This window comes from Phyllostomus hastatus, unplaced genomic scaffold (genome assembly GCF_019186645.2).
Source record: "Phyllostomus hastatus isolate PE091 unplaced genomic scaffold, TTU_PhHast_1.1 phas_scaffold_60, whole genome shotgun sequence".
Classification (NCBI taxonomy): domain Eukaryota; kingdom Metazoa; phylum Chordata; class Mammalia; order Chiroptera; family Phyllostomidae; genus Phyllostomus; species Phyllostomus hastatus.
This window is the reverse complement of record NW_025334038.1, coordinates 5,964,908-6,036,996: the sequence shown is the minus strand read 5'-3', so window position 1 is coordinate 6,036,996 and position 72,089 is coordinate 5,964,908.

Here is a 72,089-nt window from a genome sequence, read left to right as displayed (position 1 = left end):
TGCCTTTACTAAAATATGCTCAATTACCAAATTTGAGTGTGTCACTTGTTTTCTCAGTCTTTGATTAACATACTTAAACTTTACTTATGCACTTATAATTGCTTCTAATGTTTAATATTTTATAAAAAGGTAAAATGAACATCCTTAAACATTCTTCTCTGTACATACTATGAATGTTTTTTATGACCAATACTAAGAAGTATAGTTTTTGGGTCAGTAGTTACAATTTAAATATTTATACATGTTATTGAAACTACTTCCAGACAGAAAGGGCCAATGTGTTCTTTCCATAAGAGTGAAGGACTGTCACCTAATTATATACATACTTCTTAAAATATTTTATAAAATTATTTTTATTGTTTTAATTTCTGTTTCACTGATTACTAATTAAACTTCTTGCAATATGTTTATTGGCTATTTATATGTATATCTAATTTATTCAAATTTTCTGTTGTTATCGTAATGACAGCTGAAGTACTATGAGAAACACTTGGAACAGAACTGAGACATTTAATCCAGGACCATCCTAGATCAGGAAAACCCAGGCATTTCACTAACTGACTGCAGGTATATGAGCAAGCCCATGTGTCAGCAATATTGACCCAGATCAACAAAACCTCCTAGGTGCTTTGTAGAATTGTGAGGGGTCCATAAAAATGGTTGTTACTCTCTACTATTCGGGTGGTTTATTATGCAGGGAAAAGTAATTGGTACAATCACCTGAACTACTTTGTAAAATATTACTTTCTTGTTATTAAAACCTAGTGCTTCCCATCACCAAAGAGAACACTGCTTCTTCCTTCTTATATCATTGGGTCTGGAGATGCAATGTGGCATCTTCCTTGTTACATTCAATCTATTGTCTTACCTTTTTCTTTCAAAACACTTAGCTTTTATAATGTTTCTTCCTCATATCTAGATACACTCCAATTTAAAGTTTATGTCATCCCTCCTTCTTATGAATATTAATAGACATTAGATTTCATCTCACATCCCATAAAATTTTATCACCCAGTGTATCATCACTGTGTCCAACATTACTACTTTTATAACTCTGATTATTTGAACATTAATACAGATTATTCACCCTGAAATCACAGTTACACTCTAAATCTTATCATTACAAATTAATGCAAATTTTCCATAATCTCAATTTCAAGTATGCTTCTCCCTAATTACCTTTTCTTTTTCCAGTTTACATGCTCTACAATCTCAACACCAATAACCAGAACCTGAAAAGCATTGATTATCTTATTTTTCATTGTTTCTCTTTTATTTTATGGCTCCTTTTCTATCTATAACCAGACTGTTTCACAGTAAACTGTTATAATTAATCTCTTGCTTATATTTTCAACTCCCTTAACCCCTCTACAGGATTATTATACTCAGATGGTAATACCACAACCCTGGTTCACTCTCTGCCTCCTTCACATCAGAATCTACCTACCTGAACACAGCAGTGAAAAGCATATCATCACCTTGACTTTTTACACTGAGGATTATTATTATAGTTTTTGGGTATCCCCTTCCCTTACTTATAATCATTATAGTTTCCCTTTCTCTCTTTACTCTGCCATTCTTCTAGATGATCATTCCATGTATTATACTGTCTTCTCAAACATCCAATATCTACACTTCTAACTGAAGATCTCACTTTCTGTTTTACTAAAGAAATTGCAGCAGTCAAAAGAGAATTTTTATAAGCTGCTACATCACGTCCACCTAATTGTGTTTGTGGTGATATATACTTCTTTTTCACTGCAAATAAACTGTCCACACTTATAGCCAAAGGTGATACCTTCAGCTGTGCAGTAAATTCTATTCTCACTAGTTTCTGAAGTATATCACTCCATCAATTTTTGCCACTCTTTTACTTGTTATCTTTAGGTATGTACACATCGTTTTATATTCTTTTTCAAACCTGTTGCTTTTTCTCCCATGTTAATACAAACCAAAACAAACAAATCTCCCTATACAGCTTCCTGTATTTATATACAAATCTTGTTTTATAGATTTTATTTATTTATTTTTAGAAAGAGGAGAGAAACACCAATATGTGGTTGCCTCTTGCACACCCCACACTGGGAATATGGCCTGCAACCCAGGCATGTGCCCTGGCTAGGAATCAAACCAGGAACCCTTTGGTTTGCAGGCCAGCACTCCAACCACTGACCCACACCAGCCAGGGCCAAATCTTTTTTTTTTAAACAATAAAACTCCTTAGAAGACTTAGAAGACACATTTATTCTAATTTTTCACTTCATATTATTCCCTGGACCCATTGCAGCCAGATTTATTGCTTCTATCATGCTACCAAAATTACTTGTTCGAGGTCAGGAATGAGCTCTTAATTACAAAATGCATAGTCAATTCTTAGTCTTTACTTTGCTCAATTTATCTGCAGTATTTGTCTCTCACATCCTTGGAACACATTAACTTGCATTCCAAACTATCAGCACTCTCCTGGGTCCCCTTGTATATTCTGAACTGTCATATTTATTTATTTCTTATTCACAATATTGGAATTACCAATGTTCAGCTTAGTCCTTGGATTTCTTGTTGTTTGTTTTTATTTACACATATATACTTACCAAATATCATTCATTCACATATTCTTAATTGAAGTTATTGGGGTGACAGTGGTTCATAAGATCATATAGGTTTCAGGTATACATTTCTATGATACATGATCTATATATTGCATTGCATTTCCACCATCTAAACTCAAATAATCTTCTGTTACCATATATTTGGTTCCCTGTCCCTTTTTCTAGTCCTCTATTCCCTTCCCTCTGGTGACCACCATGCTGTTGTCTGCAGCCACATAGTTTTAAATGCATTTTCTACACCAAAGACTAAATTTTACATCACCAAGTTGGATTTGAATACTGACCCAAAGATGTATATAATCAACTTTCTACCTGACATCTACACTTGGTTTTTGAACAAGCAACTCTAAACAAACATGTCTCAGACTGATTTCTCAAACTCTAACATGTCATCATTACCATATTTCTATGGTCTTTAAGATTTCAGCTTAAAGCAACTCCATTATTTATTTCATAACCCTATAAAATTGTGTCTGTTATGTGCTTTCTTTCTAGAGGCAAAAACATGCCGGATACAACATAGACTTTCAGTGCCATAGATTAAATGAATAAATGCAATTTTTGAAGGATTACAGATTTTACTAATTATAAAAACATCTATTTTCCTCTTAATGTGTTAACTAATAAATATTCCCTTTAACATTGATAACACATCTTGTTTTTTACATATTTCTAATATAAGCTTTTTTCTTTTATAACATTATTGATGAGTCATTTTTCTTTGAAGTGTAGTGCTTTTAAAAAGGAGACAATATCACATTTTTTAAAAAGATTTTATATATTTATTTAGAAGGAGGGGAAGGGAGACAGAAACATTGATGTGAGAGAAAAGCATCTATCAGTTGTCTCATGCACAGTCCCCACCAGGGACCAGGACTACAACCCAGACATTTGTCCTGACCAGATATCATAGAGATGATGACCTTTTGCTTTGCAGTACAATGCTGAACCAACTGAACCATGTCTGCCAGGTGGATGAGATCACATTTTAAAAAATTCATTTAAATTGTTTATGTTTAGATGTTCATTTTATTTGTGATGACTGAGATGTTTAGTTCCCTGACTACTTTATGTTCTTGTTTTCTCTGCTTTAAAAAAAAATTACAGGGCTCAGAAAAAGTAGGTTTTCAGTTGATTGCATGGAAAACAATACAATAATTAATAAATAATAAGACAAGAATAAACTGTTCCATACACTAAAAACTAAACCTACTTTTACCTACCCCTGTATTATCAAAATTATCTTTTGATGAATTCATATATTTCCTTAGTTCCATTTTTCCTTTAATGATTTCTAAATTTCACATCAAAATATTTTTAAATAGTTGCATTTGAAATTTTTAAATTTTTTTTAAATTTATTTATTTTTAGAGAGGGAAGGTAAGAAGATAGAGAGAGAGAAACATCAATGCATGGTTGCTGGGGGTCATGGCTTGCAACCCAGGCATTTATCCTGACTGGGAATCGACCCTGCGACACTTTGATTCATAGCCCTCACTCAATCCACTGAGCTATGCCAGCCAGGGCTTGCATTTGAAATTTTAACATGTGTATTTACATATATTTTATAAAATACATGTTAATCATTTCCTTTATATTTTTATCATATAAATCAAGAATCTTAGCAATTATCATTCTCCTTCTCCCACCTTGTGCCACTTTTTAATATCAATGAGCTGAAAAATTTATTGTATATTTAAATAATTAATAAATTAAATTTACTTTAAAATTAAAGTTGTCAGTTTTTTTCCTTTATAAACTACTCTTATTTAAGCCCAAGTATAAATTATACTGGTTTTATTGTGCTTCACCATTTCTTCTACAATTTTTCTCTTTCAGTCATTGTTCCTTGGTTGTTGGGTGAGAAATGTCTTTGGGCAGTCTCTAAATGATTTTTTTTCCATTTATTTGCCTTTTTAAAATTACTGTTCAAGTACAGTTGTCTCCATTTTCTCCCCACCACTCTCCACCAGCCCCACGGATTCCCATCTTCCACTCGCGATCCTACACCTTTTTGGCTTTGTCTATGTGTCCTTTGTACATGTTCCTTGACAACACTTCCCCTTTTATCACCCATAATCTCCCTCCCCTTCCCCCCTCCTCTGGTTGATGTCAGTTTGTTCTTTATTTCAATTTCTCTGATTATATTTTGCTTGTTTGTTTTGTTTATTAGGTTCCAGTTATAGATTAAGATCATATGGTATTTGTCTTTCATCACCAGACTTATTTCACTTAGCAAAATGCTCTCAAGTTCCATCCATGCTGTCATGAAGGGTAGGAGCTCCTTCTTTCTTTCTGCTGTGTAGTATTCCATTGTGTAAATGTACCCCTGTTTTGTGATCCACTCATTCACTAATGGGCACTTAGGTTGCTTCCAACACTTGGCTATTGTAAATTGTGCTGCTGTAAGCATTGGGGTGCAAAGGTTCTTTTCTTTAAATGTTTTAATTTAGCTTTAACAGTTGGATGTTAGTTTGGTGGAATATAGAGTTATCGTTAATTCTTTTTACTTCAGAAATGTAAAGACATTGCTTCAGAATCTTGTATCAAGAGTTGCTCATAAACATCCAGGTGTATCTCTGCTAGCTATTAATAATTTATTAATTTTTCTACTCCCATACCACCCTGTGGGACTTCCACTGACAGAATACATTTGAGTTATAAAATTTCCTCCTGATATGACAAGTTATGAGCCATTTAAAAATTTGTTTTTTGTATCTTGGATTGACAATAAAAATCTAAGGACTTGAATTTTCTGTTCATTTTCAGAGAATCTTTAAAAATTATTTCTTTGAATATCTTTCTACCTACTCTCTGTACTTGCTGTTGTCCCATTTGTACAGAACACATGTTGATGGAGCATGCTTTATACTCTGTGTGTGTTATTTTCTCTTTTTCCATGTCTTACACATACATGCACACATGTGATGTATTCTGAGAGATTCCTTGTCTAATCTCCCAGATTCCTAACTGACTGCATTTAGCAGAGTTCTTTTTAGGTCATCTACTGAAGTACTCTTCCTCCCTTTCCCAATTTTTATTTTATGATGTTCATATTTTCCACTCCATAAATGTCCACTGACACTTTTTCAAACCAATATCTACATAAGTATTTTATTTTTTTATTTTTTTTAATTCACTACCCCATGCCCCCACACCCTCCATCCTTGTCTCCCACCCTTGAATCTACCCCCTTTGGCTTTGTCCATGTGTCTGTTATACATATTCCTTGATGGCCCTTCCCCCATTATCCCCTATTATCCCTCTCCTCTCTGGTTACTGTCCATTTGTTCTTTATTTCAATGTTTCTGGTTGTATTTTGATGGCTTGTTTGTTTTGATACTTAGGTTCCATTTAAAGAATGAGAAAACTGTAATATTGTAACCAATAAAAAATACTTAAAACAGTAATAGTAATAAAAAATAATATTCAATTAAAAAACAAATTTTATACAATCATCTTTGTATTGGTCAGACCAAAATAAAAAGTCACACTAAAAGTACTATTAAAATAATGATGTAGATTTTAATTTTAATAGAACTTTAGTACTATTAAAATATTGATGTAGATTTTTATTTTAATAGTACTTTTAGTGTGACCTCATATTTTACCATTTACTATTATTACTATTTTAAGTATATTTTATTGATTACGGTATTAGAGTTGTGCCATTCTTTTTACTTCCTTTATCTTCCTCCACCCAATACCCCCATTCCATCTAGCTTTACCCCCTTTGTGTATGTCCATCTGTCATACATATGAAGTTCGTTGTCTTCTCCACTTCTTATAATATTCTTGAACTCTCCCTGTGTATTTTGTAACTACCAATTATGCTTCTTATTCCCTGTACCTTTCCCCAATTCCACCCATTCTTCTACCTCATTGATATCCTTCCATGTGATCTCCATTTCTGTGATTCTGTCCTCGTTATAGTTGTTTGCTTAGTTTGTTTTAGTTTTAGCTTTTTTTAAGGTTTAGTTGCTGATAGTTGTGTGGGGTGTTTGTTTTGTTTTGTTTTGTTTTGTTTTGTTTGTTATTTTACTGTTCATAGTTTTGATTTTCTATTTCTTAGATAAGTCCCTTTAACATTTCATATAATAAGGACTTGGTGATGATAAACTCCTTTAACTTTACCTTATTTGTACTTCAATTCTAAATGATAGCTTTGCTAGATAGAGTATTCTTGGATGTAGGTCCTTGCCTTTCATGACCTTGAATACTTCCTTCCAGCTCCTTTTTGCCTGCAAGATTTCTTTGAGAAATCTGCTGATAGTTTTATGGGAACTCCTTTGTAGGTAACTGTCTCCTTTTCTCTTGCTACTTTCAAGATTCTCTCCTTATCTTTCATCTTGAGCAATTTAATTATGATATGTCTTGGTGTGTTCCTCTTTGGGTTCAACTTCTTTAGGACTTTCTGAGCGTCCTGAACTTGTATGTCTATTTCCTTTGCCAGATTGAAGAAGTTCTCTTTCATTATTTTTCCAAATAAGTTTTCAATTTCTTGCTCTATTTCTTCTCCTTCTGGCACCCCTATGATTTGGATATTGGAATGTTTGCAGTTCTCTCATATGTTCCTATGCATCTCCTCATTTTTTTTTTTTAGCTCTTATTTCTTCATTCTGTTCTGGTTGAATGTTTATTTCCATGTTCCCTTCCAAATCATAGTTTTGATTCCTGGTTTCCTTCCCTTCACTGTTAGTTCCATGCATTTTTAAAATTCATTTCCCTTTGTGTAGCCTTCTCTTCTTTTATTTTGTGCACTCAACCATTTCTCTGAACATCCTGATTACCAGTGTTTTGAACTCGGCATCTAATATATTGGCTATCTCCTCATAATTTAGTATTTTTTTCTGGAGTTTTGATCTGTTCTTTCATTTGAGCCACATTTCTTTGTCTTAGTAAACCTGTTATGTTGTAAGAGGCAGAACCATAGGTATTTGCCTGGGCAGGGCAACCCATACCACTGCATTGTGATGCTGTATATGGGGGAGGGATCATAAGAGGAGCAATGACACTTGCTCAGCTCTAGCTCTACTCTCAGGAGGCTGGGAGTTTCTCCTGCCACCACAACTCCCCCCAGGTTTTTTTACAGCCAGAGTTTCTGAAGCTTTATTTTCCCCATTCTGGAACTTCGAGTTGCATAGTCTATCCCGCTTCCTAGGTGTTGCTCCCAGTTTATTCAAATGCAAATGTGGGAACACCAGGTTTGCCAACTGCCTCTTCACCTGTCCAGTCTGCCAGCCATCACCTTGCCTTGCATCCCCTCCATCCAGGCTGCCTATCTCTGTCCCTTTTACCAGTCTGGATAAATGTTTCTTCTTTAACTCCTTGTTTGTTGAACTTCCTTATAGTTCAATTATCTGGCAGTTCTTTTTTTTTGTTTTGTTTTGTTTTTAATTGGTTGTTTTCTTCTTTTGGTTGTGTGAGGAGGCAAAGTGTATCTAGCTATACCTCCGTCTTGGCTGAAACACTAAAAATACTGCTTTTATTCTCTATTATATTCATACATATCTCATTTGTCCAATGAGGTTATAGATCATTGAAAACACTTTCTGTGCTTTTCTTCTGTATTTTTTCACCCATCATTAGTTATTTTTTGCTCTGGTTGATACAAGATATATATATATATATATATAAATGGCAAGAGTCTACTCTATTTGCTTCTTTGAGTCCTTTATTTTAACCCCTATACATAAACCTTCTTCCCATTCCTAGAAATGTATGAATCTAATTTTCCCCTCTTTCTCTGAGATTCTGAAATTCTGGAGCTCTGTCTTGTCTCTTTTCATAACAGTTTTCCAGTATCATTCAAGTGACTTAAGTACCAAGAGAGTCAGAATAATTGATTACAAATATTACTACACTGTAAGAAATGGTGATAAACTCAAAATCTTACTTATTCCAAAAGGATTTAATTCACTCACAACCACACATTGGCAGCAACACTATTTTCCAAAAATAACTTAGGGTTACAAAAAAAGTCAGAAAGAATTATTATCTTGAGAGAAAACAAAGAACTTTTAGTCTCTAAGAAAACATATTTGTTATGCAAATATTGTACTTGCATTATAAAAACTTCCTTATCTAAGTAGTGTATAATAGTAATAGAAATTGCTATAAAAAATAATTAGTGTAACAATTTATAACAGTGAAACACTGTTTTGAACTAAACAGATAGGATCAGAGAATGAACAATGATTTCAAATGAAGGCAACCTAGAGTCAACTCCATTTTGTTAGTGATAGCTCCAGAATATCAAAGAGACTATCAAACCCACAAATGATAATTAGAGTACCTGCATTCAACCATTTATGTTGTGATTATGAAGCATTTACATGCAAGAAGAACTTGGAGCTCCCACAGTCAAAGATATTTGACTCTGCAGTAATTACTGTGTGACTATCAAATGACCAGACACAATCCCAGCAATTTAAATCTTAAATTGTTGAATTAAACAGTCCAAGTGAAGACAAAAAATAATGTGTGAGAATTTAAAAATAGATTACAACAGAAAAAGTTACCCAACCTATTTAAGAAAATCCATTTCCAATTATTTTTAAGTAATATCTTATCTTTACAGTCATAATCAACCAAAATATTATCAGGCATTAAAGTCACAATTATTTATAACATAAAACTTCAATTTTACTCTATTTAAAGTAACAATTTATTTGAGGAAAGATGTTTATGGATCTGGGAATACAGGACATGGTTATTAAATAGCATAAGATTTAGTCATTGTGCCAAAGGGACAAAAAAATGAAAATTCCTTTTCATTGACCCTAATTAAAGGTGAAGACACCTAACAATGCATAGCAAATACTGTAATATTATAAAGTAGCACAGATGGGAAATAGATTTCATTTGAACCTTTAAGCAGGTATTGTGAAGTAAAAGAAAGCTTGTAGAAATGAGTATATGGCCACATTTTCTTACCTGTAATTCTAAATTTCAATATCTGAGAAGTAAAGTGTTTTTTTCATAATCCCCTTGGTAAACCTAAGTTTAGTAAGGCAACCTACAATCCTCACATATTCTACTTAGTGTAGTTATTCACATGTTCTGCTTAAGAAATGTTAATGTGCTTCTGCTCATCTTAGGAACACACTTAAGAATTGTGTATCTTTCTAATTCTAAGAAGTTTTGAATCTAAACCATATGTTGTCTCAAGTATTTTTGGAAGGAGTGATAGATCTACATGTGAATAAGTAACAAGGAGGTAAATCATGTAAAGCAGATGTTCTATTACCTTAAATCAAAAGAATATTCTATTTTGAGACATTAAAACTACAACTAAACTTATTTATTCTGCATTTATATATTTAATTGAGTATGTCTTTTAAAGCAGCCAATTATTTCAACAGCATTGCCATTTGTGGCATTAGAACATTTTTTTGGGGGGGTAGTGGAGTTAGAGGGAACAATTATGAGAACCTGAGTAATATTGATTTAATTGTTTTTAGTGGTGACCAGTTTGGTCTTGAGAAAGTACACATAAATTGGGGAAACAGCTAAAAGATGACATTTCAATAAAAACTTAAAATTATCAATTTGAATGGATAATGTTTTTGGAGTTCAAAAAGTTATATAAATCACATAAGATTAATTTTATCATGATTTACTGTTTCAAACACTTTAATATAAGAGTTATAGCAAAGCAAAAGGGTTTCCAAAATATTTAATCACTGAGTATTGAACTTTTTCAATTAATCATGTCAAAGTCAGTCATTTTGTTGCAAACATTTATTTACATATATTTAAAACTCCAACTTGAGTTTTCTAACTTGAGAGTAACAAACTGCATTTGCTAATATTAAGAAAACACAATTAATTGTTTTTTATTAGTTTTTATTTTGAAAATGACTATTTGCTAACCATCCTTCTCCATGTCAATCCTCACACAAAAAATATGTAATTACAGTATTACTACTTCACCTTTTATACACATATTATATAATTTATGTTATATAATATATGCAAATATCTGTGTGTGAACTAACCTAAGTCAATTTGGTTTCAGCAATTATCAGGTTTATCTGCCGAAGATCTTCACTCCTAATGATTACATGCAAGGAGGACCTGTGCGATTCCTCACCCATAACCCTACTACCAATTATGTTAGAATAAAAGAAAGTTTTATCATAGGTTTTAAAAAACATAAATATTTATTGATGAAAAGGCACAAAATAACTATGAAATCTGTTCTTGAAAGCTCAAGGAAGCAAGGTTTACTTATACTGGATACAATATTTTAACAGCACAATGAGGCAATCTTCTAGGTGACTCGGGCAACAAAGTCCCATATAAAACTGGGAGACACAAGAGTAAAAAAAGCACTAGACTGACAGCACTGAACTGCATCTATAAGACTTTGGAAGTTGATGGAATTCATATCATGTCTCTGCATAAGTGGTGTACGTTAGTTCTAGAACTATAGCTCTTGAATATCACTACTTTCAAGATTTAAAATTAAATTTCACAAACCAAATCCTTAGTTTTCATATTTTTAAGTACCCATATAGTCACTTTTGAAATGAGAACTCTCATTTTTGATATGTCACAAGCTTCTGTCCTCATCTTAAACCTGTAAAAGTGATTTTTACTAATATATTTTTTATTTTTGTGTTTTACAGTTGTTCCAATTATTTCTCCAATTGCCTTCTCCAAACAGCCCACCTCCCAATTTCATAGTCAATCCCCACCCTGTTGTCCATATTCATGGTCCTTCATAGATGATCCTTGACTAATCCCTTCAGCTTCTTTCAAACAGACTCCCCTTCATCCTCCCAAGTGTTTTTTTTTTTTAATTTGGGTAAATATTCTTTATTTGGGTAAATAAAAGACATTAATAACACAACAATAGAATGCCCAAAACTTCTTGAACTCTGCTTCCTGGAAAGGCAGAAACCAGCTCTGAGAGGACTCGAACCACTAACGTTCTGCTCAGTGGTGAGCCAAGCAAACTGGCTGTGCCATGGAGACTCCCAATGTGTGGTTGCCTCTCATATGCCCTGGACCAGGGAACTTGGCCCATAACCCAGGCATATACCCTGACAAGGAATCGAACCAGTGACCCTTTGGTTCTCAGGCCGGGTCTCAATCCACTGAGCCATACCAGCCTTTCTCTTCATCATATAAATTTTTGCCTTTTACCAAGTGATTTTTAAGCAAAAGAAGCTTAGAAAGCATTTGGAAATGCATAACAGAGTTTTGGGATTATAAAATGATATAGAAGACATATTGTTTGTGGAGGGCCATGAATATTTCAGCATTAGACTTATAAAAAAGAAAGATAATGGAATATGTGAAATCATGCTTTTCTTTAGTCCTTTTTTTATATATTCAGTATACCACATTCTTTCTACTCACTCTTTTTGGCACTCTAGTGATGCATATTGAAGGCTCTCTACTTCCATTGGGGGGACTGCCTTCTGTTTTGCATCTCCTTGACTTTCTGTCTTCCAAGTAATTTATTTTAAGTTATGTTTCTGTACATTATTTTTTTCTTTAACTGTGTTTACTCTGCTGTTTAATTATTGGAATGTTAATTTAAACCTATAAGCTTTTTATTTTAATAGTTTCATTTATTTTTGTCTTTCTGATTGATTTATATCTAAAAGAATCTTTTAAAATTATCCATATTTGTGGTTTTATCCTTTATTTCTTAAACACTTAATAAACAACGGTTTTATTTTCTTACTCTGACAGTTATAATGCATTTAGTCTTTGGTGTATAAATGTGGTTTTTGTTTTGTTTTGTTTTTGTTTATTGCTCCCCCATGGCTTGTCATTTTGTATACTCATGATCTTTGCACTTTCATTTTTTTTTTATTTTTAGCAGTATTTGTTTTTAATTTTGTGACTCCAGTTTTAAATGGGAAATTCAGATAATATTCTTGCAGATAGTATTTGTTCTTAGTTTTTTAAAGGTACAGGTGAGGAAGTTAGGGGTGTCTATGGGGTGGCATTGGTCTAGGACTACATCAGCTCTCTTATACAATCTGAGTTCTGTTGTTAAGACCTTCCTTACCTCATTGTTGTCAAGATGCAGTACTGCCAATAACATCTCTTCTCAGGTTATTTTCTCCCTTACAGATTATCCAGTGTGTAAGTATTGCCTCATTATTTATATTGGAGGAGAGTCCTTACAATGTTTATTGACATTATTCAAAACAATCAGTTTTACAAAAGAACATCGTATTTGTGATTTAATTTTTCTACACTACCAGAAACTCCCAAAGGACACATCTAGCCATGATGCTAGTAGAAGTTAGATGTTTAAGATCCTCTTTTCTATAATACCTAATTCTCTAATTTCTCTTTTCTGAATACCCAAATGACTCAAATTATTTTTGCTAAAATCTTAAGAATTATTTTGTATTAACAAGCATTATCATCTACCTCATAAATTACGGTTTAAAGAAAGTATACTAGGTTATCTGAAATACATAAAAATAGTGAAGAAAGGAGATCTTTGAATATTTTAATGGATTTTTAAATGAAGAAAACATTACTCATAAAAGAAATGTTTAAAATATAAGCACAGACATTATAAATGCTATGCAAATTCCAACAGATCATCTTTCTCAGAACTCTCAGACTTTAAACTTTGTTTATATATTTAATCTTCAAGAAGATATTATATTCCTTACATGGATTTAGTTACTAATATGTTATATTTGCAGCATGCTTTACCCTTGAAAATATTTTGAGGGTAATAATTGTATACTACAATTTACTATTTCATGCTGAGCATGGACAATTTATTTTATTTTTCCCATCCCATACCCCACAACATATTATTATATATTCTCTATAACAATTATTTAATTAATATATACTGCATAAAGCATTTTTGTATTTATATTTCTCCTACCACACCAGCATGTGTTTCTTTTAATATTGTCTTCACAGAAATAAAGCTTCGACTAAAGTGAACAAAGGCAGCAATGTAATATAGATTGTCCTAAAATTCACTTTATCATCACCAGAAATGACAATGGGAAAGGTAAAGGAGAGCCTTGTCCAGGTTACTCAGTTGGATGGAGCATTGCCCTATACACTAATAGGTTGCTGGTTCAATCCCCCATCAGGGCTCATACCTAGGCTGCAAATTTGATAAAAGTTCAGGGCACGTATGGGAGGCAAATGATCAATGTTTCTCTCTCACATCAATGTCTCTCTTTCCCTTCCTTTCTTTCTAAAATCAATAAACATATCCTCAAATGAGGATTTAAAAGAAAAGGAAAGAAAATGAAGGAGGTAAAATGTTTGTTCCAAATTCTGATGGTAAATATAAATCAACTAAGTTGATCAAAATATTTGTATTTATATAATTAAAAGATTCTTTACTCACCTTTACTAGTGTGTAGCAGATACCGGCCAACAGTATCCATCTCTGCTGTGGATGCTCGTCAAAACACAAGAAAAACATACACAGAGACAACCAGGTCCTGTGGGGAAATAGGAACAGAATGGCCACTCTCTCTAGTGGAGAACACCTCGTCTCCATTCTGAAGCAGATTTTTATTGAGAATATAGGCTTGGGTTGTGGATTCACAATCTAGCAGAAAAGATCAAAAGAAGTAGGTGACTTACAAAGGTGCAGACAGAACCCCTGCTGTGATTCTGGGCAGAGATTGGAGTTTTATCTAACAGGGTTCAAAGGGCTAGTTTTGGTTTCCTGTCTGTGCCTTCAAATTCTAATCTAATAACATCCTCCAGAAAACAGATCTCACAGGATCTTGCATATTCTATGTCCCAGGCCTGATTACCCCAGGGGTCCACCATTTCTGGTCTGGGCTGCACTGCCCCTGCTATTCCCGCAGGCCTGAGTTAACAGAGGAGACAAAGGCAGCCAGGAGGCTTGGATTACTCACTTCTCAGAACAATGATTCAGGTTTTGACAAAGCCAAGGGGTCAGGGGTTGATGTCCATCACCCCTTCATATCCACAGCCCCTAGTCTCTTCCCTTAGGGCATTCCCACCTGATCACATCTGTCTTAGATTCTTTCTCTTTCCTAGAGAATTGTTACCCATCATTGACTGCCAATCATGCAAAGGGAGCCAGGCATTAGAACAGGCAGCATTCATGCCAGGGAAATAAGTTTTGTCTCCTTAGTGGCTCGTGGTCCGGAGGTCTTTCACTCAGCCTAAGTCACAGAGGATTACAGCTTCCTGAGACCAGGTAGGGCGGTCCCCAACACTAGTGAATAGAATATATTATGGTAGAGTAATAGTAACCAGTAATCATACTGTATTTTTAATTAAGGATATAACTGCATATTAAGACTAACCCATAATAAATTAGCATATCCAATATGTCCATTATAAATAGTATTTTTCACTTATACATCATAACCTGAAGTAAATGCAGAAAGTCTTTTCACTTAAAATGTTGTGAACTTATAGCAAAATAGCAGGAATTTTGAATTAGCTTGAAAAATGTTTTCATACTTTATCTCATATAATACATCTAGCAACCTATAATTAGTATTAAATTTATGTTACCATACTTATAATTTTATCACTAACATATTTTTCATAAAACTAGAAGTTCAAAAATATAGATATCTAAGAATGTCACTAAAATAAATGGATTATAACTTATTGAATGGTGCATAGTTCATCTAAAATTGTAATATTTCTCCTTCCCTTTTTTGTTTGCTAGTCACTTTATTGGGGAATAATAATATAATAAATGAATTATAACCGTAGTTCTTTCCTCACATTACTAGCCTCCCCACACCTTAACTAGTAATCATTTTGTCTTATGTTTCTTGTCTCAAGATATCACTCCCCTATATGAAAAGTAACATGCATTATCTTAATCTAACAATTATCCCCAAATTCTCTATCCTTTCCTTCTGGGAGAATATTTGTTGTTATGAATAAGATGGTATAAAGCCAAATGTTGGCTCTGGTTGGGTGGCTAAATTGGTTGGAGTATCATTCCACACAACAAAATATCGCTGGCTCAAATCCTGGTCAAAGCTCACACCAAGGTTACAGGTTTGATACCTTGGGCAGTGCTGTCAAGGAGGTAACATATTGATACCTCTCTCTCTCTCACTCTCTCCTTGCTCCCTTTCTCTCTCAAATCAATAAACATACCTCTTAGTGAGAATTAAAAAGAAAAGAAAAATATTGGGAAAATCTACCCACTCATCATTTAGAGATTGAAGAGTGAGAAAGAATATATGGCCTTTACTTTCAATGACCAATTCTTTAGATGATCAATCTGATAAAGCTTCTGAAATTCAAGTCTAAAGTACATGGGCTTTAAGTGCAGCAGCTAGAATTAGATTATATTTTTATCTACAAATTTCATGTAGTCCCAGTTGTTAACTGAACAGATATATATAATACATATTGATATATGCTGATGTATTATATATATATACACACATACATATAGTATCTGCCTTCATAATTAAGAAGGGGAGATTTCTCTGCCCTTTGATGTTTGACTTTTTTCTTTTAGTTTTGATAGTTTGTGTTTTTCAAGGAATGATTCTATCTTACCTCAGTTACCAATTCTCAAATTTGGGGGTCTAGAATTATCCATTATTCATTTATCACTTTAATATTCCTGATATTAATAGTGAATTTCCTTCTATCATTTATAAAATTATTAATTTTTATATTTTCTCTCTTTTCTTGGTTACACTAGCTAGAGGTTTATTAATTTTATTGATCTTTTCAGAGAATCCACTTTGAGTTTTGTTTGCTCTGTATTGTTTTTCAGTTTCATTGATTTCTGCTAAGATTTTGGTTATTTATTCTATTCTTCTAGCTCTAGGCTTAAATTGTTATTTTCTGTAGTTTTCTGAGGTTGAAGCTTAGATTGTTGATTTTAGATCTTCTCTGAATTTAATGCTAATATTAATTTAATGCTACAATGGAGAACAGACCCTTGTTAAGGAGAATTCTCCTCGCTGTGTCAGAGCCATGAGGAGATCTTTTTTCATTCTGTTGTGAGAAACTGATGGAATTCCTACTGGTAAATCCATGAAATTGTGGGAGGCCACCATGGCTGCAGCTCCCAGTTTCTCTACCTCATGCTTATTCACACAACTTCTGGCAATGCATCTAAATTACCAAGTAAGTGTTCATTCCACTTATGGCTTCAGGTAAGTAGATGTTTACTATGGCTCTGGATTAACCTGTCTCCAGACTTCCCGTGGCAATTTTCTGTGAGATCTCAGTTCTCTGACTAGTTGAAAAAATTTACTGATTTTAAAATTTTTCACCCTTCTCTTGTTGGTAGAATGAGGCTGACAACTTCAAAGCTCTTTACGTGGTAAAGTTCCTGCTACTCAATTTTAATGTTTTGGTTAATTATTTAATACCATGTTTGTAAGAATTCAACATGTGACCTTTCAATATAGAGATTGAAAAGGAATGCCTCCTCCTGTAGGTAGATTATGATATTTAATTATTATCAATTATAAGTGGCCTTAATAGATTAAAGGGATAATTACAATCAGATACAAGTAGCCATGTTTCACAGCTTATTTCTCAGACACTCATTTGTCTGCCCATCAGAGAAAATCTGAAATCATCTTCTAAAAATATATTTTGATAAATATTTTAATTTAAAAAAACATACATGCATTTAGTAATTAATCAAATAATGAAGGAAGGTTTTTCCCCCTGTTGTATTCCTACCTTCTATTTTTTAGTTTTCACATTAGTAAATTTTTACTTTTTTTTTATATTTTGATGGTTGACATGAGGATGATTCACTTGTCCAGGCATGATTTTTACATAGACTCTGACATATTTTGACTCTTTCATAGCACAAGAGAATGCAAACGTTTCCTCAGTTTGATCATCTGCTCTACATTTAGAGGCAAAGTTCACTTTATCTTGAAAATTCCAACTATTGATATTGTACAAAAACTCGGTTAAGAGAAACAAATGATAAAGTATTTCTCAAGATTATCAGTTTATTTTTTCTCAATTATCCAATAATGATATCTTGCTTAACCCAAATGATCATGAGGACAACATGTGAACAATGTTAAGTAGGTATCCATTAAAACTTTTTTACTGCATTGTTCTTTGGTGAGATGTCAACAACTGCATTGAGAGCTATTAGGATAAACAGTATTGTGTATTACATGGCTATGAGACCTAAAATGATGCTTTTAAGAATGATCATTCCATTATATAATATCTTCTCCTGAGAGACACTGAGAATTTATTTGCATCATAAAATTCTATGCTTCTCAGAAATTTGATTTGCTTTTATCTCATTCTTACAGACCCTATTGTCACTCATTGGCATTTTGTCTGGCTATGAATACTGAAGTCAAATTTGTACATTTAAAATCTAGCCAACAGGTGACTCATAGTTTACAATTATTACAAGGCTCAGTTATGCCTCCACCTATTGTCTATATATATTTTTTAAAGATTTTATTTATTTATTTTTAGAGAGGGAAGGGAGGGGGGGAGAGAGAGAGAGAGAGAGAGAGAGAAACATCAATGTGCAGTTGCTGTGGGTCAAGGCCTGCAACCCAGGCATGTACCCTGACTGGGAATTGAAACTGTGACACTTTGGTTCACAGCCCACACTCAGTCCACTGAGCTATGACCAGCCAGGGCTCTATTGTCTATATTTGCAGTTGTTTAATTTGTTACATAAAAGGATATATCATCTGGTATTATTTTAAATTAGATTCCAAAAAGCATATTTTTAAATATAATTGTAGTACTGTATGGAGTGTGGTAACTACTAAAACCTAAAATAGAGATATACAATCAATACATCAGTGGAAGCAATAAACCCACTTATTTTAAGGATAGTCTAAGGAGGATTTAAAGAAGAGAATGCTTTTCTTTATTGTAGTTCAGTTACAGTTGTCCTGCCTTCAGTCACCGAATCTTGGCTGTGGGGGAGCTGAGTCACCTGGATGATTTGATGTTTCACCAAAACTTTACACCAGATGTGATGCATGAGTGTGTGCATTGTTATGATGAAGCTGCTAATCACCAGTTACCCATAGCTGTAGCCATTTTTGTCATATTGAATCTCTCAAATGATGAAGAACATTGAGGTAGTACTCCTTATTAATTGTTCAATCTGTAGGGGGGTACTCATGATGGACAGCACTTTCCCAATTAAGAAAAAAACAGGGTTAATATGGTCTTGATCTTGGTTCAACCTTGCCATACCTTCTTGGGTCATGGAAAACTTTGTGACGTCCATTGGAATGACTGGGCCTTCATTTCTGGATCATACTCATAGCTGTAGACCTATGATTCATCTCCATTTATGATTTTCTTGAGGAAGTCTCATTCATTGGTAGCAAGATGAATCATCATCAGCAACTAAAGCACAATGTTTTTTCTTCTCTGGTAGCAGAAGCCAAGGAACAAATTTTGCCACAACACATTTCATGCCAAGATCCTGTGTCAAAATCTCAGACAGAGTAAGTTTTTAGAATCCCCAAATCAGCTTCTAGTTCTCGCAGTCATTTGCCAATCTTTGTTGATTGCAGCCTATACACGTTAAACATTCTCAAGTGTTCTGCTTGTTGCAGACCTTCAAGAACAAGAGTCACTTTCAAGAGATTCTTGACTATCTTTGAAGCATTTTCATTTCTGCTACACTCATTGCATCATCTCCCAAAAGCCTTCTGAATGATCTGAATAGTTTCCACAGAAGAATATTCAACCTTGGTCCTGGCTGGCATAGCTCAGTGGATTGAGCGCGGGCTGGCAACCAAAGTGTCCCAGGTTCGATTCCCAGCCAGGGTACATTCCTGGGTTGCAGGCCATAACCCCCAGCAACCGCACATTGAAGTTTCTCTGTCTCTCTCTCTCTATCTGTCTCTCCCTTCCCTCTCTAAAAAAATAAATAAATAAAATCTTAAAAAAAAAGAATATTCAAGCTTAATGCAAAATTTTATGCAGATTAGTTGATCTGCTCATTCAGTCATTTTGAATGTGACAGCCACACAGTACACATGCTCACTCAGTGGTGTCTACTGCTCCCACTGACTAGTACACGCAGTCATCATTGTTCACACATGCACATTCCAGTCCACACCCCTTGGCTGCCAGGTTACACTGATGTCATACAAACTATTCTTGGTAAATTGACAACACCTTGACTTTTTCTGGACAAATCTCATATATTAAGTACCAAAGGTATCATATTTTTCATATTTCTAGCTCTGTGTGCTGAAAATGAATAAAACAATGGCCCACCATTGCTACAACTAGCACCTTAAATGGTTAATTTTAAGGCTGAAGAAAGAAGCATGCAAAAATATCTATGAGATATCTCAGCATGCCATAAAGTTAAGAATTGTTCAGAGAATAAAGGTGACATTCCTGGCTGGTGTAGCTCAGTGGATTAAGTACACGCTGCAAACCAAAAGGTTGCTGGTTTGATTCCCAGTTAGGGCACATGTCTGGGTTGCAGGCCAGGTCTCCAGTGGGGGCCATGTGAAAGGCAACCACACATTGATATTTCTCTGTCTATTTCTGCTCCCTTCCCCTCTCCAAAAATAAATAAATAAAATCTTTAAAAAAGAGAGAATAAAGGTGACATATGTAAAGAATATAAGATTTAGAATGAATGAACCCTGCTAAGAAAATATGGAAAAATTTAAATGTTATCATAATTAATAGTGATGGCAGTCATGAGGGATTATCATCTATTCAATTTTGAAAAAATCCATGACTCTCTTCAGTAAAAATAAATAAATAAATAGGCAGAAAAGGAAAGTTCTTTATAGCAAAGTGTCATAAAATATGGAAATTATTATGTCATCAAAGTATGTTGGGAACCACCCTGCCTGTTTTCAGAAGCTATAACCCACATGGCTAAGGCTGAGTAAAAAGACCTTGGGACCACATACACAACTGATCCTCCACAGTGGTTGGAAGTCAGTGGTTATTGCCAGTCTGTGCATTGATTAACCTGGGGATAAATGGCTCCCATTGACATGTCAAGAACAATCAAGCTTCAACTGCAAGAGGAGAGTGCACAAAGCCCACATAGGGGTAGGGATACACCTTATATGTCCAACTTGAGTAATTGGGGAGGCTGTGTTACTGGACCCTTTAGGACATCTACTACATTAGGCCACTCTACCAAGCCTGGGAGAAGTAGCATCTCTGCCTAATACATAGAAACAAAAACAGAGAGGTTGCAAAAATGAGGAGGCAAAGAAGCATGTCCCAAATAAAAGAACAGAACAAAACTCCAGAAAAAGAACTAAACAAAATGGAGGCAAGTAATCTACTAGATTCAGAGTTCAATGAGAACCTCAACAGCATAAAAAAGGCTCAGTTGGAAATGAAGGACACACTAACTGAAATGAAGAATAATTTACAAGGAATACACAGTAGAGCAGGTGAAGCTGAGAATCAAATCAGAAATGTGGAAGATAAGAAAGCAAAAAACATCCACTCAGAAAAGCAAAATGGAAAATAAAATTAAAAAAAAATGGGGATAGTATAAGGAGTCTCTGGGACAGCTACAAGTATTTCAGCATTTGCATCATGGGGATGCTGGAAGAAGAGAAAGAGAGCAAGGAATTGAAAAATTGTTTCCAAAAGTAATGACAGAAAACTTTCCTAACTTGATAAAGGAAATAGATACACAAATCCAGAAAGTGCAGAGAGTCCCAAACAAGAAGACCCAAGCCCACTTCAAGTCACATAAAAGATCTTACCTGATCCTCCGTATTTATCAATGAAAATTTTAACCTAAAAGAAAATCAGGATATTCTGTCACATGACTGGCTAAGGGTATAAAAGTGAGTACAATCTTGTTATTCTAATTTTCTTTAAATACATGTTTTGAATTGTTTGAGGCACTGGTTTTGCAGTGGTCCTTAAAAATAAAAGAAAAGCAATATCTGGCATTTTTCCCCAGAGAATTGTCTTTGTTAAATAAGATAACACAGAGGTTAAAGAAAGCAAACTGTCAAGTCTTAATTAAAGAAACTAATAAAAAAGGCCATGGACATGATGGCAAGAAACTTGCAAAAATAGTTAATAAGTTAAAGAGTCAAGTAAAATATCTGTGTCTCCTTATCAGGAATTCAAAGTGAAAAAACACACAAAACAAGTATGATCTCCTAAATAGTACTGTGAAGTCAATTTAATTCAAGAAATAATAAATATTATTCATTAAAGTCTCCCAAGGGCATAAAAACAGGATAAATTGCAAGATAAAGAAAATAAAATGTTTTCATACAAGTTTAAATTCAACAGCTCTTATAAGAAACTGTAATTTATTATTATAATGTCTAAAGAATTGGGAAAAGAAGAAGAAAGGAAAAGCCTTTCAAAGAGTTAATGGGCATGTTTTGAACTTTTCCAATCTGGTATTAATCATAGTGGGAATGTGAGGAGCAAGGGAGAAAGGATACAGATCAGAGACAGGCATTTTACCAATTGTAAGATGTCATTAGGTTTAAATTTCCTCAGGAAGCTAATGAGTTTATTTTTAATAACCTGGGGGGTGACCCCTGCTTCTGTGTGTTTTGGAGCTAAGCAGTGTCAGCAGTCTGGGGCAGCTTCTACCTGCTTTGTGGCCAACTCCTTCCTTGCCTCAAATGAGTTCATTTAAAGGTGGTGAGAACATAAATGTCTCTTAGAGACACGGATACTGTATTGGATGACAATACTGTATGCATAAATATAATATGAATAAAAAAAATAAGTGCTTGAGAAGAGTCAGCATATTTGTGGTAATGTAACTCAATTTTGTTCGTCAGAACTATTGTATCTTCAACTTTAGCTTCATATAAGAATTTGGATAAAATCATGAATAATACTTGTATGAAGCTGTTAAAAGTTGAACCATTTTCTGTAAAACTCCCCAGATGTAAACTATATCGATAACAACAGAATCCACTTGCAATTTACCTATGTTTAACTGTCCATATTTCCCTTACTCCCCCAAATTTCATGTTTATATGAATAAATGTATTCATTTATATATGTAAAATTATATATAAATTAGATTTAACTTAATATATTATACATAATACATTTTTAGGTTTGAAAGTAATTTTCTTTGGAATTTTTTCTGAATTCAGTTTAAATTGATTTGCATATAAACATTACTTTGAAGGCAATTAGCTTATTGTGGTACATTCTTCTAAGGAGGGTAAAAATATGTTGGTCTAAGGTGACAATAAAGATTTATAAATAAATATGATGAGTTTTTATGGTGTTTGTTTTTGTTCCTGCTTGGAGGTAGAAAGGAGAATGATTAAGAGTTAAAGGAACAACTTTATTCTATAAACTCTATAATCATCCATCGAGTTGCTCAGAACAGGCAGTTGTAGCCTGGAAACTCTTGGTATAGAGGCTTAAACTATTTATTTTCTTAATCATGATGGAACTAATCTGATTTGGGAAAGTTCTGTCATGTCATTACTTTGACATATTCTGGTACAAATACACAAATATAAAGATTCAGCTCCTCACCTGAGTTTGTCTCTGTTTTGTCAAGTACCCAGATGTTTTAGGAACATGATAATTGAATGACATTTTCATTTTTAACTAAAATTTTGGTAGAATGTTGACCCAGCATTCATCTGAAAAAAAAATCCTCTTTTTTCTGAACTAGAATCTTATTTTAGAATGATGGGTATATATTGAAATCATACATTTTTAAATTTCCCTTTTACTGGACTATGAATTTGATACAAAAGAATAAAAGATACTGTAATAAATCTATACACAAACCATATTAAATGCTTAATATATAAACTCAATCTTAAGCTATTTCATAATTTCAAGTATCAATATAAATCATATTATTGTTATTCTACAGTATTTCCAAGGAAACTTATAGTTATAAAATTTATAGCACATGCCTTTATTTTCTGATTTTTTAAAAATTAGGCATTTATCATTAGATTTAGTTCTACTATGAACTAGGGAAAATAAAGTGAGTTTATGTAGAGGCATATTGTGCTAGAGTGTGACAACACAGTATAGGAATTTTGGTCATTTTATTTCCCATGAGAAATATAACTCAGTACTTAGGACTTTCATAAGAGGTGCTCAATAAGTATTGGTCAAATGAATGAATAAGTAAGAAGGGTTAAAGTATCATAACCAATAAATATAGTGATATCACCTTTTCAAACTATTCTAAGGAATAGAAAATGAGATATATGAATACGTTTAATTAAATTTATAAAATTCCTGAAACCAAATTACTTGGTTTTAATTTCTATTATTTATTTATGTATTATTTATGTGTTTAGGTATTATTTATTTATGTTTTTCACTCTGGTTTTGAAAGGACAAGTGAAAGATTTAAAGGTTAATTTTTGCATATCTCCCTTGGAGTACAATCACAGCAGGTTGTCAAAGCTGCAAAGCTCTTGCTACTACTGGAAAGATTTGAACATCCATGCTTTTCAAAAACCTACATGTTCTCCTGAGATCATATTAAAGACAGAGCACAAGTGACATAAATATGTTTTTTTACAACTGCAATAGAAAGCTCCTTGTTTTATTGCATGATCAAGCATTCTGATTCTTCGACCACGGACTTGTCACAAATCCTGGCAAACTTAGCTAAAAATTCTAAAATGTAGAAAAGATTGGACGAATTGGTTAGTCTGAGCACAAGCATTTAACTTTTCCTCTTTTATGAAGTCGCTTATGATGTGTGTGAGTATATACATACTTTATAAACACACATGTGTGCATTTATGCATGCATGCAAAGATATTAATTTGCAATTTCATTGAAAAAAAGAAAATTCCAAAACTTGAATGACTATCTAGAAGATATAAAGTTGTTAATATCAGAATAACAAGAATAGAAAAACCATAACCCAAAATATTCACATAAGAAAATCCCTGAAAGGATACAATTTTAAATATAATTAATTAAAAAAAAATTCTAACCATCTGATCAAGTGCATCCATCTTGTTTCTTTCCCAACCCCTAATTCCAAATGACAATCTGAACAATCAAAAGTTATACCCTAAATGAAGTCAACTGTTTGCTTGGGGTCAATTTCAGTTCACACTCAGAATAATAAAAAAGAAATACAGAGCTTAGGAAAATATGAGCTATTGAGTGGAATGAGGAAGTAAGAGTGAAATAGATTTATTAGTGAAAAAAATTTACTAAGTCTTAGTGCCAGCAAAAAGTACTTTTTACTGCAGCAGTTAGAAGTATCCTGGTTTTTGCTTCCAGCTTCAAACCAATGGAAACTGAAGAGTCTAACACGAATAACTGCTCCTGACTTTTTATGCAGAGCCTTTAATCAGTCCTTCCACTTAAACCCATTTCAGCAATTCAACCAATAACCAAGAGTTACAAACCACCTGACAAAAATAAAGAGCATAAAAGAAAATGAACAAAGTAAAAATGAAAAGCCAGACTTAAAGGAAAAGTTGAGAAAACTTTAGAGAATACAAGACATTCACAAATATATATTGAGACATTTAAGAGAGTATTGTATCCATAAAACAATAATGGGGATTATGACATCAAAGCAGTCAGAAAAAAAGAATTATAGATAAATGGAAATTTTACCAAAATTAACTATAATTGATATAAAAAAATGAGATGGAATAAGTAAAATTAAATTGAAAAATTAAAAAATTAGAAAAATTGAAAATTAATTTAATTAGTAAAATTAAATTGAAAAATTAGAACACCAAAAAAAAAGAAATTACAAAGAAAGGAAAAACCACTAATCCAGGAAGGCAATTTTTTTTTCCAATAAAAGTACTAGAGGAGAGAAAAAAAGACTCTGAAAGGAGAAGGGTCAAATAAATGATAGAAGAGAGTTTTTCAGAGCTGAGGAAGGCTCAACTTGAATCTTCAAACTATAGGAACCCACAAGACTGAAAGAGTAAATGAAAACATTTCCCAGTCAGTTGCAAGGAGGTGAAAGTCTCCAGAAATAGTAATTGGTAATACATGCTAATATTTTACTGAGTGCCAGGAACTCTTCTTGAATCTTGTTAGGAATTTAACTGTTTAAAGCTAACAAACCTGGTCAGAAAATGCTATTTTATTCCCACTCTTCTTTTTTCATTGTTGTTCAAGCATAGTTGTCCTCATTTTCACTCCACCTCGGCCCCCTGCTCCACCCATCCCCACTCTTTAACTTAAGAGAAAGCTGTTGCAAGACACATTTAATAGATTCTCCAAGGGCACCAGCTAGCAAGTTGTAAGGTGGGGTTTACAACTCAGATTTTCTAGTTCCTGAAATTGTTCTGAAATTGTTTGAAGAGCAGGGATATATCTGAAAACAAAGGAAGGGAAAGCATGTTAACATCTCATTAGAAAATTGAGTGGGGCCCTGGTTGGTGTGGCTCAGTGGATTGAGTGCTCACCTGCAAACCAAAGAGTTGCTGGTTCAATTCCCAGCCAGGGCACATTCCTGGGTTGCAAGCCAGGTCCCCGATAGTCAGTGCACAAGGAGCAGCCACACATTAATGTTTCTCTCCCTCTCCCTCTCCCTTCCTTCCCCTCTTTCTAAAAATTAATGAATAAAATCTTTAAAAAAAGAAAAGAAAATTTATCAGGAAAAGATAATGATACAGTATTTTCAGAGATTTGAAGAAAGAAAGTAATTTTAAGGTAGTGAATCCACTATTTCTAATGTGAATTAGACATATTTACTATTAACTTCAACATAGAATAATAACAGGTTAGAACTTATAAAAATCAAACTAAAAATAAAAAATTAAAACCTACAAACCTTATCTAAAAAAGTTACTACTTAAAGAATACTACAATAAAAATGTACATGCAAAAATACATTTATTTTATATATCTATAAATATATATGTAGACATATATATACATATATCTATATACAGAGTCTGACATAAATAATGACCCTTTTTCATTACATAAAAACCTTTCAAAAGTCATGAGCATGTAGTTCTGTAACATAGCAATATCACACTTAAGCAAACCATATGACATTTTAGGTGAAATGTTCAAATTAATGTCCATCTCCTATAAGACATTCATATACCCTACACTCAATAGCATAACTTCTGCTAGACCCTGTATATATGTAAAATTTAAAAAATAATGGTTTAAGAAATCAGGAAAATACACAGTTTATTCTGTATGAATAAAATAATGAATATGCAATGTATATTGTTTATGCTTATGTAATATATTTGCATGATATTGTATAAATTATGTATAAATAAGTATTTATACATAGGTAAGAAATACAAAATATTATTGCAACAAAATATTCTAGATATCTTCAACAAAGATGTGAGAGAAAGAAGTAAATGGTAGTGTGCTAAGTTTTCTATCTTCGAAAGGAAGAATAGGATTAGGAGTGAAAGGATGAAGAAATATATAACTTGGTCTTGAGGGTTTATAAGACAAAATGTGGATGTTTGAGAAATCAACCATTGAAAAAGAGTTATAGGAAGTAAAATAAATTTTCTAAATAAAATTTGTTAATTCTCAGACTATAAAAAACAACAACAGAAACAATGACCCAGACAAAGCAAAATGCACAGGAATAATAAAAGACAAAACAAGCAAGTATTAATGAAGAAAAGCTGCTATTACAATATTGATAAAACAGAAACCAGTATGCAAATTCAGAGTAAAATTCCACATTAATAAAAACTAAAGTTCATCAAAAAAATACAAATTATTAACATTTATATTTACATATTAGTAACATATTAGTAATATGTTATATTAAACATATAAAACAGAAGCAGCAAGTGAGAAACTGAGAAATCCAGAAACACATCTACAGGGTTCAACAGGTAATTTTCAGAAATAGGAGAGCAAAGGAACAAAATAATACATAAGGCAGTAGAGGGTTTAAATGACACAATTAGGATATTTTTAGTTACTTTTTAACAAAAGTTATTGAGCACTCACTATGTGACCGTTACTTTGCTGAGTGTTCATGATTTTAACAGTTAAAAATAGAATCCATCCTGAAAAACGTACATTCTTATGGGAAAAGACAGATAGTTAAAAATAAATTAAATATGTAATTTATTTCAAATTGGTATTGGTAAGTAATTACAAATTACAAATAGGTAAGTATTTGTACAAAAATAAAACAGGGAATGGAAAATGTAATATTGAAGGCCTTACTAAGAAGGAAACATATTAAGTAAATGCTCGAAAGAAGAGGAGTGAAAGCCAATGGGGGATTTTGAGTAGAACAACAACATGGTCTGACATACATCAAAGAGCATGACTGGGCAATTTGTTGGAAAATAAAAAAACTGAATGGAGAAATGGTATAGTAATAATTAGGGTGGAAGGAAGGAGACTTGTTGGGAGTCTATAGCAATAATTCAGGTGAGACATAGTGGTGTCCCGGACCAACTTGCATCCTTACAAGTTGTTAAAAATGCCAAAATCCTGGATCCTTTTGGTAAATAAAACAAAAGGGACAGGTAGATGGGATAGGCAGTATGTTTGACTTCCATATCTGTATGTTAGTTGATATCTTTACTTTGTATATCTGTATCTGAGTGTCAGTTTAAAATTTTGTGATTAAAAACATTCAAATTACCTTTAAATATGCATAAAATGCAGGTAAAGAAAAATAAATCAGGTATTATAAGAAACCAAAATACTTAATAAATTAAAATATATATACCTATAACAACCTACCTCTGCCCATAATAGTTAAAATTAAAAAGTAAGGGGACGGAAGATGGCGGCTTTACTCTAGGCAGCGTTTTTCTTGGCTTCTGTGAAGAGAGGGGAAACTCACGGATTGGTGGAGAAACAGAGCAAGTGGGCTAGGTTACTGAATCACTTTTGAAAGCAGGGCATCAAAAATTATTGCACTCACTGGAAAACCAGAAAGTTAGGAGTCTGATACAGGACAAAAGGGGCCCAGGGATCAGCGCGGGGTCTAGGGGTGTGCAGGCCCCAGAACCGCCCAGTGCTCCAGGGTCTGCCCCAGGGCTCCCAGGAGAGGGAAGTCACTGCTCCCTCCCCCGAATATGGGGGTTGAGCAACTCCAGGGGAGAACTTGTTGCTTGAAGGAACAGATTGGCCAGTTGGACTGGGAAAAAATCACCCACGACTATGAACACTCCCCCAGAGACGGGAAGGAGTGAGGGACTCTAGCCGACAGGACCAGGGGCAGCCTGGAAGAGCGCCCGCACCCCTTGCCTGGTGGAAGTGCAGATCGGTGGAGAATAGGAGCCAGGCAGAGCTGGGCTCGTGCCCCATAGGGAAGCCTGAATCACACGCTGCGATCCCGGGAGGGACTTGGCACTTGGTGCGTTCCTACAGTAGTGGCTCAGAAATTTCCAGCCAGCCCGACCAGGGGAGCAGGTAAAGGTGCCAACACCGGGTCGGAGTGCTGTTCGGCTGGGAACCATAGCTGGAAACAGCTGGGCTTGCACACCATCTGGAAGACCAACTCTCGCGCTCTTTTTGAACCTGACAGGGTCCTGGCGAGGTGCTTACGGTGATCCTAGACCCCAGTCTCGAAAGTTTGGGGGAGGGAGGCGCTCTTTTGCGATCCCCAGGGAGGGTGCAGTGAATCCCAGGGTATCACAGGTGCCTCCTGAGATCGTGGAGCTGGAACCCTGCAGGACACCGGAGTCCGGAGGAACGCGGAAATGAGGTCCAGAGAGCCAGTGTGTTCAGGAGCGCCCAGGGTGCCTGACAGGCTTGCTGGGATCTGGCTGGGAGAGAGAGAGGCATTTCAAAGGTCCCTCAGCCAGCTGAAGCCAGCAAGATCAGAAAAACTGGTCTGGCCAGTTAGAAACCAACAAGACTTTGGTTTTTTTTTGGGGGGTGGGGGGTTGGTTTGGTTTTGGTTTTGGTTTTGTTTGCTTTTGTTTGGTTTCTCTGGCTGTTGTTGGTTGATTGATTTTATCTTGTGTTTTATGTGACATTTTATTTTTCAATTCTTATTATTTTTATCTCTCAATCCCTTATGTTTCTCTTCCATTCATCCTAATATTATTCTTTCCACTCCAAATTTATCTCTCCTGCACTCCATCTGCTGCTTTTCTTTCCTCTTTTTTAATCTTGCAAGTTGCTGTAAATTTGTATTTTCTTTTTCTCACTTTTCTGACATTTTTTATTTTAATAATATCTTGGTATTCTTTTTCTTTCTGTATAATCTTCTTTGTTTGGCCGGTTATACTGTCATTTGATAGGTTCCCCCTGGTATCTCAGTCACAAGGTATTGATAAGTTACTATCCTTCATCTGTGTTCCATTAATACACCTCTCAAGGTTCTATACTCTTTATTCTTGTTATCTAGACCTCATCGATTCTGCCACAAGACTGTCACTTTACTATTACTGCTAGTAAGACCTAGTCTATACAATTGTAAATGCTTCTCGATACCCCTACCTGATCTCAGCCCACGTTGCAATTTTCTGAACTATATTATTGTGGGGGGTTGTCTCTATTCTTTTACTCACTACTCCTATATACTAATCTTTAGTCCAACCCTACCTTAGAATCTGACCTCCCACAGCCTCACAGCTTTCTAGATCCAACCAACAATCCTCTTGTCCCCAATAAGAGTCTTACTTTCTTTCCATCCTTTCTAAAACGTGGATAGTGGGGTGGAGGATCATGGTTAACACTATAAGGAGCCAAAGGATAACCCATCTCTTCCCTACTGGCTGCTAATGTAAATATCATAGTATACTGTCTTGCTGCCTTAAACCATTTTGCCTTATTCCTCCAACTGATCACAAAAAAGAGTAGGGGGAAGCTGTGAACACCAGGATACACGAAGGAGATTGCACCACTGAATCTCACAAATATTCTACCACAGAAGTTCACACCATAATTACAGGGAATCAGAACAGATCAAATTAACAAACAAGAAGAAAAAAGAAGAAACCCACGAACAATGAGAAAACAAAGAAACAACCCCCAATTGAAGGGAAACGAGCAAGCCTCAGAAAAAATGCTTAATGAAATAGAGGCAACTCAACTATCAGATAGTGAGTTCAAAACAATGATTAGCAGGAAGTTCAATGAACTCACAATGAGCTTTCGGAAATTAGAGGGAAACTACATCAATCTCACTGCAAACTATATAAACATGAAAAAGGAAATAGAAACTCTCAACAAAGGTCAAGAGGAAATGGAGAATAAAATTTCTGAACTGAAGAACACAGTAGAAGGAATGAAAAGCAGGATTGATGAAGCAGAAGATCAGATTAGCGAGTGGGAGGACAAAGTAGTAAACAGCATCCAGAAAGAGCAAGAAAAGGAAAAGAGGCTCAGAAAGAATGAAGAGGGATTAAGAGAAATGCAAGACAATATGAAACATAATAATATCCATATAATAGGGATACCAGAAGGAGAAGAAGAAGAGCAATGGATAGAAAACCTAGTTGAACAAGTAATAAAGGAGAACTTCCCTAACTTGATGAGAGAAAAAGTCACACAAATCCAGGAAACACAGAGAGTCCCAATCAAGAAGAACCCAAAGAGGCCCACCCCAAGGCACATCATAATTAAAATGACAAAATTTCAAGACAAAGAGAGAATCTTAAAGGCAGCAAAGGGAGAAAAAGGAAGTAACATACAAGGGAGCCCCAGTAAGGCTAACAGCTGACTTCTGAATGGAAGCACTTCAAGCCAGAAGAGAATGGCAAGAAATACTCCAGGTAATGAGAACCAGAGGTCTGCAACCAAGGCTACTATATCCAGCAAGACTCTCGATCAAGATAGAAGGCCAAATAAGAAGCTTCCCAGACAAAAGAAGTCTAAAAGAATACACCTCAACCAAACCAGCTCTGCAAGAGATTCTAAAAGGACTGCTTCAAGGAAGGGACGGAAAAGAGAGAGAGAGAGAGAGAAGAACGCACGTACATGAAAGACAATGAATAAGTACCTATCAATAATAACCTTAAATGTAAATGGATTAAATGCTCCAATCAAAAGACATAGAATAGCTGAATGGATAAGAAAAAATGACCCACATATCTGCTGTCTACAAGAGATCCCACCTCAGGATAAAAGACCTACACAGGCTAAAAGTGAAAGGCTGGAAACAAATCTTCCAAGCAAATGGACAGGAAAAAAAAGCCGGGGTAGCAATACTCATATCAGACAAAATAGACTTCCAAACAAGGTCCATAAAGGTCCATAAAGGTCACTACATAATACTCAAGGGAAGAATCCATCAAGAAGACATAAATATTGTAAATATATATGCACCCAACATAGAAGCACCGAAATACATAAAGAAAATCTTAGAGGACTTCAAGAAAGATATGGACAGCAACACAATTACAGTGGGAGATTTTAACACCCCACTATCAAAATGGACAGACCTTCTAAATAAAATTTCAACAAAGATATTGTGGCATTGAACAATACCCTTGATGAAATGGGCTTTACGGATATATACACAGCCCTCCATCCAAAAGAAGCTAAATATACATTCTTTTCAAATGTACAGGGAACATTTTCAAAGATAGACCACATGATAGGACACAAAACAAGCCTCAAGAATTTCAAGAAAATTGAAATCAGACCAAGCATTTTCTCAGACCACAAGGAACTGAAGCTAGAAACCAACATGAAGGAAAAAAAAAACAAAAACGCTCAAAATCATGGAGATTACATAGGATGCTATTAAACAATGAATGGGTCAAGAATGATATTAGGGAAGAAATCAAAAGGTTTCTGGAAGCAAATGAAAATGAACTCACAACAACCCAAAACTTATGGGACACAGCCAAGGCAGTCCTGAGAGGGAAGTTCATAGCAATACAGGCCCACCTAAAATGGTTAAAACATTCCAAACAAACAACCTAACCCTACGTCTACAAGAATTCGAGGAACAACAACAAAGGCAGCCCAGAGCAAGCAGAAGGAAGGAAATAACCAAGATCAGAGCAGAATTAAATGACATAGAGACTAAAAGCACAATTCTAAGGATCAATGAATCCAAGAGCTGGTTCTTTGAAAAGATAAACAAAATAGACAAGCCTTTAAGCAGACTCATCAAGAAAAAAAGAGAGAAGAACCAAATAAACACAATCAGAAATGAAAGAGGAGAGATTACAACAGATACCACAGAAATACAAAGGATTGTAAGAAGTTACTACGAAGAACTGTATGCCAAGAAATTTGAAAACCTAGGTGAAATGGACAACTTTCTAGAAAAATATAATCTTCCAAAACTCAATGAAAAAGAAGCAGAAAGCCTCAACAGACCAATAACAGCAAAAGAAATTGAAGCAGTAATCAAAAAACACCCAACACACAAAAGCCCTGGACCAGATGGTTTCACAGGAAAATTCTACAAAGCATTTAAGGAAGAGCTAACCCCTATCCTTCATAGACTATTCCAAAAAATCCAAAAAGATGGGAGTCTCCCAAGCTCTTTTTATGAAGCCAACATCATCCTAATTCCAAAAGCAAATAAAGACACAACAAAGAAAGAAAACTTCAGGCCAATATCACTGATGAACATTGACGCTAAAATCCTCAACAAAATACTGGCAAACCGCATCCAACAATACATTAAGAATATCATACACCATGACCAAGTGGGATTCATTCCAGGGATGCAAGGATGGTTCAATATTCGCAAGTCAGTAAATGTAATACATCACATAAACAAAAGCAAAGACAAAAACCACATGATCATCTCAATTGATGCAGAAAAGGCATTTGATAAGGTACAGCACCCATTCATGATAAAAACACTCGGCAAAGTGGGAATAGAGGGAGCATTCCTCAACATAATAAAGGCCATATATGAGAGACCTTCAGCCAACATCATACTCAATGGCCAAAAATTAAAATCTTTTCCACTAAGATCAGGAACAAGACAAGGCTGTCCACTTTCACCACTTCTATTCAATATAGTACTGGAAGTTTTAGCCACTGCAATCAGACAAGAAAAAGAAATAAAAGGCATTCAAATTGGAAAGGAGGAAACAAAGCTGTCACTGTTTGCAGATGACATGATAGTATACATAGAAAATCCTATAGACTCTACCAAAAAAACTGCTTGACCTAATAAATGAATTTGGCAAAACAGCGGGATACAAAGTCAATATCCAGAAATCAAAGGCATTTCTGTACACCAACAATGAAACAGCAGAAACAGAGATCAAGGAAAAAAATTCCACTTGAAATAGCAAAAAGAAAAATAAAATATGTAGGAATAAACCTAACCAAAGAGGTAAAAGACCTGTATTCAGAAAACTACACAACACTGAAGAAAGAAATCAAGGAAGACACAAACAAATGGAAACATATACCGTGTTCATGGATTGGAAGAATTAATATCATCAAAATTCCCATACTACCCAAAGCAATTTACACATTCAATGCAATTCCTATTAAAGTACCAATGGCATATTTCACAGACTTAGAACAAACACTTCAAAAATTTATATGGAATTATAAACGACCCTGAATAGCTGCTGCAATTTTGAGAAATAAGAGTAAATTAGGAGGGATCACAATACCCGACACTAAACTATACTACAAGGCCACTGTAATCAAAACAGCCTGGTACTAGCATAAAAACAGGCACATAGACCAATGGAACAGAACAGAGAGCCCAGAGATAAGCCCAAGTCTCTATGGTCAATTAATATTTGACAAAGGAGGCAGCAACATAAAATGGAATAAAAATAGCCTCTTCAACAAATGGTGTTGGGAGAACTGGACATCCATGTGCAAAAAAATGAAACATGAGCACCAACTTACACCATATACAAAAATAAATTCAAGGTGGATGAAAGACTTAAATATAAAACGTGACACCATTGGAGTCTTAGAGGAGAACGTAGGTAGGAAAATCTCAGATATTTCATGCAGAAACTTTTTTACTGACATGTCCCCTAGAGCAAGGGACATAAAAGAAAGAATAAACAAATGGGACCTCATCAAAATTAAAAGCTTCTGCACAGCTAAAGAAAACAGTATGAAAATTAAAAGAGAGCCAACTGTATGGGAAAACATATTTGCCAATGATACCTCAGACAAGGGGTTAATCTCCAAAATGTATAAAGAACTTACAAGACTGCACTCTAAGACAAGGAATCTAACTAAAAATGTGGGCAAAGGACTTGAACAGACACTTCTCCAAGAAGGACATACAGAAAATCCAAAGACACATGAAACGATGTTCAATTATCGCTAGCTATCAGAGAGATGCAAATTAAAACCACAATGAGACACCACTCCACACCAGACAGAATGGCCATCATAAACAAGGCAACAAACAAAAAGTGTTGGAGAGGTTGTGGAGAAAAGGGGTCCCTAGTGCACTGTTGGTGGGACTGCAGACTTGTACAACCACTATGGAAAGAAGTATGGAACTTCCTCAGAAAACTCAAAATGGATCTGCCTTTGGACCCTGCAATTCCACTGCTGGGACTCTATCCTAAGAATACTAAAGCACCAATTCAAAAGAAACTATGCATCCCAATGTTCATAGCAGCGCAATTTACAATAGCTAGATGCTGGAAGCAACCAAGATGCCCATCAGTAAATGAATGGATCCAAAAACTATGGTACAATTACACAATGGAATTCTATGCAGCAGAAAGAAAGAAGGAGCTCCTACCCTTTGCAACAGTGTGGATGGAGCTGGAAAACAGTATACTTAGCGAAACCAGCCAGGCAGTGAAAGACAAATACCATATGATCTCACCTTTAACAGGATCCTAAATAACAAAGCAAAGAAATAAGCAAAATATAACCAAAGACACTGAAATAGAGGACAGGCTGACGATGACCGGAGGGGAGAGAAGAGGGAATTTAAGGGGACAGTGGGAAGGGTTCACAGGAACAAACTTACAGGACACATGGTCATAAACTAAGGGGAGGGTGGTAATGGGAGGGAAATGGGGAGGGTGGGAGGGGGGACCGGATTGGGAGTAAAAAGGAGAAAACTGTATTTGAACAATGATTAAAATAAAAAAAAAGTAATAAGCCAATTGCTAAAAATCATTTACCTACTATAAATTTTTTTTTGAATAGCACTGGTCTCAATATTTTCAGGGTTAAAGATAAAATAAAAATAAATGAATTATTTAGAAATGAGTGCAATAAAACTACTACACAAAGAAGTACCCAGAATACAAGTTAGTGACAATTTAACTTATTTCGAAATAAGAAAGACTAAAACTAAATTTTCTCACAAGATTAAAAAAGAAGATCCAAATAAAAAAGGTGAAAGAAAAACATGATTAAATATTTAAACATAAAATAAATATTTTAGTAATTACCAGAAATAATTGTTGCTATAACTGAAAACTGATTATTTGTGAAGACCCATAAAATTGAAAAACAATAATAATTTGAATATGTTTTATTTCTGTTGATAAAAGCACAGATTTAAAAGGAGGAATCATAATCCTAGATCCATAACAAATCAAATAATTTAAGAAGAACACTATACAAATTATCACCTTGTATTTGAAAACCTAAACTAAATGGGTGTTCCTCAAAATAAGCCAATTAACATTATTGGCTCAAAATAAATAGCAAAAGAACATAATATAATTAAATATGGTCAAATATCTTTATGTTAGTAAGAATGATTGCCTCTCAAAAATATTCATCTAATCTCTGGAGCCTGTGAATGTTATAATACAAGGAAAAGGTGAATTAAAGCAGCAGATGGAAATAAGGGTTTGAATCAAATGACTTTTAAAACAGAAAGATGATTCTGGATTATACAGGTAGACTCTAAGTAATCACAAAAAATCTTTAGCCTTGATAGATGGAGGCAGAAAAATCCACATTAGAGTGATTTAAAAAATTATACCAGCTATTGTTGGCTTTGAAAATGGTTAGGGCAGGTGGGCATTTAGCCAGGCAGCCTTGAGAAGGTGGAAAGCACAAGGAATCAGATGCTCCCCTAAAGCCTCCAGAAGGGACACAAACCTTGATTTTAGCACTGTGTTGTTTTGAGCCATCAAGTTTATGGTAATTTGTTACAGCAGCAAAGAGATTAAGGCAACCCATAACAAAAACATCTGGTCCCTACAGTTAGGAAAAAATCTCATCATACACGTGGAATAGCTGAGTAACATGTTATGTAACTTGTTACAAAGCCCAGCCAAAGCTGGATAGCACCTTATATATTTTAAAAGGGTAGTTTATGGAAAACTGTGATGTTAAAACTTTCCAAATTGACAAAATGAGAAAAAAAAGAAAAAGGGAAGGGAAGGAGGAGCAGGAGAAGAAGAAAAGAGGACAAGACAAAAGGAGGAAGAAAAAAAATATTGGCCAAGGTCACTAATAAACATAGTTGAAACATTAACACAGCAGACACTCTTCATAACAAAAGTGAAAAGATGTTTTGACATTCAGAACTGTATTAACAAAACTCATGGCATAAAGACGTTAAAGTACAAAATATTTTCAAATTGACATAAACTACTAGTAACTTGTACACACATTGCTGAGATTGGACCAAAAAAGAGTTAGACCCACAAGAAATAATCACTATGTGTCAGTAATAAAGTCAAAAGTTCCCCTGAAATCTGGAACTAAAGAAAGATGACTGCTGTCATTGCAAGCAGAAAATATTTTGCCTAAGATACTGGTGAGTTAAATAGCAGAAGATAAATTATTAGAAATTATAAATTTGGAAGAAAGTGAGAAAATTGTTCTTATTTGAAAAGCATATGACCATTTACCTAGAATATACCATAGAAGAAAATTTCATCTTAAAGTTAATATGGAGTTTGGTTTTTGAAAAAACCTACTTGTAAGTAAATTATACATATATTATATATGTATATATTATATATATATATGCATACACACAAATACATTCCAAATATTATATTTGAAAAGCAAACCAAAGATATCAACTGAAAATAAATATAAGAAAAATAAATGATCAGTAATTATATAAAATACTTGATTTTTTGTTTTCTAATGTTTAGAGTATTTAATTAAAATGAGATACTTTCCACATCAAATTGGAAAACATTAAACATTTTAATAGGCTAAATATCTATTTATAAGGTAATGTGTAAATTTCAGTATACTGTGGGAGGCAATTAGACTGACAAGAGCGGAGCAAAGATGATGATGGATCAGGTATAAAGGTCACCTGGGTGAAAAGTCTGAGCAATAGGCAAAAAAAATAGACAAAAGGAAAAGCAATAGGCAAAATTGGGGAAACAAGGACCTTGACCCAGGGTAACCTTTTCTCCCCTAGTGTATTGTTGATCATGAAGTTCAGACCCCCTTCCCTTGACCTTTCTTCCCCTGGAAGGTTGCTGGTCGAGCAGGTAAGAGCCTCCTCCTGCCCCTGCACCTCCCAATTAAAGTAGGAATGAACAAAGGAGCTACAGAATAACCCTTAAGCATTAGGCTCCAGGACAAGGAGGTTCTGATCTGCATTAAATATACCTAGGACTCAGTTGCATTTCAGCTCCAGATCCAGAAAAGAAGCAAAATCAGATAAATGATTCCAATTGCTGACCAATCAGTGGAGACCATGACTCTAAAAGGACTCACATTTAAAGCTGATGAATATTCTATTGGGATCCTCCCCTGGGACCTCCCCTAAAATTCCCATCATTAAAAGCCCATAAGAAGAAGGACCCAGTGTTCTCTCCCTGGGAGGTGGGGGAAAGGGTTGCAACTTTTCCCTCCCCTTTTCCCTCCACTTCCTCTCTTATTCCCCCAGTTGCATTTTCCTTGTTTCACTCTTTCTCTTAAGCTCCAAGGGCCCTTCTTTTGCTTCTGCAACTTGTTTCCTAAACCCATTTCTCCCATGGTGCACTTCCATCTCTGTGACTTTCTGAACTTTTTCTTATAGTTTGGGTCTTGGTTCTGAATTCTTGCTTAGCCAGAACTCAAATGTTGCAGTTGCAGTTGCTGAACCAATGTCCATTTGGACCCTAGAGGTGTAACACTTGATCCTGTTCTTGCCACTGCCAAAATACCCACATTACAAGGATTGATTTAGGAATGTAATAAATGTAATCAGATTTATGAGTTAACATAGAGACATGTTTAAGTAAATAAGGACAAGTTTCAAAATACTGTGTGCATATATGTATTTTTTTTTAGAAATGGCTGAATATACATAAAATAGAAAACTATAATCAACTATAAATATATTTAAAACTGCTTTAAAGAATACACAAAAATGTAAATAGTACTCATCAGTGAAGAAGAGAATTGAAGGGAGAAAATAAGCGAAAGGGGTAGTGATTTTTTTTTACTTTAGATATTTTCCTACTATTTGCATATATTGCAAAGAGATAGAGTTCCTATATTTTGGTATAATAAAAATTAATTTTTAAATATAGTTATTATACTGGGGTTGATGGTCCAACTAACAAAAAAAACAGCATTATAACAAATATGTAACAGAAAGAATTTAATCACTGATGAAAAGGGTTGCATACTAAACCTGACAAGCTCAGTGGAGGTCTACACAATCACCTCACAAACTCAGAGACCACAAGTACTCAGGAAGGATGGTCTGAAATAAAAACTTCCTAAGTAAAATCAGGTAATGGCAGGTAGTCATGTCCTGGACATGTATCTTTCTTGGCAAAGGTCAAACTTTACCTTAATTGAGGCTGCCTATTGTCTTTCTGAATCTACAATAACTTATCTTTGGAAAGTCATGGTAATTTCCTTTTTCCAGGCCACTCAGGGCTGGACACAAGAGAACCCCTCATTATTATTGTTATCATCCTTATCGTTAACTGTTAACTATACCATACCAACTCAAGTAAAAGAAGTATGTGTCTGTCTTACTTTTTTTTCTAAATTCAGAGATTTCCCTGCTTCTCTTTCTCCTGTCTTTCCTAATCACCAATGATTTTCATGTAACCCCTTTCAGCTCCTCCTCTGATTGCAATGTATAAAATAAGTTGCAAAACTGCAATTCTCTGGAATATTTTCTCAATCCTTTGAGATTTTGCTTCCCATAAATTGCCTTTGGTTTTGCTCAAGTAAACTCATATAAGGTCTTACAGGCTTAGGCATTTCTTACATTGACATAATACTGATATTGGCTACAGAATTAATGGAGAACTGGGCAGTCCATTAAAGACTAGGACAACTCAGAGGTTTGTAACTAGAGAAGGCCACTGCATACTTCAGAAATGAGTGGTATCACTGAATGTCAAGGGATGGACTCACTTTAGGAAAGCTGAAATTACTGCAGGAGGTGTTGGTGTTGTAGAGAAGATACTACACTGCCTTACCTGTTGCCTATACTTTCTGAGGCATGGAGATTAGAGGGTAAATGTCCTGGGTTTGCTCTTCTCCTCATCTCCCTCTGGGTTTGCATGTCATTGACTGAAACAAAGGTGATAGCAGCTGAAGAAGTAACCTAAGAAAGAACTCACAGAAGTCATTCCACTGGAACATCTAGGAAATCATTAAAAGGACAAGGAACTTTGGGGTCTAAGGGTAGGTAAATAAGCTGTGGATCAACTTAAATACGATGCCTCTAAATATTTTTTTCATTTTTAATATATTTTATTGATTATGCTATTACAGTTGTTCCATTTTACCCCCTTCACTCCCCTCCACCCTGCACACACCCTCCCACCCATAATTCCCCCTTTTAGTTCATGTCCAAGGGTCACACATGTAAGGTCTTTGGCTTCTACATTTCCTAAAGTATTCTTATCCTTCCCCTGTCTATGTTGTACCTACCATCTGTGCTACTTATTCTCTGTACCTTTACCCCTTCTCTTCCCCTCACACTCCCCTGTTGATAACCCTCCATGTGATCTCTGTTTCTGTGGTTCAGTTCCTGTTCTAGTTGTTTGCTAAGCTTGCTTTTGTTTTTGTTTTAGGTGTGGTTGTTAATAACCGTGAATTTGCTGTCATTTTACTGTTCATATTTTTTATCTTCTTTTTCTTAGATAAATCCCTTTAACATTTCATATAATAAGGGCTTGGAGATGATGAACTCCTTTAACTTGACCTTATCTGAGAAGCACTTTATCTGCCTTTCCATTCTAAATGAAAGCTTTGCTGGATAGAGCAATCTTGGATGTAGGTCCTTGCCTTTCATGACTTGGAATACTTCTTTCCAGTCCCTTCTTTCCTGCAAAGTTTCTTTTGAGAAATCAGCTGACAGTCTCATGGGAACTCTTTTGTAGGTAACTGTCTCATTTTCTCTCACTGCTTCTAGGATTCTTTCTTTATTTTTGATCTTGAGTAATGTAGTTATAATGTTCCTTGGTGTGTTCTTTGACTCCAACTTCTTTGGGACTCTCTGAGCTTCCTGGACTTCCTGGAAGTCTACTTCATTTGCCAGATTGGGGAAGTTCTCCTTTATTATTTGTTCAAATATCTTTTCCACTTGTTGGTCTTCCTCTTCTCCTTCTGGTACCCCTATAATTCAGATGTTGGAATGTTTAAAGATGTCTTGGAGGTTCATAAGCCTCTCCTAATTTTTTTTGAATTCTTGCTTTTTCATTCTATTTTCGTTGGGTGTTTCTTTATTCCTTCTGGTCCACACCGTTGACTTGATTTGAGTCCTGGTTTCCTTCTCATCACTGTAGGTTCCCTGTACATTTTCCTTTATTTTACTTAGCATAGCCTTCATTTTTTCATCTAATTTGCAACCAAATTCCACCAATTCTTTGAGCATCCTGATCACCAGTGCTTTGAACTGTGCATCTGATAGGCTGGCTATTTCTTCTTCGCTTAGTTGTATATTTTCTGGAGCTTTGATTTGTTCTTTCATTTGAGCCACTTTTTTTGTCTTGATGCACGTGCATGTTATGTAGTGAGGGGCGGAGCCTTAGGTGTTTCACCAGCGTGGGGCAACCCACTTCGCTGGGGTGTGATGCTGCATGTGGGGGAGGGGTCTGAGAGTGAACAATTACACTTGCTCCACCTTCTGGTTTTCAGTCACTTCCCCTACTTCCCACAAGCAAATTGGGCCCTTCTGGTGCTGATTCTTGGTAGGTGGGCTTGTATAAGTTCTAGAACCCTGTGGGTCTCTCCAACAAACTCTCCTATGAGGCTGGGGTTTTCTCCCACTGCCACCTCACCCCCCACAGATGCTTTCAATCAGTGGTTTGAGGCTTTATTTCCCTGCACTGGAGCCCTAGGTTGCACAGTCTGTTTCGCTCTGCAATTGTTCCTCTGGGTTTATCTGCACACAAATGTGGGACCACTAGGCCTGCCAGCTGCCACCTCAGTGGCTCCACCCATCACCTCACTGGGTCCACAGGCTGCTGCGGCCTTGCCTCAAGTCCTCTCCCCTCAGCTACCCATCTTTGCCCCTCCTACTGGTCTGGATGAATGTGTCTTCTCTAACTCCTTGGTTGTTTGGACTTCCATACAGTTTGATTTTCTGTCAGTTCTGGTTGTTTTTTATTTTTAAATTATTGTTGTCCTTCTTTTGGTTGTGTGAGGAGGCACAGTGCATCTACCTACACCTCCATGTTGGCTGGAAGTCCTAAATATTTTTTATGAACAATATATTTTATAATCTTGCAAACCAGTATTTATATCCAATAGCTAGTAGCAGATATGCAGATCTTTCAATTGGAAAAATTTTGGTACTTAGGATGTCAGAGAATATAGTCTTCACTGAATGCTCTTATATGCAGTAAAAACAGACTGTGGATGTCATACATGTACCTATAAGTATAATTTTTGCTCCTTTGCTTTTTTGATTTGGAGTGAGAGTTGGAAATTTATACCATAAAGACAGATTTTAAATATTTAATGCCTACTCAGAAATTGAGAATTCTAACTGCTTAAGAGCTAGTGATGATTTCAGTTAAGTAGACATTTATGCATTTTCTTTTGATTCACACTACTGAAATTTCTGATTTTCCTCATTTTAGGGTTAAATTATTATCTAAATTATTCAGTGACAAAATTTAACAAAAAGGCCATCAAATACTTCAGGAGGAAACAACAGGCTTTTAAAAACCCATGGAAAGATTAATGGAATCTGGGGGATGCTCCCTTGACTAGGCTATTTTATTGGATTCTAAAGAAGTTGAGAACTATAGTTGAATTCTTTTGAAGTGAATATAGAGAAGAAAGAAAAAAGTCATTTTGAAGATAAAATTATAACAACTCACTCATTAATTCTCAAAAAGCTACAATCAAGGATATCTTTTTGAATACTGAACATATTATGCTAATAACTGACTGTTTATATCATAATTTATGCTGTGATGAGTAAAGGCTTTACACTAGATGGTGCAATCAAGTAATGCTATGGGTAACTTCTTAGGACTGTATGCAGGAGGTATTGTCAATGTCTGCACTAATCTCTGCTTCCACTGAAACATGCTAAATTCATCCTATAATGGGCTGTAGGAGTAATTTTTATAAATCATCATTTTTACATTAATGTTTCATTGTAAAAGGATCATCATGAAAATTCCCAGCCTTATTACTTTGAGATTCATTCTAGTTTTGAGAAAAGAGTGAATAAATAAAATGGAGTCAATACAGTCAAGCTAATTACTAAACTCAAGCAGGCTTAAGACATTAGGAAACAATTCTGTTCTTGCTTTAACTAGCCCAGAACTTAAACTTTTGAATTTTCCACTTAGACCAGGAGACAGATTTTATATATATATTCCTGTAGCTAACATCCCCGTAGCTCACATTTATAGACAATTTCTAAAGGATTTAAAAAAGAATGTTCGTGTGTCCAAACATCCTTTATCCAGACCACCTGACATATATTATCCAGAGCATTGGACGTTTGGAAAATAACCATTTTGAACCAATCAAAAGGTTAAAAATGTAAGTCTGATTCTTTTCAAGAATTTTCATTACCCCTCTAGATGGTAAAAATATGCTAGAATTATTTCTATTTATATACAAACATTGTCTTACTAACTCTGGAGATGGAATGAATTTTTGGTGCCATTTGTAATCTATCTCTTCATACAGTAAATCTTATATCTTGAATAAATTACTGGTAGTTTCTTCTAAATGTTTACAAGTTTTCACACTTTTTAATGTTTATGAGGAAGACTATTTTTTGCTCCATAAGGCTTTCAATAATACTCAGATAGTACAATCATGCATGGGAAATACCAATTGTTTAATTAAATAAATCTCTGTAGTGTGTGAAGTATTTTTACACACATGTTTTTATTTGTTTCTCCAAAGTTATTTGTAAGGTAGGTTGGGTAGGGCAGATATGAGGCTATTGGGAGCAGCTTTGATAGAATGTAGAATGTTAGAGAAATGTTGAGGAAAGATCTTGCAAATGAGTCTGTTGACAAAGCATACCATTCTTCTTCTCTTTCCCTCCCAACCAGAAAAAAATAAAAGTTAGTTAATAATTTCCAAACTTTCTTGTGCCCAGATGGGTTAAAATCCAGGAGAGAAAGTGTAATGAAAGCAGATTGAAAAGGCAAGAAATTATGTGAAATGGCCCTGACTGGTAGGGAGAAAATAACTACAAATCAACAATTTATAGAAAAGAGAAATTTATAGAGAAAAATTTATAGAGAAAAACTTATAGAAACACATTCTGTGTGTTTATTCAGAACACTAAAATAAATTTGGAAAGAGGAAGACATGGTAATCTCCTTAGGTATCACATTACTTGCTACAAAGGGGAAAAATGTGCATGTTCTATGTTACAAAAAGAGGTTAAGAATCTATTTCTATCGTCAGTACCAACCACCCGCTAAAACCTCTCACCTCTTCATAACCTTGGCTTTCACTCAAAAAATGATATACTGAGGCCTACATTTTACCTCATTTTGTATAAAAGCAAAGATAAAAAGACACCATTGCTCTTTGATGGCATCCTACATAACTCAGAAACACATTTTTAGGGGGGAGGCAAATGATTGATGCTTCTCTCTTACACTGATGTATCTCTTCCTGTCTCTAAAATCAATGGCCATGTCCTTGGGTGAGGGTTAATATAATAATAATAATAATAATAATAATAATAATAATAATAATAAATTTCCCTCAGAATTTGAGTATATTTACTCTTTCAATCTTTGATATTACCTTGGGGGAAGGAAGACCAATGCCATTCATTTTGAATTTGATATTTTTTTTTAATTATTTTCCCCTTCTTAAAAGGATTTTATGTATTCTTGTTCCTCTTTATCCCTGGTACTCTAAAATTTGACAAAAATGTAGGTCTGTTTCAAGGATTTATATATTTTATTTTGTATAGAAAACTAATTTTTTCAAATGTAGAATTTTTAACTTTATAATTTCTGTGAAAATATGTTCACTTCTGTTTGTTTATTCTTTGTTCATTCTGTCTAAGATGTTGGCATCTTCAATGGATTACTTAATTTTCTTATCTCTATCTCTTTATTTCACTCTGACTTTTATCCTCTTGTTTTTAATAAATATGCTCATTTCTAACTCTTCTGTCAATTTCTTTGCTAACATATTTTAACTTTCAAAAACTCTTCCTTCTTTTTATGAAGATTCTTTTATGACATTCTGTTTTTATTACATGGTTTCAATCAATATCTTTTATTTCTAGGAGAATATTAATTCAAGTTTTAAAATGATCTTTTGATGTTTGCATTTCTGTTTTTTCCACATTACATTGATTTTTGTATTTTAGTGATTTCTGTATAATGGCTAAAATACAAAACCAACTGACAATGCCAATGTCTGGTAAGGATAAAGAGCAACAGGAAGTCACTCTTTGCTGATAAAAATACAAAATGGTATGGTCAGTTTTAAAGATAGTTTAACAGTTTTTGTACACAACTAGAATAGTTTTATAATATAAGACAGCAATCTTGTTCCTATAGTTTTACCCAACTCATCTTAAGATTTATGTACATAATAGCCAATATATTAATGCTTATAAAGTTTTTCTTCATAATTACTAAAAATGGGAAGAAACCAAGATGTCTTGCAGTAGACGAATTAAACAAAATGTAGTACATTTATACAGTAGAATAGTATTTAGATGTAAAAAAGTAATGGGTGAATAATAAGTGAAAAAACATGGATAAATGTGATTGCTGAGTGAAAGAAGCCAGTCTCAAAAGACATGATACTATTAAATGACATTTTTGAAAAGGCCAATCTACTCAGATGATAAACAAATCAGTGAATCAGAGTAGGATTGCAGCAGAGTGGGAGGGCTTAAATAGACAAAGCACAAAAGGGTTCTGGGACAATGAAACTAATTTTATGTAATACTGTACATAGTGGGTAAATAACAGTGTATTTGTCAAAACTGGTGGATCTTTACACAAAAAGTGAACCTTAATGTCCTCGCATTTATAACAATTATTTAAACACTTGAGAGGTCTCAGGATAGAATGCAGAATGGGACAAAATAATGACATTGGATTATGCATATATGAAACAATTCACTGAAGACATTAAGAAGAATGGTAAAGTTTCAGTATTTTTGGAAATGAATAGAATATCTAAATATAGTAAGCTCTGTTTGCTGATATAGTTGTTTGTGCAAGAATATGGGTTAATAATTCTGAAACCTTTTATACATACAAAGAAATGTAACATTTAGTAAATTCATGGTAGATGGTAGGAACCAGGTTTCTCATTGCTGAGAAGGAGTTTGGGGATAAACAAGTGGTTCCATGTGGAAATGAATTAATCAGTAAGAACTCATATTTAGCTTAATATAAATACAGATAGTTACATATAGAAGTTTTTGTATTTATGTATACAAATTGGTTAATATATAGAAATACATTTTTCCTTGCTCTGTCAGCTGAGAGAGGGTCTAGAAATTATTCATTGAAAACACTCCCTTAAAAACCACTATACTGGGAGACCAGATTTTGTTTGCAAATACCGTTATCTAGAAAAAGGGAACACAATCCAAAGAGAAATGGCTGAGTCTACATCTAGGACAGGATATATACCAGATGAACCAGGAGTGTGTTGTAATGCTAGCAATTCAGAAAGTGTTTGCAACACACACACAATGATGGGGTTGTGTCAATGACACACAGAAGACTACTGAAGGAATTCCCAATGAGCTAAGTTGGAACAACTTGAGTAACAAATTAAATAAAGTGCTATATTGGATTATAAACCAAAGTACAAAATACATATTCATGAATTTATGGTGTTATAAATAAATGAGAAAGAATGGACAAATCTTTCATGAAGAACAAATCAAAATAATGTAGCTAGACTCCACATACAAGGAATCTTCCCTCCTTAAATATGGGGCTGCACATCATGATTTCCTTCTAAAGAGTATAGTATGGAAGGTGGAAAAAAAGTAACTTTATAATCAAGAAACCTGTTGGTTACTCAGGTGATGGAAGTTAATGTCAACACTTCAACAATATTAAGTCATTCTGAGACACCTAAGATGGCAGCAAGGCAGGTGGGAGCAGAGTCCTCTTCCCCCTGCGCACAGGTAGAACACCTAGCCGATCTTCTGAGGAACAGAGTAAAAAGCCAATGGAATCCCAGCATATGTGAAGTTTGGAGGCCAAAACTGTAGAGGACAATGAAAAATAGATGGTGAGGAGATTGTCCTTACTGTTGGGAAAGGAAGTTTGGGACAGATTGTCCTTACTGTTGGGAAAGTTCCCTGGGACCAGCATGGAGACCAGGGCTGCTGCAGCCCCAGGCCCAGCACCTGCTGGGCCTGCCTCAGGGTTCTTGAAAGAAAACCAGGTCAACAGCTCCCTCCCCTGCCAAATGTGGAGGATAGAGCAGCACCAGAATGGACCTGGATTCTTGAAGTCGCTGGGAGAAATAAAGACAAAGTGGCAGAGGCACAAATGTGGTGTTCACCCTCTAAGACATTGGAAGCCAACTGGGTGATTACCAAAGAAATTAGGGAGCCATGTGATGCCTGAAGAAGGGGGAAGAGTTGGGCTGTGATAGACTCTGACCCAGATAGTCTCCAGTCTGGTTGGAAACTTGGGTTGTGTGAGAAGCTGGGGATTTGTTAGGAGTGACAGGCTTGAATGGGAGGAACTTGTTTTAAAAAAAATGGCTCTTGGTGGCTGTTTAGGGAATTCCCCCATAGTGGCTTCCCCCACAGCTGCAACCTCCACTACACCCCCACCAACCCAGAGATGGAGGCTGTGCCTTCACCAACACTGCAGCCTTGGTCACCATCCAACCCCTGCCACTATGACTATGGCCACACCTCTGCTCACCCCCAGCACAGACCTCTGCCCACCCTACCACTGCCCTCAACTGTGACCCTGCCCCAACCTGCCACACCCACAGCAGTGTTCCCACCCCATGCAGCTATACTGTCTACTAAGAGGAAGGAGGAGGCACCCCCTGCAGAGAGCAGCAGGACTTAAGAGTTAGCAGTCTCCTGAAAGACTTAACTCAGTGGGGGAGCTGAGGTATCTTGAAGAGACTTTGAGAGTGCCTAGCACCTGGGACAGCAAAGAGTGAGAAAGTAATGTGAGAGTTACCCCTAACTGGTTCACCTCAAGGACAGAACAACTGGTGAATTGAAGACACCCACTGGGGCAGAAGGATACTGGGGGCCCAACAGTGAACTGAGGAACTGGGCTGGACACTAGAACACAGGGAAGAGTTTAGCCTGGACAGGAAGGGAGAAAAGTGAAACCCAACCCACCCCCATCTGCTGCAGCCAGGAAGACCAGCAGAGTTCCCTTGACCAGTTCAAAGCCAGCAGGAGGCTTTTCTTTCATTTTTTTTCTCCTTTTTCTTTCCCCCAAGACAATAAGACCTGGAGCTGTGAAAGGACCAGAGTCAGACTCAAAGAAGAATCACAAGGATAATCCCAACAACTGAAAAACTGAGACACATTTCACTTTGTGATTCCAGAGAACTTGCATGTTGTTGTTTACTTGTATTATTATTATTTTTTTCATTATTTTACTTCTTTTATTTTATTAGTATTTTTAAATTTCTCTTTTATCTGTTTCATTTTCTTCATTTTACATGTTTGTTTAAATGCGTTGTTTGACTGGTTTTCCTTGTTCTCTCTTTCACAGTGTATTTTTAATTTTTCTTTTTTCACTTCACTTGTGTTCCATTAGCACACTACTCTAGGTCTTATATTTCCTATTCTTGTCATTCAGATCATATAGATTTTGTCATATGATGGTTGTTCCAGTATTATTGTACAAAATTATTGTTCCATACAATTGTAAATACTACACAGTACCCCTCCTGGATCTTAGCCCATTTCACTGACTTCCAGAACTTTATTACTGTTGTGGTTAACTCTGTTCTTTCACATACTCTACAATTTTCTATCCTATACTCTACAATATCTCATACTATATCTCACTATAACTGATCTCCCACAAGCTCTCTCCTTTTAGGATTCAACTCACAATCCTTCCTCCCTCTAACAAGAGTCTTATCTTTTTTTCTACCCATTCTAAAAAGTGGATAGTTGAGTGAAATATCATGGTTAACACTATAGCTATCCAAAGGATCTCCTATCTCTTCTCTAATGGTTGGTACATTAAATCTCATAGAATACACTCCTACTATCATAATCCATTCTGCCTTCACCCTCAAAATGATCACATAGAACAGTAGATGGGAGCTATGAACACCAGTATACCTGCTGGAAGGTAGAACCCACCAAAAAACAAACCAGCAACAGATAATAATGGAAGAATGTGAAGGATTGAGTGGAAGCTACAGTAACCTCCAACCAGGACCAATCTGGAATTACAAATAACAGACCGAAGAACCAGCTTCAAAACATACAGACAGAAGAACCAGCTTCAAAACAACCTGTCCACACCTGCACAACAGCAGACAATACATGGAGGGAGGAGTGACCCTTAGTTAACCAGCTGCAGGGAAGGAAAGACCCACCAAAGAAAGACCCAACAACAATCAAAACCCAAAGACAAACACAGAGCCAACATAAATGACAGCCCAAGAGCTGCAAGTTCAGTAAATCAAAGAGACTGAACCACTGAATCTCATAGGTCTTCTACCATAGAAGTTCACCCCAGAAACCCAGGGAGTCAGAACAGATCAATTTAAGAAGCAGAGGCTACCAAGAAGAGTCTCAAAAACAATGCAAAGACAAAGAAACAAACCCCAAACAAAAGGAAAGGAGGAAGCCTCAGAAAGAATGCTAAATAAAATAGAGGCAAGCCAACTATAAGATATTGAGTTCAAAGCAATGGTTATCAGGAAGTTCAATGAGCTCATGGGGAATTACCAAAAACTACAGGGAAACTACAATGAAATTACTGCAAACTATATCAACATGAAAAAGGAAAAGAGACTGTCAAAAAGGACCAAGAAGAAATGAAGAATGCAATTTCTGAATTGAGGAACACTGTAGAAGGAATAAAAATAAGGCTAGATGAAGCAGAGGATCGAATCAACGAGCTGGAGGACAAAGTAGAAAAAAATACCCAGAGAGAGCAAGAAAAGGAAAAGAGACTCAGAAAGAAAAAGACGTGTTAAGGCAACTACAGGAAAACATGAAACATAATAATATCCATACAATAGGAATACCAGAAGGAGAAGAGGAGGAGAAAGGGGTAGAAAACCTGTTTGAAAAAATAATGATGGAAAACTTCCCTAATTTGAAGAGAGAAAAAGTCACACAAATCCAAGAAACAGAGAGTCCCAATCAAGAGGAACCCAAAAAGGCCTGCATCAAGACACATCATTATTAAAATGGTAAAATTCCAAGACAAAAAGAGAATCTTAAAGGCAGCAGGGGAGAAACAGGAAGTAAAACACAAGGGAGCCCCAATAAGACTAGCAGCTGACTTCTCAATGGAAACACTCCAAGCCAGAAGAGATTGGCAAGGAATATTCCAAGTAATGAAAACCAAAGGCCTACAACAAAGACTACTCTATCCAGTGAGGTTCTCAATTAACATGGAAGGTGAAATGAGGAGTTTCCCAGACAAAAGAAGGCTCAAATACACCTCCTTCAAACCAGCTCTGCAAGAGATGCTAAAAGGGTCTGCTGTAAGAAAAGAAAAAAAAAAGAGTAAGAGACAGAGGAACTCAGATACCAAAAAAATGGCAATGAATAAGAACCTACCAATAATAACCTTAAACATAAATGCATTAAATACTCCAATCAAAAGACATAGAATAGCTGAATGGGGGTTCTGGCCAACATGGAAGCATAGGTAGAAACCCTTCACTTCCTCGCACAACCAGAAAGACGATAGCATCCAATATAAAATCAATAAGCAACCAAAATTACCAAAAAATCAGACTGCATGGAACTATGACAACCAAGGAATTAGTGAAAAAAATCAACCAGAACAACCAGACCAGTAAGGCAGACTGCATGAGCTGACTCAGAAAAAACATGGTGAAGTGGCTGAGGAGTGAGGCTGACTGCTGAGCTTGGCAGAGCTGCTAGGGAGGGACTGACTTAAAGGGAAAACTGAGACTCAAAGCTGACTGTGGGCTACAGCTGAGGTTGCCATAGTGGGAGATACTTCCAGTCTGACACGGGAGTCTGCTGCAAAGTGCACTAGAGATGAGCAGGAGAGCTGCACGGTTCCCTTTCTGGTCCCTCACAGACAGGCAGCACAGCAAAGAAGGGTACCCTGCCCAGGTGAATCCCTAAAGCCCTGCCCCCTTACAATATATCAGCTGTGTCAAGACAAATAAATATGGCCCAAATGAAACAACACAGCAAAACCTCAGAGAGCTAAGTGAGGAGGAGATTGCCAACCTATCTGATGGAGCATTTAAAGCCCTGGTAATCAAAGTGCTCACAAATCTGATTGAGCTTGGTCGAAAAATGAAAGAACAAATGAAAGATATCCAAAATGAAATAAAGCAAAATATTCAGGGAGCCAACAGTGACAAGAAGGAAACCAGTGTTCAAAGCAATGATTTGGAACAAAAGGAAGGAATAAACATCCAACTGGATCAGAAAGAAATAAGAATTCAAAAAAAATGAAAGAGGCTGAGGATTCTCTGGGACAACCTGAAACGTTACAATATCTGAATTATAGAGGTGACAGAAGGAGAAGTGGAAGAGAAAGAAATTGAAAACTTATTTGAACAAATTATGAAGGGAAACTTCCTTAAGCTGTCAAAGGAAATAGACTTCCAGGAAGTCCAAGAAGCTCAGAGAGTTCCAAATAAGTTGAACCCAAAGAGGAGCTCACCAAGTTACATCATCATTAAGTTACCCAAGACTAAAGACAAAGAGAAAATCCTAAAAGCAGCAAGAGATAAGGAGACAGTTACCTACAAAGCAGTTCCTATAAGGCTGTCAGCTTATTTTTCAAAAGAAACCTTACAAGCAAGAAGACGCTGGAAAGAAACATTTGAAGAAATGAAAGGCAAGGAACTACATCCAAGATTACTCTATCCAGCAAAGCTTTCATTTAGAATGGAAGGACAGATAAAGTGCTTCCCAGATAAGGTCAAGTTAAAGGAGTTCATCATCACCAAGCCATTATTATATGAAACATTAAAGGGAATTATCTTTAAAAAAATAAAAATATAAACAATAAAATCATTTTAAAAACCTCACAACTATCAACAAATAAATCTAAAAGAAAAGAAAAACAATGGAAGCAAAAACAATGGAAGCAAAAAACTATGGAAGCAAAAACAATGGAAGCAGAGCAGGAACAGAATCAGAGAAATGGACATAGCACAGAGGGATTTCAATGGGGAGGGGGAAGGGGGGAATAAGGGGGAAAGGTACAGGGAAAAAGAAGCATAATTAGTAGGCACAAAATAGATGGGGAGAGATAAAAATGGTATAGGAGGCAGAGGACTCAAATAATTTATATCTACAACCCATGAACATGAACTAAGTGAGGGAAATGCTAGAGGGTTGGGATGGCAGGGTGGAGAGGGGATAAATGGTGAAAAATTGGAAAAATTGTAATAACATAATCAATAAAAATACTTAAAAAGAATAAAAGTGAAGAAATTTGGGGAAAAAGGAACAGCTGAATGGATAAGAAATCATGACCCACACATATGCTGTCTACAAGAGATCCACCTCAGAACAAAGACTTACACAGACTGAAAGTGAAGAGCTGGAAACAAATATTCGAAGCAAATGGACAGGAAAAAAAAAGCCAGAGTAGCAATACTCATATCACACAAAATAGACTTCAGAAAAAGGGACCCAGAAGGTCACCTCATAATACTTAAGGGAAGAATCCACTAAGAAGACATAAACATTGTAAATATATATGCACCCAAAATTGGAGAACCCAAATACATAAAGAAAATCATAGAGGACTTCAAGGAAGATATGGACAGCAACACAATTTTGGTGGGAGATTTTAAAACCCCACTGTAAAAACAGATAGAGCTTCCAAACAAAATATCAACAAAGATATTGCAGCATTGAACAATGTCCAGGATCAAATAGACCTAATTGATATTTACAGAGCCTTTCATTCCAAACATGCAAAATACACATTCTTTTCAAAGGCATATGGAACATTTTCAAAGAGAGACCACATGATAGGACACAAAACAAGCCTCATCAAATTCAATAAAATTGAAATCATATCAAGCATTTCCTTTGACTGCCAGGGACTGAAACTAGGAACCAAACCAACTTCAAGGAAAAAGCTAAAAAAACACTCAAATTCATGGAGATTGAATAGCGTGCTATTAAACAATGAATGGGTCAAGAATGGGATCAAGGAAGAGATTAAAAACTTTCTGGAAACAAATAAAAATGAACTCATAACAATCAAAAACTTATGGAACACAGTAAAGACAGTCCTGACAGGGAAGTTCATAGCAATACAGGCCTACCTAAAAAAGATAGAAACATTTCAAATAAACAACCTAATGGTACATCTACAAGAACTGGAGGAACAACAGCAAAGATAGCCCAAAGCAAGTAGAAGGAAGGAAATAACTAAGATCAGAGAAGAATAAAATAACATAGAGACTAAAAGCACAATTCTAAGGATCAATAAATCCAGGAACTGGTTCTTTGAAAAGATAAACAAAATCAATAATCCTTTGACCAGACTAATCAAGAAAAAAAAGAGGACCCAAATAGACACAATCAAAAATGAAAGAGGAGTGATTACAACTGACGCCACAGAAATACAAAGGACTGTAAGAAATTACTATGAAGAACTGTATGCCAAGAAATTTGAAAGCCTAGGTGAAATGGACAAATTTCTAGAAAAATACATAATATTCCAAAACTGAATGAAGAAGAAGCAGAAAGCCTGAACAGACCAATAATAGCAGCTGAATTGAAACAATAATCAAAAAACTCCTGACACACAAAAGCCCTGGACCAGATGGTTTCACAGGAAAATTCTATAAAGCATTTAAGGAAGACCTAACCCCTATCCTTCACAGACTATTCCAAAAAATCCAAGAAGGAAGACTCCCAACCTTTTTTTAGGAAGTCAGCATTATCCTAGTCCCAAAATTAGATAAAGACACAACAAAGAAAGAAAACTTCAGGCCAATATCACTGATGAATGTAGAAACTAAAATCCTCAACAAAATATTGGCAAACTACATCCAGCAATACATTAAAAATATCATGCACCATGACCAAGTGAGATTCATCCCAGGAATGCAAGGATGGTACAATATTCAGAAATCAATAAATGTAGCATCAAATAAACAAAAGCAAAGACACAACTCACATGATCATATCAATAGAGGCAGAAAAAACATTTTATAAGGTACAGCACCCATTTATGATAAAAATTCTCAGCAAAGTGGGGATAGAGGGAGCATTCTTCAATCTAATAAAGGCCATATATGAGAGACCTACAGCCAACATCATGCTCAATGGACAAAAACTAAAAGCTTTCCCACTAAGATCAGGAACAAGACAAGGTTGTCCACTTTCACCACTCCTATTCAACATAGTATTGGAAGTTTTAGCCACAACAATCAGACAAGAAGAAGAAATAAAAGGCATCCAAATTAGAAAGAAGGAAGCAAAACTCTCATAGTTTACAGATGACATGATAGTGTACATAAGAAATTCTATAGAATCCAGAAAAAAACTACTTGACCGAATACATGAATTTGGCCAAACAGCAAGATACAAAGTCAATATTCAGAAATCAAAGGCATTTTTGTACACCAACAATGAAATATCAGAAACAGAAATGAGGAAAAAAATCTCATTTGATATAGTAACAAGAAATATAAAGTACCTAGGAATAAACCTAACCAAGTAGGTAAAAGACCTGTACTCAGAAAACTACACAACACTGAAGAAAGAAATCAAGGAAGATACAAACAAATGGAAACATGTCCCATATTCATAGGTTGGAAGAATTAACATTATCAAAATGTTCATACTACCCAAAGCAATTTATAGATTCAATGCAATCCCTATTAAAGTACCAATGATGTATTTCACATACAGAACAAACATTTCAAAAATTTATATGGAACCATAAGCAAACTGGAAGAGCTTCAACAATTTTGAGAAAGAAGAGCAAAGCAGAAGGGATCCCAATACCTGATATGAAGTGGTATTACAAGGCCACTGTAATCAAAACAGCCTTGTAGTGGCAGAGGAATAGACACATAGACCATTGGAACAGAATAGACAGCCAAGAAATAAACCCAAGTCTCTACAGTCAATTAATATTTGACAAAAGTGGCAGCAGCATAAAATGGAGTAAAAAATAGCCTCTTCAATAAATGGTGTTGGGAGACCTGGCAGCTACATGCAAAAAAATGAAACTGGATCACCAGCTTACACCATACACAAAAATAAATTCAAAGTGGGTAAAAGATTTAAATATAAGTTGTGAGACCATGAACGTTCTAGAAGATAATATAGGCAGGCAAATCTCAGATAACTCACGAAGCAATATTTTCCCTGATATGTCCCCTAGAGCAAGGGACAGAAAGGAAAGAATAAACAAATAGGATTTCATCAAAATAAAAAGCTTATGCATGGCTAAAGAAAACAACATTAAAATGAAAAGAAAACCAAATGTATGGAAAAACATAATTGTCAATGATACCTCAGACAAGCATTTGGTACCCAAAATACATAAAGAACTCACACTACTCCACTCGAGAAGGACAAAAATATCAAATAAAATAGGGAGAAAGACCTGGACACTTCTCAAAGGAGGACATACAGAAGGCCCAGAGACGTATGAAAAGATCTTCAGCATCACTAGCCATCAGAGGGATGAAAATTAAAACCGCAATGAAATACCACTTCATATTGGTCAAAATGGCCATAATAAACAAATCAACAAGTAAGTTTTGGAAAGGATGTGGAGAAAAGTGAAACCTGGTACACTGTGGGTGGGAATGCAGACTGGTGCAGCCACTATGGAAAACAGTATGGAATTTCCTCAGAAAAATAGAACTGCTTTTTGAGCTGGCAATTCCACTGCTGGGATTTTATCCTAGGAACCCTGAGACACCAATTCACATGAACCTATGCACCCCAATGTTCATAGCAGCACAATTTACAATAGCCAAGTGCTGGAAGCAACCTAAGTGACTATCAGTAAATGAGTGGATCAAAAAACTCTGGTACATTTATACAATGGAATATTATGCAGCAGAAAGAAAGAAGGAGCTCCTACCCTTTCAGACAGCATGGATGGAACTGGAGAGCAATATGCTAAGTGAAACAAGCCATGCAGTGAGGGACAAATACCATATGATCTCACCTTTAACAGGAACCTAATCAGCAAAAGCAAAAAGTAAGAAAAATATAACCAGAGACATTAAAATTAAGAACAATCTGAGGGGATAAAAGGGGAAAGAGAGGAAGTGTTTTTAGGTCAATTATAAAGGACACATGGGCAAAACCAAGGGGGCTGAAAGCAAGGGATGGAGTTGGGGGTGGCTGAGGTGGTGGGGAGTGGAGGAGGGTAAATGCCCACAATTATATTTGAACAACAATAAAAAATTTAAAAAATATTATGTCGTTTTAATACTATGTACCCCTGGGGTGTTGTGATGAAAATAGTGCTTCTATTTTGTAGTCTTTCTCCTCAAAACACATACCTCATTTTCCTAATGAGAAACACATCACACCAGGCCCAGCTTAGTACAAAACTATTGATAAGTACTCCACAAAACCATCAAGGTAGTCAAAAACAGTCTGAGTAGCACTCATGGTCAAGAGGGGCCTAAAGAGATATGATGACTAAATATAACATGGTGTACTAGACAGCACCTTTGAATAAAAAATAATTATCTAAAAACTAGTAAGCCTGAATAATGTATAAATGTTAGTTAATAATAAAATATCAATATCGGTTTATTCACTGTGGGAAAAATGCTTATATCTCTTCTCAGGGAAATGACAAGTTGGTAACTACTTTTATTAATCTGCTTTTTCAAAATATATTAAATATGTTGGTGTGACATTGGTTAATAAGATCAAGTGTTTATTGCATTGTATGTTTATCACCCAAAATGAAATCATCTTCTGGCACCATATGCATGGCCCCCTTCACCCTTAACTGCCTTCCCACCCTCCTTCCTGTGGTAACCACCTCACTGTTGTCTGTGTCTATGAGTTTCAGTTTCATACACCACAGATGGTGAAATCTTTTAGTTTCCAAATTGTTATTGTTATAACCTTTCCTTGTCATTTTTTACACCTGTTACTTTTCCTTACCTGATTATACTTTTTTCTATCAATTTACTGCCATTTAAGGAAGAAAACATGTAAATACATATACTCCAAATGATTTAACCAGAAGTCCTTAGGTTTGTTTTTAAATTTGCAATGTGCATTGGGTTTAAGTTAACACTAAACTTTGCTTTACTTGGCATAGATTTAGTTTCCTTTGACAAATAATTTAACTTTTTCTTTCATAATTTTATTCAACAAAATAATTTCATTCATTGAAAAAATATTTATTTGAAAAATTTTTGTAGGTCAAGCATCATAATATAAATGCCTCCCAAGCTACATTAAGACATTTACCTTTTAAACAAAGAAGGTATTAAAGGGTTTCAAAAATATGTAATACTCTCTATTGAAAAGTGTGTTATTTCAGCTGCTGTATGTAAAATGTACTAGAAGAACATAATATTCACAACTGAGAAAGACCAGATGAGGAGGTAATTTTGTAGTGGGAATATGTGAAGATAGTAGCTTGGACAAAGTGTTGGTAAAAAGTATGATAGAGGTGATGGACGTATTTGAAAAAGAGTTTGAAGATAAAATTATTGGACTTACTGATTGGATCTAGGGAATAATATACATGGAGGAAAGACATAGGATTCTGTTTTTCGGGCTTACATAACTATAAAGGTGGCTTTACTGAGAAGAAAACTGGTAAATTAATATATATGTGAATGAGAATGAGAGAGAGGTACATGGCAAGGGCCACATTTTATGTTTGTTTCATCAAAGTCCTATTTGTGGAATTATTGCAGTATTACTATAGCAAAACATCAGAGCCAATGGGATTCAGTTGATTTATGCTCTGTTTTCTTGGTCTCTATTTTAAAAATAATATATGCAATCTTGTCATATTGCTTAGACATAAAGAGATCCTTTGGTCAAATAGAAGGTTAATGAATCCTAAAAGAAAACTTGAATCCTAATTTTTAGGGACATCACCAAAACAATTGAAGTACCATTAATTAAAATAAGCTTAACCAATTTATCTGAGCTATTGAAATATAGAATTATATAGCATACCATATTGTCATAGAATTTAGAAAGCTGGAAATTAGAAAAAAGTTTGAAGGCAAAATTTATGGGTATATACTTCTGCTCATTGCCTAAAGTATTAATGAAAAAAATAACACTTTATGAGGTGACTGATATACAAAAAAATTAGTTTTCTTTGAAATATTGCTAAGCTTATCAATTGGTTAAAAGTACAAATAATTTTCTTAACAGATTTTTTAAGTATGAAAATCTAAAATGTTCATAATTATTCATACTGACATGATGGTTAATATACTGCATTATGTGGAAATATGACCATTGAAAAATCACCCATGCTGAATGGCAGCTAGTGGAAGGGGGAGGGGTTTGAATTACTATACAGTTTTTAAAAATAATTACATCCAGGCTTCTGAGAATTAATAAATGTGTATATGAGTATTAGTCTTAAACATACTTTTTAAAAAGCAATATTTTCCTTTCCATCAGTGCTTGGTTGGTTGAGTTAAAACAAGTCAAATATTCCACAGTTCAAAAGAATTAATGCTATTTCTAGGCCACACTCATATCTTTATAATAAAATAATCCTATAGGTTTAGTTTAATCAAATAAATAGATTTATTGATTTTCACTAAGCTAGATGTGTCTGAAAGATGAATAAGACACAGGGTCTACCTTCACAGGGATACAAACATCACCAAATTGTACTGCAATTACTTACACAGGCTTTGAAATCTAGTGTGATAGAATTTATATGGAGAAAGTAGGAAGGCAGATAAAAGCCTTTTGTACCAGAAGCTAACAGTTATTTAACTCCCACTGCTTTTACCAGTTAATTCTATATAATTTTTCCTAGTAGGGGAGATCCTAGGTTGTTAAAGTGCATCAAACTCTCCAAAATAATCTGCCAACACAAATGTGTGCACACATATGCCGTAACACACACATAGAATAATTTGATCCCTAAGTTTCCTTGGTGACACAGTGTGAAACAATTGGTGCTTCATGTAAAGCTATGAATGCTCTTTCAAGAGAGTCACCAGGAGTATTTATTGCACGGAATGGATTGCTAGTAGAAATTCTGATTTTGATTGCAGCAATAAACAGATATTGAGCACAGCCATTTTTCATGAAAGTATTGGCCAATCTTGACATGCTGTTTTCAAAAAAGGGTATATCACTTTTGTTTTTAGTTGCACTTGATCATTCTCAGAATGACACCCAAAACTGAGCTGCAATTCTTCATTAAGTAGTTAATGATTCTTCGGGTGGCACTTAGCATAGGAAACTGTCACTTGTGGCTTACAAGGTTAGTATAAGAGATAATAAGCAAAAATATTTGGAAACAAAAAAAAAATAAAAAGAAGGGAAAATCCAAAAGAGCAAACTAAGAAGTGCTTTCCTAATTGGAAATATTTGTTCAAATATCTATTTTCCATGGAATGCCTCAACTATAAGAATACACCAGATAAAAAGGCCTACTTTAAAGAATATGAAAAATAAGATTAGTCTCTGAGTTTTTATCCCTGATTTCATGTTAGTATTTTATTTCTTTTTGCCAAAAATAGCAAAGTTTAAAAAAAAGTGTGCTGTGTGTCTTTAGTGATAAAACATTAAAAGCAAAAGTGTATTACCAACCATCAATTCCAGTATTACAAGGCAGAGGCAGATCTGTTTCACTGAGTGAAATGTTTTTTTATCTTTTTTTTTCAAGTGCTGAAATCAATTTCAATCACTGTTATCTGGACCAAACAATCTCCTATTACTGAAGGCAATATTTGAAAGGAGGTTATGACACTGTAAAGAGGTGATTAGATATGATAGTATCTATTAACATACTCAACACTCTTAAAGAGATAGGTCTCCTCTCTTATTTGTTTATACTATTAGAATGCCGTTAGTGGAATTTCAGGAAGGATCTAGAGATAGAGGTGCTCTGGATTTAATGCCCTAGTCTTGCCAGCCTACGTTTCCTCATCTATTAAATAAAAGCTTTCTTGATGCTCATCTCATCCCCAATTAATGTATGAAATCTATGTATTCTTGAATATTTATCTGTTAACATATTGAGGCTAGAAAATGAGAACACTCTAATTGCCAAGATACCTCAATAAACATCATTTCTTTGAGGTTTATGGGCATATTGAATCACATAAAGTGGCAAGAAACACAAAAAGGTGGTTAATGAACCACCGAAGACAGAGGTAATTTTTGTAACATACAACTCATAAAAGCTCTTAAGATTTTGCATAAAAAATGATAATTTATTTAATTCCCCCCTCTGAATAGTTCAGAATTGCTGCATAAGTGGGTAGAATTTATCCTATGAGAAATACAAAGAAAGTTCATCTGTTTTCTTCACCTGATTGGTACATTGAATTATAAAACTTCAATCCTGGAAGGGACATAAACACCCAGTTCTCCATACAGAAATGAGGAAACTGGGTTTCCAGATCTATGTAGGGAAAGAAATGAGTCTAGAAGTTAAGTAACTAAAGAGGATGCTACTGCCACCTGCACATTACACCATTGCCAACTCCTAGTACACCATATAAGCTGAAATATCATTTGCAAAATGTGTTTTTGTGCCTCATTCTTTTGAGGCCCATTCATTAAAGACCAACTCACTTGTCTTTAAAAAACAATTAAGTTTATTTAGTTGGCTGAATACAAAAAAAGAATATAAAAGCTAAGGCAAGAGCAAGGACATCTCAGTAAAAAAGATTTAAAAGAGAAACCTTATAATTTGAACATTGTTGGATGATTTTGAGAAGAAATTAAGGAAGTGACAACTTATTCTAGATTTGATGTCTTCAAGAACTGGGGCAATCTGGTAATTAGATGTGATAATATTTTAAACTAGTAGGTGGGAATTTTAAGCTATTTATATTTGTCATTGGAAAGTAAGGACAAATCTCTTTAAAAGATGTTACTGAGAAGAAAGGGGATATAGTCATTTTATTAGTATTAGAGTTCATTGCCTTGTCTTACCTGCAGGGAGTACTGTAGATGGTTTTTAGCCTTGTAATTTTTTATTTTTTTCAGTTTAACATAGAAATCATAAAAGATTTATTATACTTCAATTTTTAAATAAGGAAGGTAAAATGATCTTTATCATTGGAACATTAATTTCCATATAAGTTGAAAAGCACATTTGTAGAAATAATCACCATGAATCTTTAAAAATAATTATTTTATTGTAAATAAAATATTTTGCAGTGGCCTTTGACTATCTTAATTATATAATGATTGTTGATACAGTAAAAATTCCTCTGAACTAGATATACTAAATAAAAATGTGAACATTATTTCCACATTCCCAGGAAAAAAATATTGATCAAAATTTCTCATGTTTTTTGGCCATATGAGCCATAGAGACTTTCAGGCATAAAGTAACATGGTGTCAAGCATTCTATTAAAATATTTTCTCTATCTATTACCCTTCAGACTCTTGATTATGTATAAACACCTTCCAATTAATTCAGAGGAAAATGCAATTTACCAACTATCCTTCTTTATCAGATCCCTTTCAATTTAGCTCCCAGTCTTGTGGAGGAAAAGCCACAAATTAGTATCATAACCAGCCAAACTTGGGCTCAGCCATGTGACACCTTGACACATGATGAAACAATTACTATTGAAGGAAACAGATTTTTATTAACAGGGTCCCAACCTAGGGGGAGGCTGTGAGCAATCCTGCTCACAGCCCTACTCTCCCACAAGAACCATACCTTCCTTGCTCCCCAAAAGGCTACAAGCCAGAACCATACCCAAAAGTTCCCCATATATTTATCTGTTCATAAGCTGGCCACACAAAGAGATTTCCATCCTCTCTAGAATGTGTACTTTTAGGTTTCATAGTCACTGTCCTCTCATAGCAGCTCTCTCCTTCAGGATCTGGGTGCACTGTTCCCAGCCTCCATGCAGTGGTTCAGGAGAACATATGCCACATTACATTGGATCATAGTGGGGTCCAGGGAAGCATAGTCTCAAGAGAGTGACTTTTCTGTATATACTTGTGGTGCAATCCATGTCTCCCTCACTCATGCTGGATCTCTTCTCTTCATGGTGACTCTCCCAATTTTACTCTACATCACTTGGCTTCCCTCTTACACACCACACCACCTGACAGACCCCCTTCTCTTTCAGCCCAACCTCAGTTTGAAGCCTCACCACAGATATTCTTACATGACCTCATATCCTGCCCCTCCTATGATGTGTGAGCATTGCCATTTTTGCCAGTTCCCACCTATCTTTTACCTTATTTTAGTTGCCATCTTTAGGCAGGGCAAAAGTTCCCAGGAACACAAGGGCATCTGGGGTGGGCATCTGCTTCCCCTGACTATGTCACAAGTCACTATGTGCTCTTAAAGTTACATGTACCTTTTCATCTGAGCAACAGGCCCCTTCAGGAAAGACATGGCTATTAACTTGCTATTGTTATGCAAAGTATCTTAAACACTGTATCATCCACTTGCTCCTTCCCCCAATCAAGGGAGGATATACTCTGCTATTTTCAAGGGACCCGTGCTCTGCACCACATTAAAGTCTGGCAAATATCCATAGGATGGATAGAGGGGAGGTAAAAAGAGAAAACATATAATTCAGACCAACAGATCAGAAAGGCTCTAGTGATAAGGGGACTCTTGATGTGAGTGTTGAGTGTAAAATATAAGGACACCTTGGAAAAGAGTAAGTGGGGGGAGTATATTTCTAACAGAAAGAATACCATTCAAGAGACAAAAATAATTTTATGATCAGATGTTCCATGAAAAAGCTTTCATCCATGTACTTGGCACATAACCTGGTATAAAGTGAGCATTTATTTTTAAATTCATTAATTAATCACCTACATGTATCAATTGGTTAAATCAACCCTGGAAATCAATGTGTTGAGAAATATTTTGCATCCAGATCACTGCTCAGGTCAGTGAGATGACTTACAGTTTAGGAAGCTAGCAACTATGCTGAGTACAATGAGGCACTGGAGTTATTAACATGCAGTTGGCACAGCACTAAATCTTCTCCAGTCACAAAATGTAAATATAATATGCTTCATAAATATAATATGAAAGTATGTGACACACACATTCAGTGGAGATTATCAAACCTGCACTGAAGCTTCAGGGAGTAACCAAATGTGCATTATAATCTAGTCTATGAACTTCCTGCCAAGACTGAGGGGTAGGCAGATATACTTTGCTTCCTCACACAACCAAAAGAAGGACAACAATAAATTGAAAAACAAAACAACAACCAGAACTGCCAGAAAATAGAACTGAATGGAAGTCCAACAACCAAGGAGTTGTAAAAGAAACATTCATCAAGACTGGTAGGAGGGGTGGAGAGGACACTCAGCAAGGTGGCTGCTGAAAGACCCAGTAGGTGAGGTGGCTGGTGGACCAGGCAGGCCCACATTTATGTGCAGATAGACTGGGAGGAACAATTGGGGAGCAAGACAGACTTCACAACCCAGGGTTCCACCATGGGGAAATAAAGCCTCAAAACCTCTGGCTATAAAAATCTGTGGGGGTTGTGACAGCAGCAAAAACTCCCAGTCTCATAGGAGGGTCTGTTGGAGGGATCCATGGGGTACTACAACATACGCAAATGCACCCATCCAGGAATCAGCAGCAGAAGGGACCAAGTAGCTTGTGGGAAGTGGGGGAAATGACTGAAAGTGGAGAAAAAGCCAAGCAAGCAGCATTGTTCTCTTTCTGACCCCTCCCCCACACACAGCACCACAATGCAGGGAAGTGGGTTGCCCCACCCTGGTGAATACATAGGCTCCACTTAAAGGCTGGTTAAAATGTATCAGGTGTGCTGAGACAAAGAAATATGACCCAAATGAAAAAACATATCAAAATTCCAGAAAAGGAACAAAATGAAGAGGAGATAGCCAACGTATCAGATGCAGAGTTCAAATCACTGGTAATCAAGATATTCACAGAAATTATTGAATATGGACAAAAAGTAAAGGAAGAAGTGAAGGCTATACAAAGTGAAATAAAACAAAATATACAGGGAACCAATGAAAGGAAGGAGACCAGGACTGAAATCAATGATTTGGAACAGAAGGAAGAAAGAAACATTCAACTGGAACAGAATGAAGAAACAAGAATTCAAAAAAAAAATGAGGGGAGTCTGAGGAACCTCTGGGACAACTTTAAACATTCCAACATCTGAATCACAGGGGTGCCACAAGAAGAAGAGGAAGAACAAGAAATTGAAAACTTACTTGAACAAATAATGGAAAACTTCCCCAGTCTGATGAAAGAAATTGACATGTGAGTCCAGGAAGCTCAGAGAGTCCCAAAGAATTTGGACCCAAGGAGGAACACTCCAAGGCATATCATAATTAAGTTACATAATATTAAAGTTAAGGAGAGAATCTCAAAAGCAGCAAAAGAGAAGGAGAGAGTTATATAGAAAAGAGTTCACTTAAGACTATCAACAAAAAAAAAGTTGTGTGACAGGAATTTTTGGATTTTACAGTGAAAATTGTCATTAGGTTTGTGTTTTTGGTGCATTTGATACCACATATGTATTTTATTTACATCTTGAAGCTGGAGATTTGGACATCTTGAAGCTGGAGATTTGGTAAACAGATATATAAATAGTAGTATGGTTCAAGAATTTGACCTGTTTAGAACCATGCATATATTCTTCCACCTATAAATTTGATTGTGGTGATTTGAATGCTAAGGCAGGGTCTAATAAATATTTTACTAGAATATCTTACTGAAAGAAAAAAAGACTATTAACTGATTTCTCAAAAAAAAGCCTTACAGGCAAGAAGGGGCTAGAGAGAAGTATTCAGAGTTATGAAAGGCAAGGACCTCCATCCAAGATTACTCTACCCAGCAAAGCTATCATTGAGAATGGAAGAGCAAATAAAGTGCCTCCCAGATAAGACCAAGTTAAAGGAATTCATCATCACAAAGCTCTTATTATATAAAATGTTAAAGATACTTATCTAAACCCTATCTGATATAGCTCAGGTGATTGAGCATGGGCCTGTGAAGCAAAGGGTCACCAGTTCTATTCCCAGTCAGGGTGCATGCATGGTTTGCTGGTCAGGTCCCCAATGGAGGACACATGAGAGGCAACCACATATTGATGTTTCTCTCCCTGTTTCTCCTTCCCTTCATCTTTCTCTAAAAATAAAAAAAAATGAAATCTTAAAAAGATACTTATCTAAGAAAAAGAAGATCATAACTATGAACAGTAAAATGAGTAGAAACTCACAACTTCAACAATCTAACTTAAAAAAAAAAACAAACTAAGCAAACAAGTAGACCAGGAACCAAACTACAGAAATGCAGATCACATGGAGGGTTATCAGTGGGGATGGGGCAGAGGAGAATGGGGGAAAAGTTACAAGGAATAAGAAGCATAATGAATGGGTACAAAATAGACAGGAAGTGGTCAAGAATAGTATGGGAAATGGAGAAGCCAAAGAACTTATATGTACAACCCATGGACATGTACTAAAGGGGGAAGAAGTGCTGGAGGGAGGGGATGTGCAGTGCAGAGGGGAATGAAGTGGAGAAAAAAGAATGGGACAACTTTAATGGCATAATCAATACAATTTGCATTTGAAAAACTATGTTTCCAGCTCAAACTTTTTAAAAACTTCTCCATCACAAAGACAGACAGAAAGTTATGTTCCTCATAATAAATCAATCAAAAAGATGCATCCAGGACTGTGCTAACTGCTACTAAGGATTCAAGAAAGAAAATGCATCCTCTCTAACTTTTATTTTGGAATTTATGGAGATAAATGTTACAGACCAACATAAGACAGAATAAAATCAAACATGGAAGTGTATAATACAAAGCTAGATCTCTCAAACTAAACAAGATTAGGTCATTGTAATAAAGAATGTTTATAGTAAAAACAGTGTCTCAGTCCATCCTGGTTGCGATAACAGAAATATCACACATTGCTGTTTCTTACTCACAGTTCTGGAGAAGGCAAAGTCCACGATTAAGGTGCTGGCAGATTCAGTTTCTGGTGAGGACCTATTTCTTAGATTGAGGTTCTTTGCTGTAACTTTACATGGTGTGTTGGGCAATGTTAACTTTCTCTGACCTCTTTTACAAAGCCCTCCATTCCATTCCTTAGCACTCCATCCACATAACCTAATCACCCCCCAAAGGGTACACTTCAAACTACCAACACATTGGGGATTCCAGTTTTCAAAATATGAATTTTTAGGGGAGACACAAACATTCAGATCCTAGTTGCTGGGATTTCTTATAAGACCTATGTTTTATGTGTTTGTGTGTGTGTGTGTGTGCATGCGTGTGTGTTGTTGGGGAGAGTGCTGTGACCTGTTGAGATCAGAGAGAAAAATTCTGATTTAAAGAAACATTTCTGATATGCAGGAAAATCACATTATGTTGATGGCACATCACCAGCATCAAGTAAATTCATTTTGTGTGAAATGCTAAATGGAAACATTGGAACAATTATTGGGGAAGTGAGCTGTTTCTTATTTTTCTTGGGAATACTTATTTTGCCTTCAGTAATTACATTAGCTTCCCTCAAGAATCTTATACTACAAAAGGAAAATAAACAACAAAAATATTAGGTGTTAAACACAGCTCACTTGCTTCCAACAATTTACAAATATTATACTCATGCAATGAAGGTAGAGACTCCATGGAGAAAGATTCAATAACATGTGTCATTGATTCCTTAAGTGGTGCTGATCCCAGCTGCATTTCATCACTCTGTGGAATGGCAGACATCTAGCTCTCTTTCAAGTTTATGAAGGAAAATATACATAAAATTAAGAGACATATAAGGGGAAATTACTCCTTCTACCAACCTGAGCTGATTTCTGACTCCAAAATGATTGTGGGTTGGAAGGATGACCCAGTAAAACAATTCAACTGGAGATCATTGTCAGTCTTTTGTTAGTCCATTAAGTATTTATTAAACATCTGCATTAAGTCATATACTATTCTTGGTATTGGGAAACAGCTGTGAATAAATAGGAAGTCCTGCCCTCAAAGAACATATATTTTAGTAGGGGAAACAACCTATAAACTGAGATATGAACATTAAAATTAAGATTAAAATTTTATTAGCATTAAGAAGAGAGAATGGAGTAGTGCTGTAAAGAGTAACTGGAGTTCTGTTTTAGGAATAGTGAGAAAAGTCTCTGGTGAAATCACATCTGTGTTCAAGATCTGAATGATGAGAAGCAGCCAGCCGTGGTAGGATTTGGGAGAAGCACATTTCAAGCAGATGAGCAAATGTGCTCTTTAGCTGTTCATTCAAAATTATTTCAAATAAGCATGCAAGAAAAACAACCACAATTTGCTAAGCCCTTCCCATGCCCAGGCATTATTCTTCCCATGCCCAGGCATTAGAGTATTAAAAGTCAACTGTGAAATAAATCATCAAAGAAACCATTTTTGAATAGAGAGAGAACCTGAAGAGATAATAAATCATTTTTTTTGTTTCCAAGTGTCAGATAATAAGTGTTACAAATTAAAATAAATAAGGTAGCAGAATCTTTATGTAAATGAATGGTAGCAAAGTTCAACCACTTCTTTCCTCTTTTCTTTTTGTATGGCCCTTATTTGCTTGTTTATGGAACTTGGGAGAAACTTTTTTGTGTGTTTGTTTTATTTCTTTTTTCAGTTTGCCTTCTATTAAGTTTATTGAGCCACAGTCTAATGCATTAAAATGCACACATTTTATTTATACATTTTGATAAGTTTAGACAAACATTTACATCCATGTAAACTCCACCATCAAGGTAATCAACAATCTATCACTCTGTGAAAGCTTCCTTTTCACAGTTTGCATCAATTCATTCCCACCCCCAGCACACTCTCACCACTGCCAGCACCCAGGTAGCAAGCTTTTCTTTAAATATTTTGGTTTAAAATGATACTTTGTGGATCATAAATAATACATTATACTTATTCTGGATTTGTGTCCTTCTGGTGATTTTCTTCTAGCAGTTATTTAAATTTAGCAGTAATTTAACTTGCCTACATTCAAATAACAATCTTTCCTGCAGTGTTCAGTAGCTGATAACCCTGCTCAGTTCTTTAGTTCTTTCAGCTTCCAGCTACTGCTGCTATGTGTGTATGTGTGTATGTATGTATGCATGTATGTATGTATGTATTTTTGTTTGCTTGTCCTTTTTTGGATCTCTCTTGAATCTGTGTAGTTAGTCAAGTATTTTCCCTTTTGACCTTCCCCCTTGGAAACTCATCTTTTTTTGTGGCTCCTTGTTTCTAAGTACTTACCCCCAGCACCTCCAATGGCCAGCTGTTTTGGCAGCTTCAAGCTTATCCTCTAATACCTCAAGCCAATAACATTTGACTTTCCTATTGCCTGACTTGTTCATGGGTTAAGGAATCACATGGTGAAAAGTAAGCAAACACAAATCTTAACCAGATGTTGTACTTTCTTTTAAGGGTAATTTCCTTGTTGGTTTCTGCCCTCTTTCTGCTAGGTTCCCAAGAGTGCCCCATAAAGGTATAGTTTAGGGATCATCTGGAGACTGAGGCAGAGATGGTATCCAGATTTTGGATCTAGCATCGTCTGTCATGCTCTTACTTCCAGAATGGAGCCAGTGATTTCCATCTTCTCTGAAGTCCCGATCCCACTTCTCTCCCACTGTAGCCAGGAGACTATAGTTATTTTCTGTTGAGCTGGAAGGATTGGGCCATGCCCTAAAAAAATCAGCAACAAACTCTTAATTATTATCTGTTAAAATTGCAATATTCCAAAGGTATTTTTTCCTCTGATTTCTATGTGTTTTGTGTCTCTATCCAAAACTGTTGTTGTTGCTTTTAATACTTTTTTACAATTTTGTAACTATAATCTGTAGGAAGTTTTAACCAAGAAGTTTATTGTGTCGTTGCCAAAATCTGGAATAGGACTGACTCTTAATAAAACACTAATTTAAAAATCAAAAGGTAAAAAATTAGACTATAAGTTTTTTCAGGTGAGAGTTTCTGACTAATTTATGTCTATACCTAAAAAACATTTTATAATACCTGGAGAATAGACATGATCTAAACACTATGAAATGTTTTGATAGTATTAGAAATGTTTTATCTCAAGGTTCTTTTAAGTATTAGTCCAAGGAGAGAGAATGGGTATCAATACTAACTCTCCAAACTATCTGATATGCAGGGGAAAAAAGAAAGAATTTGCCAGAAAGTTGACTGAGTTCATGTGAGTCAATGATAAAATTAATGCAGTCTTAAAATACTTCCAAGTCATTTTATTAAGATCAGAACTTCCAATATTTATTTGGTGTTTACAGTGTACCAACTACCAAATATAACATTTTATATATGACCTTATTTATATTCCAAAACTACTGTGAATTAGGATTTTTTCCCTTTATACAAATCAGCAAAGAGAAATAGGGTGAAGAGAGATTAAGCAACCTCCAAGGAGCCACACCATTAATAAATAATAGAGCCAATATTTGAACACCAGAATAGCAGATTTCAAAGATTCTATTGTTGGCTGCAGTGGTAATTATTTAAACAGATATTTTCTAAATATACTATAGGGAGAGCCTTTAATACAATGCATAAAAATGCTTGAATGACAGAGGGTTAAATCTGTACTATTGGAATAACTCTTACAAATAAGAAAAACAAGATTATGATGGTAATTTAAGGAAAAACAATTTAAAAAGAACAATATAGATTGCTAATTGGTGTGTAGAATAATTACTCAATTATTATCCATTTAAATATACACTATTTATTTGAATACATAACTGTCAAACACATAAAAAAAGGAAAAAAAATATCACTTTTGTAGTATCAAGTTGGCAAAGATTATATAAATACCCAGTATTGTAAAAAGTGAAATGACATTCTCTGCTATTGGTATTTATTAGTAATTTTTCATAAAACATATGTTAGTAATATATGTCTTAAAATATACACTTATTCTCAGAAATTCACTCTAAAATTGCTTCAACCATTGACAGTAGATACAAAAAGACTGTAAAATCAAGATTCTATTCCAGACAAAAGAACTTGTTCTAGCAGAAAACAAAACAAAACATTTGTTTCACAGAGTGTTAGATCTAAGAAGTGAAGAGTGTGTAAAGCAGCCCCCACTATAAAGTACTGAAATACTGAAATCATTATTTCAGTAACTTGTATAAAAACTGATATTGACACATTAAAAATTACAGCTAATGTCCAACTACATAAGCATATAATGTCAAGGTGGAATTGGAGTTGAGATATGATTTTCAATTCTTTACTTTCTAGACTGATTGATACATGTCAATTTGAAGTACCAGAAGTAGTAAATTGGTAAATAGCAACATGGAGCAAAGTATTTTTAAGCTCCTCTGGATTTATCAGGAAAGCTCTACAATCAGTTAGTGATGTCTGCCATGAGTATTTGTGAAGAAAGTGAAGTAGAGGCTGTGCATAGAAGTTGATCTGCCAGCAAATACAGTATAAGGTAGAAAGATAGGAGACAGGAAAATTCAGTTATTTAGTGATAACTCAGTATATCCTTTACCTGTGTACTTCATTAAATACTTACTTTTACGATGCATTCTTACTTTTCCTGTTCTATTTTACTCTCCTATGGTCTAGTTTATTCTCTTTTTTTATTGTTGTTCAAGTACAGTTGTCTCTATTTATCCTCAACCACTTCCCCTAACCCCAGCCATCCGCACCTCCCACCCTTAATCCTATTCCCCGTTGGTTTTGTCCATGTGTCCTTTATACATGTTCCTTGAAAACCCTTCCCACTTTTTCCCCATTATCCCCTTCCACTACCCCTCTGGTTACTGCCAGTCTGTTCTTAATTTCAGTGTCTCTGGTTATATTTTGCTTGCTTGTTTGTTCTGTTGATTAGGTTCCACTTATAGTGGTCTAGTTTATTCTATTTTATTTTATTAACAAATGCTGGGCATGACCCACTAAGGTAATTATAGAACCTACTACTAATTATAACTTGCAGGTATATACAAAATAAAAACAGAAACAAACACAAACATTTATTGTGATGGCCAAAATATTCATTTGGTTTTTTTTCAGTGAAATAAAGGACTTTTTTCATTTTCACCAATAACTTTATTGATTTCGATATTCTGAGTATGTTGGCCATCACTTACGTGGTATAACATTGATTATTCTCAATTAATTTGATCAGTATCAACTTCAATTGGGCTACATGACCATGAATTCGCATCATCCAGAGAGAATGCTCTAGCACACAGCTTTGCAGACTATTGTTGACACATTTAGTCAGTCACAACACCTTCTCTATATACTGCACAAATAATTTTGCATTTCAGTTTTGGTTTTGCCTTTCTTGAAATAATAAAACATAAAGCACAATATGTTGAAAATGTTGCATATTTCTTCCATCTTCAATATTAGAAACAGCTAAACAAAATTTCCCAATTTTAATTTTTTTATGCAAACTGGTATGACAGTTGTCACAATACAATCTAACAAAATTGTTTCAAATAAAGTTAAAGACAATTAAGCAATACTAGAACCATCTTAAAGAAAAAAAACAAATGAACTTTGGCCTACTCAATATTTACCAGTCCATTTGGAGTGGTAAATGTAAACAGGTCTACTCCCCATTGATTCAGATGGTTGTCTCTAATAAGATTCCATAACAGCAATGTGCCATTTCCATGGGTTAAGATTCTGAGATAGTTCCTCACTGTAATCTATTTATTCTTTCTCTTGCAATATAATTAGTGACAGTAAAGTACATTAAATGGGAATTTTGTCTATAAACATAATGGTTGAAATTAACCTTACTGATGATTTTTTTTAATTTTTGAATTTATTAGGGTGACATGGTTACTAAAATTATAATATTTTAAAGCTTATAATTCTGTAATAAATTAAAATCATTACAATTCTATAATACATCTGTATATTGCATTGTGTATTCACTACCCAAAATCAAGTTTCCTTCCCTCACCATTTATCTCTCCTTACCTTCTTCTAACTCCTTCTTTCCCCTTTCT